Here is a 63,166-nt window from a genome sequence, read left to right as displayed (position 1 = left end):
CAGGCAGGCATGAACCCTGAACGATTTTTGAGGGACGCGAAAGAGATGGGTTTCAAACGTGGAACCGAAGAGGAAAGAAGAAATATGGTGGAAAAAATTCTTTGGCGATTGATGTATAAGTCTAGTCATAGACCTAGATATGCCGCTTACAAAATGAAGCACACCATATCTGTCCAGAAAAAGCTTGCTCCTAAACTCTGGGAAGAAGTAAAGGACGGAGATTTTGTCTTTTTTGACAAGATGGAAAGAAATCTCTGCGGAGATATCTTTCAACTTCTCTCAGGCAATGATGATTTAGTTAGAGAAATGCTGTTTACGATGATAAAAACCCAATAGTTATTTACGAGATTATACAGTGTTTCAAAAGAACCCTGGCACATCCTAGGAAAATTAATCTTCCACAAGACCATCTCAGAAAGGCATGGAAGTACATTCAACATGCCTTTCTGTTGTAGAGATAATTCAGATGATGCTCAGACTCAAGAACCCTCTAAGAGAGGAACAAACGTTGAGTTTTGTCCAGTCTTAGTTTGGCCTCAGATTTTGGGCCACTAGGAGGAGGCCGGTCGTCCTCCAGTTCCAGCAAATTCAAAAAGACCATATCTTAATATTTTTGTCATGCTTTTAGCACCAAGATTTGTCTTCATTGGGAATATTTTTGTGTTCCCACAAATGGCGCATTGGGCATCCTCTCTGCTGGAGAGCATCCCTTCAACACGAAACATCCTGCTTCTGTTGACATCAGGCTTTATCTCAACAGCAGGCGTCACCTCAATAGCAGGCTTTATCGCAGGTTCTTCATTCTTGTCTAGGTCTTTGAAGTCTATTGATTCGATGTCTTCCAAAACTAGATCACCTTCGTTCACATATGGATAGTATTTGTTTATGTCCTGGTCGTCAAAGTCTACTGGGTCTTGGCTGAACTGAAACAAAACTGAAGTTATCTTTGGACCTAAAGAGGAGCGATCTAGAGTCATTGAACAGCTTCAGTTATTACAACTGAAAACCAGCAATCAGGCCCGAAACCTGGGAGTAGTGATGGACTCTAACCTGAACCTTCAGAGCCACATTAAGACAGTCACAAAATCGGCCTTCTATCACCTGAAAAACATCTCCAGGATTAGAGGACTGATGTCTCAGCGCGATCTAGAGAAACTCATCCATGCGTTTATCTTTAGCCGCATTGATTACTGCAACAGCGTCTTCACAGGTCTGACTAATAAATCAAACAGCTGCAGTTGATCCAGAATGCTGCTGCTCGCGTTCTCACTAAAACCAGGAAGATAGAGCACATAACACCAGTTTTAAAGTCCTCACACTGGCTCCCTGTAGCTCAGAGAATAGACTTTAAAATATTGCTGTTAGTTTATAAATCACTAAACGGGTTAGCACCACAATACATTAAAGATCTGTTGTTATACCAACCTTAATGTTTATATCTTTATTTTTTTTTATCAATTTTTTTTTTTTTACCGTTTACATGCAATGTTACATGACTGTTTCTGTTTTTAATGTTGTATAGCACTTTGAAATGCCTTGCTGCTGAAATGTGCTATACAAATAAAATTTGAGTGAGGACCGTGCTGCAAGTCAGGACCGTCCTCCAACTGAGGACCTGCCTCCGAGTCAAGACCTGCCTCCAAGTGAGGACCGTCTTTGAGTCAGGATCTGCCTCTGAATGACGACTGTGCTCCGAGTCAGGACCGTCCTCCAAGTTAAGACCGTCCTCCGAGTCAGAACCTGCTTCCGCATCAGGACATACCTCAGAGTCAGGACTGGCCTCAAGACTGGGGGGAGGAGGGGGGGAAGCAGGACTTTATAATTGTCTTTATTCATGTTAACTGATAAACAAGCCTCCGGTCACTAGGTGGCAGCAGTGTTCAAACTAATCAACAGCCTGCCTGTTCAAGCCAGTAGAATAGCCACAGCACAGTTGTAAACGGAGCAGAAGAAAAAACAAAAAAAACGAAGCGAAGGATACAAGCGCGGATGTTTTGAAATATATCTATCTAGAGGAGAAGTTTGACAGTGAAAAGAAAAACAGCAACAGGTCAGTGGCCAGGATAAGAGATTCTTATTTTCAAATACAAGAATACAGTCAGAATACTACGAGAACCCAGTTAAATAGTAATTTAAATATTGGCAGAGTAAAGACGCAATATTACCGGAAGAAAAGTCGTTAAATTAAAAAGCTTCGATAGAGTGATATGCAACTTGACCCGCTCAGCAAGTCTGGTTCTTTCTGTTAAATAAAAAGTTTTGTAAGCAATCGTTTCAAAGACCTGGGGCTGAAAATTTGCTTCTGATGTGCTAAAATATTTAGTGTTTAGTCATTAGTTAAACCAGTACCAACTATAACCTTACAAAATCAGTATCCCGCAATTTAGCGCACTATGGTGAAAAGCCATCATAAAATTAGTCTTTATTTTCATCCAACTTTTCTCGTATTTGAAACACAAATCAAAAACTCAGAGCCTGGCACTTATACTAGGGTCATAAGCAAGTAACTGTAGCACGCAGAAAAAGGCCAGAAAATAGACAAAACCCGTCTTTTTATTGTTAATGCAAAAATGTTATACACTTTTCATTTCTTCTCATCTGACAAGCTGAACTATTAGCAATATTGCTGCAAATTTTTCCACAATAAATGTTAAGAACTATATACCTTGTGGAAACTAAACTGAAGAAGCCAACAAGTAATCAATGAGTAATAAATTCTAAAAAGTTTTACTATATTAAGTCTAAAAATGCAAATCCCAGTGAATCATTTGCATTTTCCAAACTGAGTAGTTTTGATTAAATGTTAGTGATTCACTCATAAACTGATTTTGTAAATTATTTTGAGGCTTACAATAATAAAACAGCGGTTTTGATAATAAGGTCATAAAATGTTGGAGCCAGTGGTTTGTACGATAAATTATTAAATATGAACAGATTCGCAATAGTATTTGAATTCTGGGGAGGGAAGGACACTGAGCAGGGGGGAAAAAATTATGATCCCTAGGGGGGCATGACAGAAAATAATTGAGAAACACTGCTAGGTGTTTAATAAGGCAAGACAAAAGGGTCAGTCAACTTCTGCGGGTAAAACTGGCCAGAAGCTGAGAAACGGCTCTAATGCAGCAAATATGTACAACAGAACAGCAATCAAATGGTCGTAGCACAGGGATGTTTACTGGAGTCCCTGTGAGTTAAGTGTGTTTTGAATTCCTGTGCTGATTAGCCATAAACACAAGACATCTGGGGGGGTAAAGGGGGGGAGTGAAAAGAGGAGCAATCCTAAAAACGATGTCGATATAAACTTCTGTTTTACCATCTGAAAGGAAACTCGTGATACAAGATGAGCTGGTATACGTCTGCGAGAGTTTGGCTAATATTTGGGTAGCCGGAATGCCAGTATTCCCAAATGAATTCCCTCATTTACAAAGAGCGTTTCTCCCCCGACGCCGCCATTGGGAGCTTCTCAATTAGACGCCGAGCCGATCCTCAGACCGACTCCATAAATCAAACTCTCGGCCGGCTTAAAAAGTTTTAACTGTTGCCACACTGGAGCGACAGACAACGAAAACTCAGACAACCAAACTCTTCTTGTGCCATCTGTCAAAAGTGATAACACCCTTCACCTAATGGCACCTCGGCACCATTAGCAGGCTGTAAAGCGAGGTCTTCTATTCTTAAGCAGGTCTCTCCATCGTCACCCCAACCACAGCACACAGATCGTCCTTTATTACCGCCCGTCTCCAGGAGATGATGTTATTTATCCTATAAACAAAGAGATCATTTCTGTACTTCAATCTTAGGGCTGTATATGAAAATTCATGTATATGAGAGAAAGATATCGTACCCTAATTTTGATCGTGTCACAGCTGCAAACATCAACGTATTTTTGGGAGATTTAATGTCAAATCAGTTGCTTTCATAATTACAAATAAAAATGTGAAAAGTTTTTTTTTTTTTACTTGCAGCATCTAAATAAAATCCATTGCAAGCTAATCTCTAAACACAGAAGTAAAGCATGTAGATGAGCAGGATGAAGATTAAAAATGGTGTTCATGTGCCAGAATGGCCTAATCAAAGTCCAAACTCCAAATCCAATTTCAAATCCATGGAAGGTCTTCAGAATTTATTTTCAGATTATCTGGCAAAGAACAAGCAAAAAAGTAAAAACTCCTGATGTGCAAATCTAGCAGCGACACACCAAGTAAATACAAGTATTTACTTGATTCTGTTCATTTGCACCTATTTTTTTTTTCACTTTACAATGATGCACGTCGGTCTGTCACTTAATATCCTAAAAAAATACATTCCAGTTTGCAATTCAGATTTGATGATGACCACTTCTGTCAAATATCAAAGAGTAGTTACCTGATTTGAGCACACAGTATTCTAGTTTTATTCACACACCTCAAAACCTTTAATGCTTGCTGGTATTAAAGTAGCCTCAATGTGTTAGCCATTAAAAAAATAAAACCACAGAAAGTATTTGAAGTAAAACTAAATGTACTTGAAGGGTAAGTGCAATGACCCAAGGAGTGGGGGAAAAAAAAAAAAAAAAAAGTGTGAGGGGGGTTGGATGTTTGCCTGTTGCATGGAGACGGCAATCCAGGTGATGCATCAGCCAATGGCAGGCAGCCAGAGTCGGGCATCAAGGTTGGCGCAGCTGATGGATTGGGAGAGAAGCACCAGCGCTTGCCAAGCCGCCGAACGCGGTTATAAATCACACGTTTACTGCAGAGTTGCGAGTTGCTGCGCTCTACAGCATTTCTTCTGATGTCAGCAGCACATCATCATATCTAATCAGACCCCAGCAACTCACGTTAAAATAAATTAATAAAAAGAAAAAAAATTGAAGTGGCAAACATTCTCATCCATAAACATAATTGACATCCAAAACATAAAAGAAAATGTGGATATTTATAGGCCAGTTTATAGAGTGGAGTTCATACTCTGAAAGCTCAGCTTGTTTAACAATAATATTTTATTTAATGTAATCCTTTTTAACGGTGACGCACGTGTTTCGCGACTCCCCCCCCCCCATTTCGTCTGCCGGCAGCGGATGTAACCCGCTGTTAGAGCGTTTACATTACAGTAATACAGTTCGTCACATGAAAGTCAGGCACAGTGGAAGTGCATGATGTTGACGAAGGCAGATTGCTCTGGATTTTTACCAACCAGGAATATTTACAGATGCGACTGTTGAGGATAAACATAATTGCGAGCAAGAAAAAGGAAAAAGAAAAGACTTCCAGAAATCTTTCTTCACAAGCATCGGGTTAGTTTGTATTGCAAGGTTGAGCTATGACACACATTTTTATTTTACATTGATATGATTTCCATTTTGATTCAGGAGAATCATTAAGAAAAAAAAGAGAAGCAAAAACTGGTCACATAATCTTCAGAAATTATTTAAAATAAGCTCACTCCTGCCCCCGACTATATTAGAAAACAGACCAAACAATATCATCCTTGTACAAAAAGACAATAAATCAATTATGGTAATAAAAATAAGAGTACATTGTAAATATATATTCATATTTTAAAATTTCTAACTGTATTTACAAGAGGAGAGTGAATGAGGGGTGTTGCAATTTTTCTGGATTTGGTCCAAAAAGCAGAATTCTGACCTTTAAAAGAAAGAAGAAGAAAAAAAACCAAAAGTTGAAAAAACCCCAACTCTTGATCAGTCCATCCCATTCTCCTGACCGAACAGTGGAATGCCCAAAGTGAAGAGAAAAGTTGAGTCTGTTTGTTTTCTGCGAGAAATCGACATTCAACATCACCAGCTGCAATCTGCAGTCCCATTGGTCCGAGCTCCTCTCTCGCAGAGGATTTAAAGTCACTTTATTATTACTTTTATTATTTTAGCTTCATCTCTGGGAATGTGTGCGGGGTGGAGGGCGAAGTCCAACCCCATGAGGCAGGGAGCTGAGGAACTGTCAGTGTCTGTGAGTGAGTGCGAGGTGTCAACGTTTCTTAATGGCTGCCCCGTTGGAATGGGGAGGGAATTTGGGTAGGCAGGGCTCCTCTGCTCCGGCGTCGTGAGAGAAAACAGAGTCCTCGCCGGAGGAGCAGGTGGAGCTCCGCGTCTCCGGGTAGCTGGGTGAATATTGGTCCAGAGGCACGGAGAGCTCCAGGTAAACCTGGGAGGAGCAACAAGACGGTGAAACATTGAGCAACTTCTCTTCCAACTAGAGATGCAAGTTATCGACTGATAACTGCGTTGATCTAAAGTTTGGTTGGTTGTAAATACCTTTATACAGTCACACTGATTACAAATGTCAATTAAAAATTATACACAAGTACACCTTCACCTCAGGGAAAACGTGATTTTACATTTTTAACTCTTTGGTGCAGGAAACGGGTTGAAATTCGATCCATTAACTGCGTTTATGCAACGACTTTCGGTGGAAATTGGACTGCACATGAAAACGAACCTTTCTTAACCTTTCAGACTAACAGACAACAAAAACTGCGTCTGATGTTATCCCGTGAAAGTAACTCAAAAATAGTCCAAATAATTTGGATGCATTTTTGTACTTTATTTCCTTGTTACAAAAGGTTTCTGTCGTGTTCGTGTTTTAGAGTAGGTATGGAAAGCCCATGTTTTGTTTTGGCATTTTGCACCCAAGTTTGTGATACGTCTTATCCACCGACAGATTTAAACCTTCAGATAACTCACAAACGAGATATTAATAAAGAATTACAACATGGTAAAAACCTCTCAAAAACATCCAATTGTACGAGAAAGACTTCCAGGATTCAAAATGCTACATGAACTAAAACAAATTATTGCGAGGGAATGCAACAGAAAAGATTTTCCTCAAGTTCTCTAAGGGACTCCGTAGTCATCATGTCCTCGTTTTCATAGCACATCAGTAATCTTTTTATTGAGAAGTTGCTATGACAATAACTTTAATGAGCTTGTTGAGTTCAGTTCAGAACCTCAAACTGCATTTTCCATCCCACACACCAGACTTATTGGGCTTTTTCCCTTTCCCGTTCTGGCACGGCCCACCATCTTTGTTTGTGTATTAACTGGCTCTGCTTAAGGATGACCAGTGGCGCCCTCTGCTGGTTAGTGGTTAAGCTAACACTAAAAGAATATCTAACCAAATTTTGTTAATCAATTGGAGCCCATTTTAATCCAATAAACTCTTAACACTAAGTCGTAAATCGATTAATTGCGTCTCTAGAATCTGGTGCTTGCAGGGCAGGTCCAGACTCACCTGGTCGGATGTCATGGCCAGACTTCGATCTAGATCCTCCACCAGCTGTTTGAATGTGGGTCTCTGAGAAGGCACTGCGTGCCAGCAGTCCCTCATCATCATGTACCTGCATAGATCACAAGATCCAACAATCAAGCTCCCCGAACATCAACCTCAGTTTTATTCTCCGAGATCAAATCTCACTTCGAAGGAATGTTAAACTGGTCAGAGGGGAGCTCATAAAGCAGACGTTCGGTCTCCGAAGGTAGATGATATAACAACAAAACTGCACGGTATGTTCCAGCTGGAGCTCGCACCGTGCTAAGCATTTTATTTCATCGGCCATCACACAAACATTAAGTGGGAACATTATAATGTTGCCAAGCACCTGGAATGTTTTTCTGCAATAAACCAACATGGGTAATATAAATATTAATGCCAACTGCTTGGACAGAGAACAAGGTGTGAGGCTGAGCTAAGAGTCATACTGTTGGCGCTTGTTTACTAGCCTTTTATTAATAGTAATAATAATAATGACATTTTATTTTTGGAATGACCAGTCGTTTTGAAGCATAAACACTGCTACATACCTGGTACCTTACAGAATTTGAAAGGTGTAAATACTTTAAGTTTTAGTCAGGTTACAACCAAAATCTTCCATGTATTTCAGCTTGGAGTTTTGACAAATATAGATCTTAAAAGAGAGGCATGCATTTATTTTATTTTTGATTTTTTTTATTTTAAAGCTGCCAATAAGGGGGCACAGCAAACGTGGGGAAAAAAAGGTGCTCTAGTCAGACTACATTAAAAATTAGACTAATTTGGAGGAAAAAAAAATCATCATAATTTTTAACAAACCAGCTCTATGGTGAAACATGATGGTGGCAGAACGATGCTTTGGGGATTTTATTATTCATTTTTTTCGTCTTTTAGTCATCAGGGACAGAAGTAGCTGTTCAGAGTAGATAAGATGAATGAAGCTAAATACCAAATTCTGGAAGCAGAAAATGAATTAAGACGAAGGTGAAGACTCACCTAAACATGCAGGCCAGAGCTAAGATGGAGTGATGTTTGTTAAAACATATTAATGTGTTAGCCTGGGCTTAAAGTCCAGACAGCAATACCACTGAGAACTTGTGGAAGGACCTGAAAACATTAGTCAAGAAGCATGCATCACTTTTGCTTCTACCTCCAAGTTATGCACCACTTGTTTTTCTTGGTTCATCAGAATCCTAATATAGTGTATTGAAGATTGTGGTTAGAAATATAAAAAACTTTAATGGTTTGGATGCCTTTAGGCAGCGTCTGAAAGCGTCTGGTTATGTCATCCCGATATGTTGCTTTCAGAGAGTGTGGAAAGGAAAGATCATCACTGTTTAAACTGTAAAACCCAACAGAACAGTGCAGCGTTGCTTCCTTACAGCTCATGAGTGCACGTCGAAGGCTTGTCCATTCGGTGACCTTCCTTCAGCAGCTTGAACAACTCCTCCACTGGCACACCAGGGTACGGAGAGCCTCCCAGGGTGAAGATCTCCCACAGTAGAACCCCAAACGACCAGCTGAAGAGAGAAACCAGAGAGAGGCGTGTTTTTCTCTGTATAGAGGTTCATACAAGGCGGAATCAGAGAAGTGATACTCACACATCACTTTGGTGTGTGTATATCCGGTCAAACAGAGCCTCAGGAGCCATCCACTTCACCGGTAAACGACCCTGCGGAGAAGGCGTGGATGTTGCTATGCCGTCTCAGAATGAAATGAAAATAATTACTTTCTTTTATATTAAAACTTCGGCAGAACTCACATTGGTGGTCTTCTTATAGTAATCGATGTGGTGGATATCTCTTGCGAGGCCGAAGTCGGCAATTTTCATCACATTGTCCTCAGTCACCAACACATTGCGAGCTGCCAGATCTCTGTGGATGCACTAAAAGCATAAAAACGGATCTCATTAACACTCAAGTCACAGGATAAATGTTGGATGTGGAAAGATTTGACGGTTAGAACATCACCATCTAAAGCAAGCTGTTACTGGTTACCTTTTTGGAGGCCAAATACTCCATGCCTCGAGCCACTTGGTACGCACAGGACACCAGGTCTTTGATGGACATGGTCTCCACTGGAACCTGGTCTGGGTTGTAACAGTACTCCATCCCTGGGGGGCGCCGTGCTCGTAAGTACTCCCTAAGGTTGCCCTTGGACGCATATTCAACTATAACATATAATGGACCTGGAAATGGAAACAATGCTTGTTGGTATTTGTTTGATATATACATATAAATAAGTAAAAATAGGAATTAGCCAGTTACTGGTATCGGTGAACAACAAGGTTTTAAAACTTTTTATTTTATCGTAGTCTGATAAGATACTTCATTATAGCGTTTCTGCGGTTTGAAATTCATTTAATGAGGCAGCAAAACCTGCCAGAGGGACCAGAGTTTTTCTGGGTGGCTGTTTGGAGTTCAGAGTAATCCAGTGGTTCTCACATCCCACCTGATGCTGAACAATAACCGTTAGCTGGCTGAGAGAGCGCTGTTGCACTTTTTCTTACAAAAATGTGATCAACAGCTTTGATAATTACAGCAAGAAATTATGGATTAGTCCCAAAATCTGGCTACAGTGATGAACTCAGACCTGGACCTTCAAAGACACACAAAGATAACTACAAAATCAGCCTTTTGTCAGCTGAAAAAGGATAATATTCTGCTCAACAAGAACTTGGAAAATTCTCAGTCGAGTTTCAAACTCCAGCCAAAACTACAACTGAAAAAAAAAGGGCCAAGTGCTGACTGCAGAATGTGGAAGCACAAACATGTTCAATCAATTACTTTAATATATCGGAGCTAAATGCGAGTAGAACATAACCTGCAGCTGTTGCCAAAAGTCATGAATAAAATTGCGTCGGTATGGATTAGCAAACTGCAATTTACTGAAGGCTTTTAATTTGAAATGTGAGCAATGTCAGTTTTGGGGTCATTGGAGTTCAGGTTTTTTCTTTAGGCACAAATAATTGTAGAGAAATGACAGCAGCCACAGTTGAATCAAGCTGCGAGCTCGGAAGCTGGTGTCAGAATCATTTATACATGCTTTTCTACACACTCCCCAATGAGAGGCTTACAGCAGCACCCTTGTCTGGGGGGGGGGCAACCGTGTGTGTGTGTGTGTGTGCCGAGCGGGGCAGGTCAGTATCAACCCCCTGCTCGTCTTGTCTCCTACCATCCTGTGTGCAGGCTCCCAGCAGATTAATGATGTTCTTGTGCTTGCCGATGATCTTCATCATCTCCATCTCTGAAATCAGGTCTGACAGGTCTTTCTCTGTAGCATCAGCTGCACAAGGAGAAAAAAAAAATAGAAAAGAAGTCATGTTAGACTAATCAGTCCTCATTCTGCTGGTGAAGAGGCAAAAGAAAGACTTCCCAGTTGTGACCTTGCTAGATATAAACACCTTCGCTGCAGCTGTTTAGTAACAGAGTGCTGTTTGCAGAAGGCTCCTTGGGGAGCACTTAAAGCACAGGACAATAAATGCTACTTTACCTCCATCTTCACTCCTCTGTGGTGTTTAATGAACACCATTTTATATGAGATGGCAAGGGTTCTCATAAATTTTTACCCTGTTCTCCCATTTGCTCCATGGCAGGGATTCAGTGGTAGATCCTTCTCATCCAAGTTTTTTTTTTTTTTTTTACGTCCCTAAAGTCCGGAGATCGCCCCTTTCTGCCCATTTTTTTTACACCCTAAAAACTTCCCTTTCTGCAAGATATACATTACCCAACTCATTTTTGTAAATCACAAAAATTACCAGAGAGCTCAGATTAACTCTTTAACTAAATTACTTACATTTCAACATTTTCACCGCAACCTTGGTCACACGGTTCGGCTTCTCCTTGTCCAGACCCAGAACCTCCCCCATCATCACCTGACCGAAGCAGCCTTCGCCCAGCGGCTTCCCGAGAACAAGTCTGCAAAGAGGAGAGAGGATCGTCGTGGAATTTCAAATGAAGCAACAGCATTCAGCTGCTAAGTGGGTAAAGAGTATTTATATAGTGCTTTTACAGGTGAAAACCACAAAGTGCTTCACAGAAGCTACAAAAATAAAAAGTTAACAAGCACTTTTGAAAATAAATTGCCTCAAGAAATAAACATGAAAGAGGCAACAAACCACACATAAAACAATGCAAGTCAAATAAGATGTTTGTAATTGAAAGCCTATAAAAACAAATTCTATTCAATTTAACAATACTATATCCCAAATGGAAATTAAATGAGGTAAATCAAAGCATCTGCCATCTCTGGTAGTAGTAGGTCTTTCATTGAATCTGTAGAAGCCTCTGACTGAAGACACTGTTGCTGTATTTCAGCTGACATGCTAACAGCAGAGATGATGTTACACAGTAACTTTCCCTGGATGACGCCATCAGCACAGCTAATCCACCTTGTTTGCTCTTGCCACGACTCTTTAAATCCCTGTCTGGCTGTTTAGCTAGGAAGCAGGACAAAGTTGTGGATATGATATTTGTTACTACTGATAGATAGATGGTTTGAACTTCCTCCTTCTCTCTGCTATTTAGTCCTGCTCTGCAACAAAGTCTCTTTTCCGACTCCTCTGGGAGTTTGGGTTGTGGTTCAGGTATTATTTGAGCTTTTGAGATGCTAATCAGCTGCTCCCAGTTGGAAAATGAATACCTTGTTGCCACAGCTACATATCATAACTGTCAGAAACTAAGCTACAAAGAAAAATTTTCCAAACATGCAATGTCTCACAAATAAGAACAAAAAGCTAATCCAACATGCTGCCATCTTGAGAGATGCAATTCCAGAACTGCTCATTTCTAGAAATTTGTTATAGATGCTGTTTAAGAGAAAAAGTACCAAAAGTGGAGGAAGGATAACAGAATCAGGCTAAGCTTGTTACCTCTGGTCTAAACAAGAGTCTTTGGCTCTGACCAGATGACCTCAGAAAACAAAAGACTTAAGAGGCTACAACTGATGTAAAATTTTTCTCTGTCTTGTGTTTGCTGAGAGTTGTTGTAGCCTGACTGGAGACAGCAAATCTCCTTATTCAAACATGTACAAATCCCGTCAGAACTCCCCAGGCATGAAAGCACGGATGACGACATCCAGCTCAGTTGGCAAGACGACGGATTCAGCGATAGTTAGAACGTGTGCAGCAGGTAGCGTCGACGACTACGCCGAGCACCAACAAGACAGGCAGGAGCTACCACAAATTCAGAGCCGAACGAAGACCTACTTGTCTCTGGGGATCTCCCAGCGGGGATCCTGTGGTAGCTCATATTCAGACACTCCTGTCAGCATCGGAGTGCCACTGGAGGAGAGGCGGGAGGGACGAACCAACATCACTCCAGAGTGGATGGAGGAGCTTGAGTCCACAGACACCTAAAGGGAAAGAAGGGGGACATTACTCCTCTCAAAGTGGAACACACACAGATATGAGGCGTTTATGAAGCCAGTAGTAACGCCCTGGTGCAATTACTGTAAAAAATAAATAAAAAAATCTCAGCAGTCTTCCTGTACGTACCTGATGTAAGACCTACAGCGCATATAAAGACTCAATGCATTTGGAAATGTTAGCTAAACATAATGAAAAGCTTTGAGTTTATAAGACAGAGTGAGCCACCGCCAGAAGGAAAGATGAAGTAGTATAAATATGGCAAACCCCCTATCTACTTTCTGTTACCTGTCTGCGCAGAGGGATGCTTTTGGCCAGCTTGTGGACAGCCAGCTGACTGTTGAAGTCGCTCTTCTTTGAGGAGGCCCGAATCTTGAGGATGATCACGATGGTGATCATGATGGCGATCAGAAAGAAGCCCACACAGTAGATCACCACCTCCAAGTAGGTGTTGCTGGACGGGGGGTATGGTGTGACAGCTAGATGAGCAGCGGCGTGACAGAGGAGCGGGGAGAAGCAGGGTAAGCTGTCATGAATCAGCTAAAAATCAGGACAGAAGGAGCTCACAGCAAGGAATGGCCAATGCTGTTACACTTTTGTACAAAAATGATAATAAATCAGCGATGTCGTACAAAGCTTAAAAGTCAGACTCTTTGAACTGTATGGGACAGAAATTCAGCACATTTCACTCTTTCCAATCAAACTGAAGTCATGTACTTCAGACGTGCGTCCCAACAACGCTGATTAAAATAGAAAGCGATTGTTTTGATCTTGCAAAAACATTCACACCTCCAAACCTTTCACACATTTTGTCAAGCCATAAACTTAAACACAAACCAGAACATATTTGTGAAGTGGAAGGAAAAGGATGCAAGCTTCTCAAAAATGTTTTACAGATAAAACTCTGTAAAGTGTGGCATGGTAAATGTATATCCTTAGCTTGACGCGGCCACTTACAATATCCATCGTTGTAATGGCTTTTTTAAAAATTATTATTTTTTGGTTATTTCATTCAGTTGCAGTTTGAAACAAACATGTCATGTGTCGATATAAACAAAATGAGTAGATGGAGAATACAAAAAAACCCCCACCAGGATGATGATTTAGTTTGTTTTCCCAAAACAAATCAAGCCAAAGTTGGCTCTTATCTGACCAAAGTAAACTTCTCCATATTTTTACATGGCTTGTGACAAAGCGCAAAAAAAATCTTTGAAACAACAAAAAAAGATAAATATCTGATATGTGAAGTGTTAAGCTAAAAACAGTTGGAAAATAGTTTTATAAATTAACCTTGATGCTGATGTTTAAGCTGGATAAAAATTGGGAAAAAATTACATACATGAGGGCTGGATTAACTAATTAATTTAGGAGTATCAAAATAAAAAGGAGTTGAATACAAATCCACAACACACCTTTTAATGTAAAAGAAGAAACGAAAGCATTATTTCCGTCCACCTCCCAACCACGCTGTACTTTGTATTGGTTTAATCACACAACGTAACTGCATAGAAACGTACATATAAAGTTCAATTGCTTCTTGGTTCACTGAGGCCATTTGTCCATGAAAGCTTACAGTTCCAAGGGTCTGACTTTTAAATGCATTAATTACATTATAAACAATTATGTTTACTTCATAGTCCACGTCTCATCTTACATATAACTCAACAAGCATTGTGAGGTTTGTGCTCGGCTTCAATTAAAATGACATCCCAATTGATTCTCATGCTTCAATCTTAAACAAGTTGTGTGTTGGTTCTGGTAACTCGCTGCTCATCACACAATACGTTACAAATAAATTACAGAAAAATTGTATTTAGATTAAAAAAATAAACCCTTCAAATTCAGATCTTGTTTTTTTCCTCCCACTTGATAAAAGCACCAACATTTATTCATACCAGTAGAAAGGGTGTAATAGGTTGCACTTTTCATCAAACAAAAAACAAACAAACAAATAAACAACAGTAATAATTTCGTTTGAGAAGCAGTCGCAAATTTGGAGCGGTTGCGAAAACAGTTTTTGTTCGTGTTTTGTTCTGCTGATAAACTCTTAAAAATTAAATAAGATTTAGTAAAATAATACATTTCATTCACTGTTATTTCAGTCTGTCACAGTCATTAGAAATGACTGTGACCTAATGACTGTGACCTAAGTCATTCTAAGGAATGACTTAGAATTCTAAGTCATTCCTAGGCAAACCTAAGAAAAACTTGGGCCTTCTTTTTGGTTGTTTTTTTTAGGGATTTGCTTTTGCAGCCAAGCGCATGTTACCGAGTCGAGATTTGGATGACATTGTAGCCGCAGTAAAAGCCAAACCTAAAGCATTGGGAGGCAGGATTTTCATAATTAAAGTAACCCTGAGTCATTTATACAAAACCTGTCCATCTGACGCTTGTGAAAAGACACTAAGAGGAATCGTCTCACCAAACATAGCCTAGAAATTTCCTCGGCTATGGAAATTTCAAACACATTCAGTTGGCATGTAAAAAAAAAAAGTTGGATTTATGTTCTGATCAGCAGCCTTTTAAAGTTTTTTTTCTCAAATAACTGAAGAAATTATTGAAGGTTCAATGTCTTCCCATTCACTCTTTCTGAAGAAGGGATTTCTGAAAATCTGTAAATGATTATTTAGTGCTGATGTCTGATACATGGTTATAATAGTTATTTAGTCATGTTTTGTAGAAGCTTTTTGTTTATCCAAGCCCGTTTTAATTGGTTTTAGAGTTTGCTAATTTTTATTAGTTAAGTTTTTGTTAGTTGTAGTAGTTTTAGTTTTGTCATACTTAGTTATTGTATTGTATTTTTGCATAAATCAATTTGGTAATGAATACTCAACATAAGACACTATTTACAAAAAGGTAACCGGTTATTGCAGAAAAAACTGACTGGTGTTTTCTCCCAACTTTTGCTGTCGACATTTTACAGACTAGCGCAAGTGCTGCCAATAGGATTATACAAGAAAAAGCACAAAATCTCCAAGACATTAACTCAAAGAGTTGCTGAATGATTAAGTACAATTAAATTCTGACTGGCACACAAGTTACAAAAGGAAGATCCAAAGCTCTGATGATAAGCAATTAAAAATTGAAGGTTAAACCAGGGTGTGGCCTGTGGTTTTCACCCTGCTGTTAGTTTACCGTCTGGTTGTAGTTAGTCAGTTTTAAAGACAACCGAATTGTAGATTACGTTAATAAAAGTAGGTTAAAACAATGTGTTCTTTTTTTTCCCCTAGATTACAGCATCTGGGAACAGAAGTTTGGTCCAATAAATAAAATAAATCACATCTCAAGCCATAAACTACACATGGAGCAGCCTAAAGGACAGGAAGGGCAAAGATTGAAGGGCAAAGAAGCCAATGAGCGCCAGAAGCGCTGAATTCAATTATTCTGGATCCTCACTGTCCAACATGTGGCAGACTCAAAACGGCAAAGCAACAAAATAAGAATATCACAGCATAAAATCAGCAAACCATAAAACAAGCTTACAACAGAAGGACAATTTACAATAGCCTTTAATTTAAACGCCTAAGTAAGATGGAACGGTCTTACTTGAGTTGAAGTCAGTCAAATCAACCGCAATGTCCAGAACTCCCAAAATTGAAAAAGGAAAAAACCTTGTTCTCTTCAAGCATTAAGCGTAAAGCTGGTGTCCCAGCTGCAAGTTCTCAGCAGAATCTCTAGTACTTTAAGTTGGAAAACCGGTAAAGTACTCTTCTTGTCGAGGAAAGGAGAGGTTCCTACGGCAGGTCTCCTAAGGTAGACGTCTGAAGAGACATTGATGTCTCTACGGGAATGCAGAAACATGGGTTATGCAGACCGCTTTCTAGAAGTTCTCCAGTGAACACTGAAGATTTGAAACAAATCTTCTTCCTGGCCAGCAGGTTAGAAGAAAAAGGTTCAGAACTCTTGTGCCTCCATTGGGTCAGTGTCCGAGGGGTAATGGCGACGCGTTAAATAACCGTTCTGCTTTACGTAGATTCTGCGTCCTCAGGAAAATTACATCTTACTATATATGCGTTCGTATAGTCCGCTGGGAGAATTGTAATCCATTACTATACTAACCGCAGTTATTCCTGGAGAACTAGGATGACAAACCTGGAAAAACGTGACACCAAATCCCTAAACTGAATTATGAATTTTGTGAAGCGTCCCGACTCCAATAGTCATAACTACAAAAACACAATGTTTCTTCTTTATTTCCAATTTAACATTAAAAAAACTATAGATGCGCAAAGAAGTTAAAGCGTGACAATCTTCAATCTTCAGCTTGATCAGTCCTGACCGCTTTCTGAAAACTCAAAAATTTGATGTTTTCCAGTCAGTAAACACTCTATAGCTAGACGCCACAGACTCTTTAGTTTTTATTGGGGCTGAAAGGATTAATCGTATAAAAGGACACAATCAGAGAAGCAAAAAAAGTACAAAAATTTATACATTTTGCATTTAAAACAGGAAAAAAACCTTTGTCTGTAAATATTTTCTACCCAGAACTCAAGTGTTTTTGAGTTTTGTAAAATAAATAGAAATACTACTCTGTTAATCCAAAATATAAACAGATTAATATAGATGTTAAGTCAAGCAGAAGGGCTGAACTTTTCCCATTTTGATGGTAGAAGGATTTTTTAAGATCCAGATGCTACAAATTATCAAGTATACACTAGATTAATGTTACTGCATTTTGGTAATGTTCATCTTCTTACTTAAAGGAATTTGTTTATTTGCACCTTTTAATGCAATTGTAAAAAAAATGCTCAAGTGGCCAAATAAAAAAATCTGCAGGATGTGCCATTTTTTAAATTCAGTTAATCAATAGAATAGTCAATAACTAAAATAATCATTCGTTGTTGTGGTCCTAGTTTTCATCTAAGATGTTTAATTTTGGAAATGTTGGAAGTTTTTTGTTTTATCTAAGAGGTAAGGCCAGGAATACATTTTCAAGGAAACACACAGTCTATCTTGGTAGTGACGGGTTTGTTAACTATGCTAATTGTGAATACAAATGTCTTAAAATTGTTTAAAATATTAAATAATTCTGTTTTCATTTTGAATCGGAAAAACCTTTATTTACAGCAACTGCTCTCACATGCTAACAGCAGAAAGAACGCTGTCCTTTAATCTTTTCATCTCAGTTCTAACAGAGGTGTTGTCTTCTGTAAATGGCAGATTACTGCTACTTTTGCAACGTAATGACCCCATGTTGAGATGTGCAACTCAAACAAAATATACTGACTGAAGTGCAACCATTACACCCCTAACCAACACCAGCAACACAAATGAGTTACACCTGTGAGAAGGCTGACTGACAAGCAGCTTGATAATTGGAGGAGGGCCCATTCCAGCATCCTGAGGAATGAGACGCATCCTTTGCAGCGAGCCAATTATCAAAGCCAGCCACTGTGCTCACAGCAGGAAATGACATCAGCAATACATGTCATTTGAAGCGCTTGTCAAGGAAAATCAGCCTGATACAAATTTAAATGCAAACACCCGTTAAGTAGCAGAAAGAAAGAGAGTTCAAAGTGAAATCTGACCACAGCTGCCAAACAACCCCTTCTATAAACTATTAAATGTAATTCTAGGTGACATCTCACCCTTTAACAGTATTGCTACTTTCTCAACAGCTCTTGGGCTGTTTGGCATTTGCCGATTTCCCCCAAACAGAAGAGACAGCAGAGCATGCCTCTCGTGCTCTGCTCCATCTTAAGAGTTAAGATGGAGCTGGAGTCATGCTGAGCTCAAAGGGAGGCTCCGGCTTCCCATCACATTTGTCACTGGAATCGTCGTCAGACAAGACTCGATTCAGGCAAACATGGAGGAGGACAGCCAGGCTTGAGATGGAAAAATTTTAAAATGATAAAATAAAGTGTAAGAAAGAGAGAGACAGAACCACTGATACCTTCCAAGACTGTCAACCATGCGGAGTTATGAGAGAACCCGATAGAATTGCCCGCCAAGCACGTATACTCCCCAGCGTCATCAAAAGAGACATTTCTCAGTTGAAGGACTTCCATTTCCTTGTCCGTGGTGTTAACGCCAGCAGTCTAGAAAATAAAGGAAGTAGACCCAGCAAGGCCCAAGAGGGGAAAAGGGACCATGAGTTTAGGATTCTGAAGGAAAAACAATAAAAATAGAGGAGAGGAACGTACTCCTCCTCAACACAAGACCATCTACCAGAAAGGCGACACACCCAGAGACCCAACAGGGGGCTCTGTCAGGAAGAGCCCTCCAGTATCTGTTAGTGGTAAAAGGTTGTTAGGCTGAGTCTGCACTGCTGAACCTCGCTTTGGGCCACACCATCACCACTTAAAATACCTTCGTCTCATCTCTGCATGCAAGAGATGGGCATGGAAGACTCCGCAGCAGAACAGGGCGCACTTACTAGACAAGGCAGACAATTGGGAGGTATGGAAACAGATAAGCAAAGGGTCACAATTAGAGGGAAAAAAACATGCACAGACAGAAAGTTGGAGAGAGAGAGAGAGAGAGAGAGAGAGAAAGTTTGTGAGCCGTGTAAAGAGGACTTTGAAGGGCAAGGGAGCAGGAGTAATAGAAGAAGGCAGGAGAGGCCCTTATTAGGAGGGCACCGCACAGGCATGAGACAGAAATGAGAGTGGGTCCGACATCAACCTGGGACTAAACACTTTCAACTGTTCTGCTGGGAATTTTCCATAGCGTCATTTACAGTCAGGATCACTGAGGGGAGAGGGAGGGCGGGCAGAACGGATGGAGGGAGGAGAGAAACAGCTGAGCTTGTCTCAGGTTCTAAGTTTTTCCAGGTGGTCCTAGAGACGCCTCCCGTGTGTTGTCCCTGCGCTGCTGCGTGGTGGTTACCTGAGGGGTCATATTTGATGACAGTCAGCCATGCCGACTGATTGGCCTCTCCTATATAATTGGACACTTTACATATATACTCTCCGCCCTCCTCCTCAGTCACATTGTAGAGGGTGAGCATCTGAGCGTCCGAGCTATTGACCCCCGAATGCTAGAAACAAAAACATGTCAGGTGCAGCACAAGAAAACAAACACTGTAAACAACACTGACCGCTGGATAGCACAACGAGAATCATTCAGACACAAGCTACTCAAACAAATATTTATTTCATAGGCAGTTGTGGGCTGATGGAAAAATTGTCCACAGGGTTCCTACACATTGGTCAAAGTTCAATACTTTCACTCCAAAAACACAATCTTACCACGTACCTTTGGTTTTAGTAATTAGTTTCGTCTCATTTCAAGGTTACTAAAAGATATTTGAATGAGAAACTAGATCAAAAATACTTGGTAAGGTTTTGTAGTTTTGCAGTGTTTCCAGACAATTCATTTCCTTTAAGCCTATTTTGACATTTTAGAAAAACAAACTTTACTACAGGACTCTTTCACAACAAAGTCATGGTCCATATCTCTACAGCGGAAGGGCGTAGCTGGAGGGAAAGATGGACAGACACAGATGGACAAAAGAATGGGCAGATTAATACATTTGGAGCAAATGGATGGATAGCTCTACAAACGGATGGAAAAACAGATTAACAGACAGATGGAAAAAATAATGGATTGACTAATGACTTTTAGATAGTGGGGGACCAAATGAAGTCTGGAAGTGCTAATATTTTTTGATAATTTGTTTTTTCTTTCTCCAAGCTCATCTGTACTTTAAAAATAGTCCGATTTCATGCTTTCAGAAACAGCATAGGAACCCTGTGTTCATCATACAAAACTACAAAATATTTTTGTGGAAGAAAGAAAAGCCTGCTTGGCTCCTACCTTCAGGATACGAACGTAGGGCAAACCATCAGGTCCAACGCGGCTTCCATTGACCTCGATGTGTTTCAGCCACTGAATGTGAGGCTGGGGGTCGCTGAACACTTTGCACTCGAACTCCACATCGGTGCCCACCACTGCGGTGCGATTGGCTGGCAAGCCGGCCTGCAGGATCGGCCTGTGGGGGGAGCGCTCTGCGACACAGCAGAGGGGCAAAGAAATCTTAGTATGAAGGTAGGTACCTTCAATGAGGAATCTCTAATGAGACTTGAAAACATTCAAAGATGTTCCCTACACAATCTGACTGAGTCCGAGTTATTTATATATAGACCTAATATGAAGTAATTCAAGTTGTGGATTTAGTGAAAAGTGGTTCAGAGAAGTACTAACAACTTTAAGCAAATGTATACCACATAGTTATATTTTACTAAGTGTTACTCCATCGAATAAAATCTGAATAAAATGTCTTTAATGTGACAAAACAAAAACATCAAGGAGTATGAAACAGTTTTTTTTTATTACATGCATTTAAAATTCCCAGACTGCTTACAAAGATTGCATCTAAAATGAAGCTCTCTTGTGGCTCCACTTCAATAAAACATTTCTAATTTAAACAGGCAAGTAAAGAAACTGGACGGATGTCAACTGTGCAGGCCTCTGTGACAGAGATGTACTCTGGTACTTAGTAACCTCTTGTGACTGTACTTTCTCCATACCGAACCAATCCAAGAGCTCATCAGGCTCAAAGCTTCTACTTAAGCTGGAAGGGGAGATTTTGGGGGGGGGGGGGAGCCCAGGGGACAGCAACAACGGAGGAAGTGGGACTGATTTATAAGGCGAGTGGTGTAAGAGCGAGTCAGAGAGCAGGCCCGTAAGGAGTAATCACTTCTCCGCTCTACCCGCATCAATCACTCAACAAGTAAACACGACTGCAGTTCATCAAAACTGCGACTGTGTCCCTGTGCTGTCGGGAGCACGTTTGATTGGCTAATCGATTTATACGACCAGAGCAACAGGAGCGGTAAATCAAAGATTAAGATATTACCGACTACATCCAGCTGATACGTATGATTGATGCTGCCATACTGGTTTTCCACCACACAGGTATAGTTTCCTTTATCAGAGGGTACGACCGACTCCATGATGATGGTCCACACATGGTCCCGTAGCTGAAAGAAAGGGAAAGGAAATATTCAACTGATTACCATTTAAAAATACTCTAAAATAACAAATAAGACTCTAAGACTCAAGACAGTAGCAAATGTTTAAAAATATTCAGATTCATGTCCTACCAAACAAAAAAGAAACAAGAAACAGGAAAAGGTGCACTGTACGTTTTTATATGAGTGTGCCCCAACCTGTCTTATTAGCACCAACTGATGTCTGGCTCCTTTTTCCAGGACATGTTATAATTTTTCTTCCATAAATCTGCCAAGACCGGTAGTGTGTGATTAGCCAGCAAACCTCTAAGGCAATGGCAACATCAAACATCCATATACACAGACTGAGCCATACAGTCTCCCTCATTTAGCTAAGAAATGCGATGAAGGAGTCCAGCTGCCTGCTGCCAGATGTGTTGTGCTTGGCTTCATATACATGTGGTCTAAATTATTCCATCACTCCTGCACGTCTCCATGTAGACGATATGAACAATAGGAGCGATGCCATAAAAGTGAGAGAGGGGGACGGATGGCAGACGTCCTTTGGTTGCTTATGCAGACCTTTGCACCGTAACCCAAAGAGCAGAAAAACAACAACAAAAAAAGGAGGTGAAGGAGCCAGGTGGTTTAGTCCGCTGGCCGGCTCGTTCAAGAGTTTAGGGGAGGCATCTAAGAGGAAACTCCTGAATATGTCCCAGCTGGAAATGGAGATTTCTGGGGAAGCAGGGAAGCACGGCCCCAGACTAGATTAGGCCTCACAATGACAGGAGATGGTGATGATTACTCCTTACACTGTGAACACGTATTCTACACCTGTGCATGAACAACTACTTTATGTAGTTCTTTCCTAAAGGATATTACAACAAAGTGGTTTTGTTTTCCATTATCATAATGTTAGTTGAGCAAATGTCTTCTTTTATAGCAGTTTTCACTTTTAATGTGTCATCTGTTAACACAAAACAGCCACTGATGTCAGCAGATTGTGGTCGTAAATAGATTTAAAAATAAAATCAGCCCATGTTTGTTTTTCCTAAAATTAAATAGTGGCTTGTTTTTTTCTTCCTTTGTGTCTGAGCTGAATTAACTACAGTTTATGTAGCAGTATCTTAACTTCTTTTTTTACCCATCATATGTGCAGCATTAGCACGAGCTTGAAGATGTTAAACGATGTGAAAAGATTAAAAAAAATAACTGTAGGCAGATTTATAGAGTTTGATTGGTGAAGCAGAATTTGTCCTCTGAACAATATTTTACCTTCATAAGTGAAACATGTGCTACATATAACAAAACGTGACTCAGTTTCTTCCATTCACTTCATGAAGTCAGTGTATGACTCACTTAAAAAGAAGTCTCTTCTTTTTAAGAAGACATTTATTCATACAAATGTGCCTGTGTGCATCAGAGTAATGATGCTAATCTTAAAAAGAGAATTTTTGTCATAAATTTAATATCCCCTTCGGTAACGTCCAAGGAAGATGAGGGAAAGACATCTCCATTTGTTTTCTTCTTTATGCAGAAGCACAAACATTAATACAACTATTCCGAAAAAACAAGCTCAAAAGCAACAAAAACTGTGGTTAAATAAAACTAAATATAAGCAAATAAAAGCTCAATCCTGTTCTGAAATGTTGAATAAGTAACAGGAATGTCTATAAAAAGGCGATGATGATGTTGTTGTTTGCATTAAGTAGTAAAGCAGTGAGGTACAGATCACGCCCACAAATCAAACCTGCTGCACCCGCTAAGTAAATCCAGAGACCGGCATGAATTGTTTTATTAAGCCTAACAATGTTAAGTTTGTCAAAAGTTACTGCTGTATTTGAATACAGGCAGGCTATAAACGAAGAGACCGGTAGAAACGCTAATCACAGAGTATAAATACACAAGGTGCGGTGGTAAATTTACAACTGCATGGATGTAATTACAGAGAGGACGATCACTGACACCTGGAATGAGGACAGCCAGTGCTATTCTTCACACAGACGGATGGCTAGGATTGCCCACCTGGAGGTATAACTATGCCACAGCATTCCTTTTTTGGGGCATTGGGTTTCAGCTTGCATTGTTTCTCAGTTCAACGGTGAAACTTGTCACTGCTGTTCACTCTCGGAAAGCGTTTCTTACTCCAGGGAGGGGGGTTGTGACCAAATGTGGAGATGAGATTACAGACACATCCTCACTTTTGGTGACACTTGGTTCAACGGAACAAAGCTCGAGAGTCCGCAGGAAGCGCTCAAGAAAATTTTGAAAAGTTATTAACCTTGAAGCCTCCGATGCGATGGTCCCTTTTGAACTCCTTCCCGTTCTTGTACCATTTCAGAGTGGGAGATGGGTTGCCGCTGGCCTGGCATCGAAACTTCACCGTCTTGCTTGCAGGCACGGCGTGAAGCTTTTTCTCCATTTTCTCTGGATGAGCCCATTGTGGCGCCATTGCTAATTAACACAAAAAGAAAAATTTTTTCAATTTGCGCAGCAGTGAAAAAAAAAAAATCCCAAAGAGAAAATGTTCAAGTTAGGGGAAAATCAATGTGAATGCACACAAAAACAGGCCTGTAACTAAGACTCAGGATTCTTTCCAGATGAGATATTTTACACCCTACAATTGTAGGTAGGAAGGTAGCAGTTTGAGTCTCAAGAAGCACTGGGTATTTCTGACTAGTGGGGTATTCTGTGGATTTGATTTTCCCCAATACGTCTACATTAGTGATGGCACTTCCAGCTCTCAAGAGCCGCACGCTTTAGATGAACACACCTTTTAACTTGCAGGAATAAATGTGATTCTATACAATCAAAACTTTCATGTTCAAACTGCCACTGGATGAAATGCAATTTTCTCCATCAAAGATTTTCTATTGAAATCTGGTTGATATCTCAGCGCCATCGTACTTTATTCTGACAAGGAATTTTTGGATCATTTACCATTAGATTTCCGACAACTCCACCACTCATACCAACCCACAAAAAAATTAAATTAAATAAAAAACCTGAAAGGAAACAGCCAGTAGAATAAAACTGTGATGTTTAAATTGCATTGGGATATGAGAGAAAGAGAAAAGTAGAGGGAGAGAACCGACTCAGGGTCGGCATTCTTCCCATACTTGGCAGCTGTTAGATTCTTAGTGGGTTGAGTGGACGGTAGCAACGAGATGAGGCCAGAGTGTCTTTATTGCACTAGGGACAAATTGAGGGACATCTGAGGTTAACCACGATTAATCGCCACAGGCATATTAATCACATAAAAGCTGTCATTGAGGCAGCAAAGATCCTCTGATTCAGAGTGAAATCATTCACCCGGATGTGCTCCGCTCAGATGACATGCCTGTAACCGTTACTCAGAAGCTCATTTTGGGTGAGTCAGTAATCCACCAGTGGGTTTGGTGAATATATACAGCCACTTACGCATCAGCTTCTCACTGGTCAACAGTTTATTTTCCTCCGATGAAGACTCTTCCTCCTCATCATCATCTTCAGATGAGGCCGAAGCATCAACTAGAGAAGAGAGGGAATTAATTACGGCAATGTTACATACAGAATACATAACGCAGCTTTGCCAGATGTAAAATAAAGTCACAGACGACATCTAAATGTAGAACATTTTCCCCATTTTCTGCAGAAATCAAAACTAGTTAATCTATCAACAACTTGCAGCACATTTTTTTCTTCGTTTTTTTCCCCTATGTGAACACAAAAAACTTCCGTTTTTGCATTTTTTACCTGAGACATTAAAGTAGACGCTGTGGTTGCCAAAGGTGGTGCACGCGTACAAGCCGGAGTCGGTGGGCTCCACCGCCTCGATCTCCAGCTGGCCGTTGCGAATGCGCGTGTGTTCTCCGTCCACGACGACGACATGGTCCTTGGTCCAGTTGACGGTGTGGGGCGAGTCCTTGGGAGAGCAGCTCAGATCCAGGCGCTTCCCGGGATACAGGGTGAACAGCTCTGCCTCCACAGAGACTGCACAGGAAGCACAACATGATTACCGGCTGCACTGATCAAGATCACCTTAATCACCTGCAGAAGACGTTCAAAGCACGGTGTGTGTTCAACTTTGAAATAATATGGACTCCCAGCCATGCCTCTGTGCATACAAACAACAAGACTCATTAAATGTGTGTGATGGAGAAACCTATTTTGCAGAAAAACAACACTTTATCTCAACTGTAAACCAAGATGGGTTTCAAACAAAATACTTTCTTTGTGTCTATTTACCACTTCTTTATAACCTGTCCACATAATTAAATTGCATCTCAAGTTCGTCAAGGCTCCATATCAGACGGAAAAAAAAGGATCTCCTTGGGAAAGAGAGGAGAAATTCAATTATGGGAATGAAAGGAGGAGAGATGTCACGAAGAGAGACACCTGAGCCCCAGTTGTTCTAAATGACTAAGCAGACCGCTAGAAGGAGGGATAAACCAATTATACTGACACATTGTCCATCACGGTGCTGTTGTTTGTCTTGTAACACAAAAGGTAAAAAGAGCATCACTGACCTACTCGCTGACAATTCTTGCTTTAGGATTGCACTCCTTTACTTAAATACTCTGGATAAAACCACTCCTAGACATTATTTATCAAATTGAACAATTTGGCAAAAAAAGTAAAACAAAAAAAGAAAAAAAATCAACTAGCAACAATTTGTAGGTTGAATCTCACTTCCCTCCCATTTCACTCAGCTCTGTCCCCCTAAGGCGGCACTAAAGTGCAGCCTCTTTTTTCCCCCATTACCAACACGGCCCCTTTACCATCATCCCAAAAATTGAATTAGATAATCAAATACCATAGTCGTAAACAATCCCCCAGCATGAGATTACACTGAACAGTTTCCAAAGTACATTGTGTGATTCTTCTTGAACATGTTTCCCCCTGATCAAAACCAGAGAGCACATGTATACAGAGAGAGAGAAAAAAAAACATGAGGAAAACATCCGCAAGCCAGACTAATCCCTCCCACCATGACAACAAAGGACTTCAAACAATACAGAGGAAGAGGGAACGGGGAGAGCAGGCCACTGAGCATGTGCACAGGAGCGAGTAAGAGCGGGGCCTGCAGTGGCAGGTTCTAGTGCCAGTTGCTATGGTGACCCCACTTGGGCCTAGTAAAGGTATTTCCTGGATCACATATGTCTGACAGGCCCTTAATCCCAGCAGGAAAAGGGGGCCAGGGGGTAGGATCAACTTTCTCCTCAAAACCAGAACCAGCGCAGGGAAGGAGGAAGAGGCAGACTTTAGGCCGCTCTGTTAGGCAGTTAAAGGGAGAAAGATCACAAATTACATCACACATTTGCAAGTTTAAAAAAAAGGCACCGTCCACTCAAGACGAACCAAAATAACTACATGAATGAAACTTATTCAGGCACTGATAGAGATCTGCTGAGGGGAAAAAACATCACAATCTCAGCTAAGCAGACAAATTCTTGTTTCAATAACTGGCTTACATTAAAATATTTATAGTTAAGTCCAATATTAACCACACAATTATCAGATTTAGGTACAACTTCATCTTTTGATTTGACCAACATTTTTCCTCTGATTGGGAATAATAATAATGTTTTGGATTAGGATGATGGCAGAGAGGCTTTCCAGATAAAGAACGTAAGCGAATTTAAGAATTTTCCAATCAGTCCCATCAGCACCAACAAAGATATTTAGGAAAGATAATTTTCTAGATTTGTTTGCACTTCTAGTCAAGAAACAAACGGAATTTTAAGAAGTTTTTTTTTAAGAGGAGTTGTTTTTTGTGCATCCAAGCAGATTGGAAAAATCAATAAAAAATTAGGATCATTAAGAAAAAAAGAAATTTGATGGAGAGGTTCACTTTGAGAGCGCGCAACTTTGCTTTCTGTGCTAGTAAACACAACAAGTGGAGCTGTTTTTAATACGTTTTTCCACATCCGTCTCGTTTGGTCTGTTTCCATGACGCTACAAATGAAACCTGGAAAAGGTAATGCCTGAAAGAAAAGGGTAAACATTGGCAATGAAAACCCAACGCTCACAGCACTCAAATCTGAATCCTTGCAAACAATGTTGGTGAAAAGGAAGATTGTTTCTTTAAAAAATGTTTTTGTGTTTTAAATGCTGATTTACAACACAAAAACAATGAGTTTCAAGTCACATATTAAACTATTCTAATTTACACAAACTGTAGGAAACGTGTTTTCATATTTTACCAGTCTAGAACATTCTCCAATATAGACTCGCTGAAAATTTATGTAGAGCATTCTTTGTGCACTTCTTTTTGTAAACACTTAATTTGATGCCAAAATTAATRATAAAAAATAAATAAATAAAAGCGGTTCAAGTCTCAAGCAAATTTTATTTCAGATTACTTGAGTGGAGGGTGAAATAAAAGGTTTTTATTAGGTTTCCTAGAGGGATCCCAGGATTGCTTGCACAATTTAAATGGTTTGATATAACATAAGTGACCTGGGCATAACCATAAACCCAAAGACTGTGACAGCTGTCAGATATATTTTGTCTGTATTCAATGGAGACACCACTGATAAGACGATGTCAATTTCCCAGCTGTTAATCTTGACTCCAGGTGTCATAAAACACCCATAAACCCATAAAATTGGCTTCTTCCTTTATTAGAGGAGGATCATTTTGCGTTAAGAGACTTTCATCTTAAAGCAAGAGCAAACTGTGACAACGCATTCAAATTCAAGCAAAAAGTTGATGTAAAAAAAAAATCACATCGTAAGAGCGAAGTTTTTAAACTTCATGTTTCATCTCAGCTAATCTGGCTGCAACTCTGATTGGATTAAAAACGGATTAAAGACCGGTTTCAGAAACAATCCACCTGGAATGCTCAGACATGGAGGCAGTCAACCATCTATTAAGAGTGACGGACATCGTTTGTAATCAAAGTAATCACAAAAACTGTGAGAGGGATTTTTGAGCGCAGAGTGTGTTGCGATTGGGCAGAGGAGCTGAAGGATCAACTAACTCAGCTGAACTTTCGCTGGCCACAACATAGGAAGCAATATGCTGGTTGAATGACCTCTGGGATTTCCTGTCCTCATCGGAGTGATGGCAGATTTTAGAAACGTCAAGCTAGTTGGCACACTGTTACTGTATATAGAAAAGCAACGTTATTGCTTTATTATCATTATCGTTTTTGCTAATATGACTACCTTAGGGTGAAGACAGCGACTGATGTGCAGGGAAGAACTGATTCGACAAAAGCCAGCACCAACAGGAAGCAAAAAACCGAAACAACGCGCGATAGCAATCAGCAGAAAATTCAGACGGAGAGAAAGAGAGATGGAGGGAGAGAGAGAGAGAGTTGTTGGTGAAAGCACTTCAGTGGAGGACCTTTTCACTCTTAAATGAGCGACAGACAATCAGCATGGATTAGCACTTGGGACAGCTACAAGGGTTACCGTGTCATTCAAATGAGCTCGACTACATTTAGCTTCGACATGATGTCTTCAGACGCAGCAAAACCAAAAGCACAGATTTCTACAGCCAGATATAATCACTGTAACATTCAACGCTGAAAAAGAAAAGCAAAGCCGTCAGTGAGCATCAAGATATTTTATCTTTTCAAAAACCGTAAAATATCTATGGAATAAGTGTGGCACAAGAGATGACAATTTCAACAGTTTTATGCTCATTTCATTTTAAATGTAGTCGCAGTTTTTTTTAAGAAGTTAAGCAACAATACATAAATTGATATATAAAGTACTTGAAAAGTACATTTTAGTACTCAAGATTTTGTGGCAGATTTTAAATCCCCCTTTATATAAGAGGGAGCCCATGCAATGTGTGTGATATAGCAGTTTTAAAACTAGGTTTCATTTAATTAGGGGTACACAATTAAATGAAACAAATAAAATTATATGTCAGCCTGGCATGATAACACATTTTGCTGGATAATAAATTGTCCCAGAAGTTATTGTGATAAATAATAATATTGTTGTTTTGAGACCCTTTTGAAGTGATGTAATGGCTTATTAATGCAAGAACACGTTCTCAAAGATCAATAAATTGTAAATTCTAATTAACATTTAACACTGGAAATGGAAGATATGTTAAATATCCAAAATAAATAAACAAAAGAAACAATAAATGAAATTAATTATAAAGTCTCTGTAAACAAAATTGTCCTTTTAAAGAAAAGGTTTAGTTGGGACCAAAGCATCAGACTGAAGATTTTTGTCACCCAGTTTTTGGTAGAAAGAGAGAAAAGAGAGAAACAATAAATTGTGCAAATGGAAATTATTGAGCTTGTTTACGTTTATCGTGTGATTAATTGGTTTGTTGCTTATTGCCACAAGTAAAATTTTTTGCATTATGTGCATCACAATAATTGTCTGGACGCCAATGAATCTTAGCCAATTATTTAAGTACCAAGCATTCAGTTTCTCCATGCCTGGAGTATATTTTTGTCACATTGGTTGTTTATTGCAGCATCAATTCAGTTCCCAAACAGCCGATGTCAGCTAGGAGCTATAAATAAATTGTTTTTGTTTATTGTTATTTATACACTTTTTTTTTTTCACTGGATAGAGATCTCTAGACTACAACTGGAAAGATTAAATGTAATGCAGAATATATCTGGACAAAAACAATAATTTATCATTTGCATAAGAATCAGTAAAGATATGGGGGAAAAAGGGTCACATTATCAACCTAAGAGTGGCGTTTTTTTTGTTTTTTTTTCAGATGGATAGAAGAGAATTGAGATGAGGATTTCAGAAACACACAGCAGGAAAATTTAGGAAGGCTGGACCTGTGTGAATGGCTGTAACTCCTCCTCCCACAAGAACATGAATGAACTTAATTTGTTTAACTAAATTTGAATTTGCTCTTTTCTTATGGGAACATCACACAACAAACCAAAAAAGCAAAACAATGCAACTTGCATAAAATAAGAGCATTTCCACAAAAACATTTAGTCTCTCTGACAAAGACAAAAGTAAAGCAACCAAATGCCGTGGTTGCGATTGTTCGACAACAGCTGAAGCCATCCGTCACCCAGCAGGGAGGCGGAGGGGACCAGGAGGGAGTGAAGGATTCCCAAGCAAAATGTAAAGAGGGGGAAGTGGGGGAGAAAAAAAAAAAAAAAAGCATAGACGTACAGATAGTACCTGGCCATTTGGCAAGCGAGAACTGGGTGGAGTCTTAAAGCGTCAGACTCCTTTCCTTTCCCCTCCCCAAGTCGAGTGAAAATTTATGGCTCACCTCACAAGACAAACGCTCCACTCAGAAAAACTAACCTTGAGGATAAGGGAAGGTTTAAAGTAGCACCCTTTCTTTAAAAACACTAATTTATAGTTCCAGAGCAGTAAACTCCTCTTAGTGACAACAAATACCTTTTCATTACAAAAGGAGGAGAGAAGCAGCGGCTGCTAGGCCGTGGAGCTGCCCTCGGGCTACACATGGGAGTCATTTACTCCTCCCTGTCCCACTGCTGCCTTCGACGCAGCCACACTGAGTTTATTTTAAGGGGAGAGAGACCCTCTTGCCTAACGACTTCAATTATAACGCTGAACTTTATCATATTCTTTTGTTGGTTTCCACTTCCGAGTGCAGAGCATAAACAGCCCATCTACCCACGAGTCCTGGCGGCTATTACACTGCTGGACCGAGACCAAGGAACACATTTTTAAGGATTTGATTACATCGCCTCTTTCCTCTTTTCAAAGTTCAACTCGTGGAACCGATGAGGCAAAATTCTTTACTGTAATTTTTTTTAAAAAAGGAAGATAAGACAAAACTCTGCTAGCTAGTTTTGTTGTGAAGTAATTGCTAATAAGCTCAGAGAAAACAGCGCTGTTCTCATTTAACGCAAAGTCACAAGAAGGAGAAAAAAAACAACAACAAAAAAAAAAAACAACTGGGGTGGTCAGCGAACAGAGACGCTACAAAGACCGGACTTCTGCAAAGGCGTGTTGGGATTACATTCCTTTCCCAACAACAAAGCTGTGCTTATCAATGGACAGCCTCCTTAAGGCCACAGTAAAGATTAGTCGGTCTCAGTTAAACTAGGGCACGGAAAGGAAGCACTGTACAAAACTAAATAAATAAATTAAGCAAACGTACCTTCATCTGTGTTAGCAGGCCGGCAATGGGTCCTTAAGACTTGGGTGAAGAAAGTCAGAAGCAGAAGTGCACTTGGTCTCATCAGCATCCTGCTGACGGAGCTACAACCGGCGGCTTTGACACGACTGGAACTCCATTCAGATGCCTGGGACATCAGCTGCACGTCATTCACAGCACAACACTATAAAAATAAAAATAAAAAAACGAAAGAAAATGAGTTAAAAACAATATCTGGAGAAACAGTAAAACAAGGATGGAGGATTATCAAAGCAAAAAGGCATTTATTTTTATCATGCTGCAGGAATCTCAACTTGAAATGCAACTCTTTCCAGGTCCACAGCTGAAATATCCCAGTAATATGAACTCTATGTTAGACATAAACCAGTTACTGGGATCCAGACCAAGGATGTAAAAAGTTATGGCTACAAAACTGAAGATTTTCCATTATATCTCTATAAAAAAAAAAAAAAAAGAAAGACAAAGTCCTTTTTATGAGGTGCCAATGAAAGTGAAGGAATGTCCCGTTTTCTTTGGCTGCACTGAGCTTACTGTGATGCCACACAGCCTGTGGTTCACCTACTGCTGCACACTGCTATTCAGATGGCTCAAAATTCAAACAAAAAAACCCAGAAAAAACAAAGCAACCAAATCCAAGCTAGCAAAGGAAAAATTGAACCTTTCAAAAAATTTCCTGTCACCAAAAACTCCAGCCATCACTCTTGAAGTTAGCGCTATTTTACAAACATAGTTGAAACTCTAAACAACTGCGGATATCTTGTTTATTGTTACTGTGAAAAAGTGCATGTGATGATAGTTGGAAGCTAGCGGTGCACCAATTTATTGGCCAATTTATTCCTAAATCTTTGGGAGATCGGTGATCGGCTGATACTTGCATGTGAAGTCGATCTTATCCACTTCAGCAAATGTACACAAATCAGCCCCTGTCCTCTTCTGCTCTCCCGTGAGAGAGGTTTGACTGACAGGCCGGCCCACCAGGCCTCTAAAGCCATCAATCCGTGCTGTTTTTAGGTTTAAAAATGGGATTGATTGCATTTCTGTGTACCACCTACCAGTACAGTTTCACTATTAAATGTAGCTGCTGTATTGAGGTCACCATTCCGTAACGTTTTTTGTCTTTTAGAGCAGAACTTGCTTTTTGTAAAGTTAAGACGGCATCCAAACAGATTTCTAGCTGAAACAAAACATCTTTTTTCTACCTTATGTTTGTCTGAACTCTAGTCTGCTTTGCTCTTTCTTACAGGAAGCGAATGCGTTAAGCAGCCAACTTTCAGCATGTTTGTGCACAAAAGAAGGAAAAATAACAAAACCTGGAAAAAAATTAGAAAAATGACAGAATTTGAACTCTACTAATCAATATATTGGATAACTTCAACATAAGTAGGAACTGTTGTCCATCTATTTTAAATACACAATGGTAATAATTTCTTATTCGCTCACATGGTTGTCATACCAGCCCATCCACACTCTATCATTGTCAAAACAGCAAATATTCTTGTCACTCAAGGATTTCTTTACCCCCCTCAAAAAAAGATAACATTCTGCTTGTCTGCACTTTTCAATGAAGGTACAAAATACAGATAAGAAACTGCAACAGGCTCAGATAGCTTTGGAAAGATAAGAACATGGTTAAGTTTTGAACTTAAAGGCAGCAATTCTACCTCGTTTCCCATTTTGTTTTCAGCTGAACGGCTTACAGGGACTCCTGGTCCCCTCAGGAACACGCTCACATGGGTGACCCCATCATGCCACATCTGCTTGGATCATTACTTCAGCAGCATCTGTCCACACAGCTTAACACTTCGCCCAAACCGACACGCATAAACCCCTCGTTCCCCCGCCCCCTTAAAACCGCTTACAAGAAATACTAATAATTAAAAAAAAACAAAAAGGGAAACATCCAGCCTGTAAAGTAAACAGAAAATCGTCATTTCCACAGTGACATTTGGTCCTATGACATTTTGAAGAAACTCAAGCTTGAGATCATCCAGAAAATGTAATAACTTCGTCACAAAATCAGGGTTACAAACAAACAACAAAAAAACACCCATCTTGATTGACGTTTGCACACACAAAGTCTCAGCCCAGAGGCAGCTGTGGTTTCCTTTTGGAGGTAATCGCTTTTATGAATGTTCCTCTCTGAAACACTCATTGTGTTCCCCTCAAAACCAATTCAATTTCACTTTCCAAGAATGGCCCAGTGTTGGAGCAGCTGAGCTTGGGTCAAGGAGGGGGGTCCGAAGGGGATAAAGAAGCTTGGTCATCGCTGCTCTGTAAGCTGCGAGTCAATGTTTGGTAACGCTCCAAGACAAGCGTCTCTGCTGCCACACAGGAGGAAACTGCAGCGGAGCAGCTTCACCGGCCTTCACCGGCTCTCCATATTTAAAGTAGGATCTTTAAAGGGGTGACAGAAAACTTAGTCATGTTCCCCTCCGGTGGGAGCACGAGCTAAACGTGGAAACCTGCTACCGTTTCCTGGAAAATACTCATCTTGACCTAAGAGGCCTGTATGGTTTTGGACCTTAACACTGAAAGTGTAGAATGCCTTTTCTGTAGAAGTTCATATGGGTCCCTGCCTGATGATTATCTGATCATTAACTCTCCAAATGGGAATTAGAGGTGAATATTGCAGCATAAAAATGTGGGTTTCAGCTCATAAGTGCATAAAAGAGAATGAAATATTATAAGCTTTAAGGAAAACGGAGGATTAGGTGCAGATGCAAGTTTAAAATGGAGTTGTTTTTTTTCTGCATTCAGTATTTGTTTGTACTAGAAGAGTTAATGCTCCAATAAATGCCCAGCTGTACTGGGTAAACTATTCACACATAACTAAAAATCTATAAATGGATCACGCTTCTCTTTTGAAAGTTTTACTCCAGTGATTTTAAATTACAAAAAACATTTCTGCATGTTCACCAGTAGCAGTTTTACATTTAGGTTTAATGTCCTATCAACAACTTTCGACAGCATAACTGATTCGACACATCAGATTTAGTAAACAATTTAAATGTATTGTAATGGATATGAATTCATATAAATACTAATATTTGAAATTTGACATGATGAGGACTCTTGATCTTTTAACAAATATGAGCCAAGAATTGCCTATATGGATATTTGCATCAACTATGTGATCGTTTCTAATTTGAAAAGGAAATATCTTCGTTCAACAAGTTGAATTTCATGTGATTTGTTGTTTGTAGAAACCATACTGCCATTTATTGCAGATAAGCGCCACTAAAAGGAGTCTGAGACAGGAATGTGGCATGTAGTGACCTGCTCTTTCTTAGCAGCATCCTTTACTTTCTGCCAAAATTTCCTGGAAACTAATTTTTTTTTAAATTCAACTTTGACTTTTTTAAATAAACAAATTCCACTTTTTCTAGATACAAGTTTAAATCTGTAAAAACTCAAAGAGGTCTGCTGTTCGGTGCCGTCAACGTGCATTAGTGCTAAAAACAAGACACGGGGCTTCAACACAAAGTTTTACAAACCTACAAAACTCACATTTGACCGAGAATCCTTTCAGTGGATCACTAAGCGTTTTGGTAAGATCCCGCTTTGTCGCCCACCGTCTGAAGCGATCAAAGTATTTCGCTGGACGTCGGCCAGAAATAAAAAGGGGTTATACTAAACTGATTAGGACATGCATGACACATTTAGCTGCTCTCATTATACAAAGACAAAGGTTACAGGCCTAACCCATCACACAGCCCGCACCATAATTACCATTCACCGCCACCCATGCATAAAATTCCTCAGCTCCCCGATTCGGTACCCCCTGCCTCCCCACCCTTTTCCACTTCAGCCTGGGCTTGCAGCTAGCAGCAACAGGCCGGCCTGCAGCCCAGTGGACCCAAGAGCATCAGACCATTCCACCCGAGGCTACTGTTTTTACAAAAACAAGACACCTTCCTGCTTCTTCTTTTTTTTTTACCTTGCAGCCACACAATCTGTAACAGGGGTCCAACACCAGCACCATATCAGGTGTCATGTGATTAGACTGAAATGTAAAGACAATAGGTACAAGGCATCCGACACTCTACCATTTGGTTTGCCACTCAAACTTCTTTTCTTTTGTTTTTTCGACCATACAAGACGGACACCATATGCTTAAAAAAGGGGTAAACAAATCAAGTCTTAAAAAGGCTGGAACATATTTCTGACAAATACACCTATCAGAAAGAGAACTGCACTCATACACGGTTTATGTTGAACATAATTTATAAATGTTAAAACTATTCCTCAATTCTTTTTATATGCTTAAAAAAAACCACCACCCCCCCTTCTATTGATGAACCTCCAGTAGACATGCAGATTCTTCTCCAAACCACACATCTTCTCTCCCTCTCCTTTTATAACACCACATTTAGAGCTCTACATAACATCAAGCCCAGCCTTCATTACAGATGTTACACTGACCAACAAGAGTCATCCACTGACATTTTAAACCAGGCAGCCTGGTGTGATGCATTCTCAAGCAGAAAAGTACCATTACTGTTTGAGGATACGAGAATCAAACTGGTTTTCTGTTGTATATATATATATATAAAAATGCCTCAGTCTTTAGATTTAGCAGGACTGATGCAAAACTTTTCTTTGAAAAAGTTACAATTTGATTTACAACCATGGGAGAGAGGGATCTAGTGTGGCTGCAATCAAATCCACTGATAAGGTGCATCTTACAAGCATAATAAGCGTCTTGAAGCAAGACATACTTTGCAAACAAAAGCATTATTATCTCAAGGACAGTCGCTCTTTCTCCAACCCTCTGTTTTTTAGCAAATAAGTCTCTTTAATAGCATTAACTTAGGCCCGCGACAAAACAATGGCTAACCCCTTAAACAGGTAAACAAACAGTAAAATGAAGCCGAATCAAAGAGAGAGGGAATAAAACTAGCAGCTCACCTTGGTGGCGGGCAGCTGTGAAACAGCCAGAGTTGGTCAGAGGAACAGAGAAGAGTCCTGAGCTGAGATTGGATGCAGGAAAACTTCCAGGGAGAAAAAAAACAAAAACTACCAAAAACTCAGTATCCAGCCTTTAAAGTTGGGTCCGTTAACGAAGCTCTGCCGCGTCGAGCTTTAGCTAACAAGTTTGCGCATATCTCAGACAAACTTCTGCGATGGACGAAAAGAATGTAGCCCCAACTCAGGGCGAAAAAAAAAATGGTTTAAAAAACAAGGTTTCTTTTTTGGTTGTTGATGTTTGTGATTTCAATCATTTAAGTTCGGCTTGTTATTTCGTTTAGCACATTTTACTCTGTCTTACCTAAGCTAATCAGGTCCGAAGAAACTAAGCGAGGGCAGTTTTTTGTAGTCCCTTTATCCTAACACGTCTCGCACGCGATGAAATCTACGCTCCTCACTTGTAGAGACTGCGTCCTAAACTTCTCCAACTCACGCCAACGAGACACCCGGGAAGAAAAGTCCGCTCCGTGTTGAGCTGTTCAGAAGGCAAAGTAGCTCTAAAATTATTCCTGAAAAATATTATTTGACCATTCCTGGCAGATAAATGCTATTCCACAACGAGAGAGTCCCGGGCAGCTGCAAACCTCCCCCTCTTAAATCTGAGAGTATACATATTCTCCACACCACGGAGGCAGCGCACGTGCATTACACACACTACTTCCGCTTCTCTGCTTTCAAAGTAAAAGTCGACGGCAAGGACTTTAGGAGGGCCAAAGGCACCGTTCCGCCAGTAAATAAATCCTTAAATAAACATCAAAATAAACAATACAATTGTGAATACAAATATAAAACAAATAAAAAATCAACAAACATTCTCTGTTTGTATTTATATTATTAAAAACTGATTACATAACTAATAATATCGCTCTCATTTGTTACTATTTTTAAAACAAAAAAATAATTATTTTAGTATGTATTTAATTATTTCATGATTATGTAACAAGGTGAACCCATCAGAATCAGTCTCAATGTTGCTGATGGTTTAAAAAAGTTATCGAAAGGTCATAGTGAGAAACTTTATTTTATAATAAAGTTATGAAATAAACTTTTATTAATTAAAAAAAAATGTTGAATTGAGAATTATCACACACGTTTATTTAATGGCGAATGGCACTGATCAATCCAGATCAACCAAACCCATTTCTATTCTCCTTTATTTGTTAGATTTTCTTTTATTCGCCTTTTAAAACTTAAGCCGCTCAAAATTTGATTGAGCTTTTCAGTTTGTTGCGTTTTTTGTAATCTTTGGTCACTTTAATTTTCTGCTAGTTGCTTTTTAAATCACCAAAACTTGCGGGATTTGATTTTTTATTTTTTTTGCCATTTCCGGCATGCTTCGTGCTAAAACTTTCTATCTTGATGGAGGTCTCCCACGTCTTGCAGAGACCTGGCTCCCCCTGCCATCCAGCACGGCGCCTCTCCTGCAGAGCTCAAACAAACTCTCCACACCGCGCTCTTTGGGTTGTACTACGGTCTGGATAAAACAGATACATAATAAAATAGCATAAGAGCAACAATGAAACACAGTCCTGGTTACAATAATCTGAGCATAAAAGAACAGCCAGTGTTATACATTCTCATCAAAATGTACCGCAAAAGTAACTTATGTTTCTTTAACTTTTGGAGCGTTCATAAAATTTCCACCACAAAATTTTTTTGTGGTGGAAAACACAAAATTATTATTATAATAAAAATAATAATAATGTTTATTATTATTATTATTATTATTATTATTATTATTATTATTATTATTATTATTATTATTATTACTGAAATCATATCTGATAGATCAGCATAAAGTAGAATACTGTAGTTAAGTGTGAAGAAAAGGATATATGTTTACAAAAAAATATATAAAATCAAAGATAAATCTGAAAAGTATGGCGTGCACATGTATTTAGCCACCTTGACTTTATGTTTTGTAGAAGCACATCACATCTGGTTATAATTTCAGGTTATAAGTGTTTTGGGATGTGTCTACCAGCTGTGCAATCAAACTGAAAATTTTCCCCATTATTGTTTGCAAAATAGCAAAACCTCAGTCAGATTGGATGAACACCATATTTGAAGTGTGGTCACAGGTTCTCAGATTCTCGACTCATTTTAACAGTGGTGAATACGGTGTGATCCAGTATTTCCAGCTGTAGCTCTTGCCGTATGTTTGGGGGTTCTTGTCATGCTGGAAGGTAAAACTCAACCCCATCTCTCATGAGTTTGGGGACTTAAAACGAGATTGACCTGAATTTAGCTCCTTGACCAATTTCCCTGTCCCTAATAGAGAAAAGCATCCCCACAACACAATTTAACCCCCTGCACGCCTCATGTTTAGGCTGACATGCATTGCTAGTTTTCCACCAACGTTAACTGTTTTGCTTTTTTTTTTTTTTTGTCTCATTTGACCCAACCTCCTTCATCTGTCTCTCCTACTTGGCTTGTGAGAAACTGCAAACAGGACTTACTCTGACTGTCTTTCGGCATTCGGATGTTTTTTTGTCTGTTTGTTTTGCCACTCATCTATAAAAGCGAGATTTGTAGAGTAAAAGTTGTCCCTTCAACACATTCTCCCACCTGAGCGGTGTATCTCTGCTGGAGGTTTTATAATGAAGGGGTATGAAATGAATGCAAAAGGACACCACACTTTAAATGTGTATTTCTTTTAAAAATAATTTTAGCTTCATACTTTAAAGTTTCTGTTTCGTTGAAATTTAAATCAGTATGAATACCTTTTGCCAGGGAAAATTAGGTAAAATTATTTTTTTTTCTTTTTGCATTAGTGTTTATAGTATATCTGAGACAAGAAAGCAATAATCTAACTATTTTTGAAAACACTTTACAAGGTAAACAAAGTCAAGGCATATCTAGTTATATAGATCCAAATGCACTTAAAATCAGTCCATTCCATTTGTCTAATCTTACTTGTCAGATTCAGATTCAAAACTGCAAAAACACAAAAGAATTTTTGGCCTAGTTTGTAGCTCAAATATCTTGAGACAAAACTAACTTACACGTAACTTTTAAGCAAGCTATGCAAGCTTGTTTTAAGTCAATAATTCTTTAACAATGATGAAAAAGTACTAGTTACACTGGTGCATTATTTCACTTGTAACATGGGAACAAACTTCCAGGTTAGTCTTGTCTTATTTCAAGTGTATTGAGATATTTTCACAAGAAACCAGGCAAATATACTTAAGACTTTGAATTTTTGCTGTGAAATACATACATTCAAATACAATCTGATTAGAAACCATTGCAGTCAACATTGGTTGATTATATAATGACAAATGTTAGTAAGTTCTCTATGCAAGTCTTTTCAGAAAGCAAACTTTAAAAGGTAAAATTTAAAATGGACTAAATTGCCAAAGCCAAACCCAGCAAAGGTTCATCAGTGGCTATGTTTGCTGACTGAATGTCTGGGTAATAATCTGAGTGTGTTTTTCTATGTAGGGCTTTAGCAAACAAACATGGATATTAATTCTCTCCCAGAAACATAAGCATACTCGTCAGCGTCCGTTCCAAAGGAGGCTGAAGAGCAACAACAACAGCAAAACAGCTTTAATGCTCAGACATAAAAAAAATTTGGCAGATTTTCAAAGAGCGTCAGAGTTTCAAAAGTGTTGCCAGCTCAGCACAAATGCAGAGTTCACTCTGACCGATCAAACATGTCGTTCGTTTCTGAGGACCTCATGTGGGCTTTGATTTTCTGTCAGGGTTTGACAAATGACTGACAGCTGAGGCCCGGCTTTGTAGTGTGATTAAAGAATGGCATAACACACTGCTTTGTGCCTCAACATGTGTTAGCCTCTCATCCTCCATGCGGCGGTTAGCTTGTTCAGGAGGTTGTGGAGGCCGGCAAAGTGGAGGCCGGCAAAGTTGAACGTACTTTATTAGTTGCTCGTTTGTAGAGTTTCAAGAAGCCACTCGATTCCACCTTCCGACTTCTGTTAAAAGCTAACACTGTTTTATTGCTGGTATATTGGTTCGAATTAAAGCCTCGCCTTGGGCTCCTATCAGTCAGGAGGATGACGTTATGGAACTACCTTTTAGTATGTTGTCATGCCTGCAAAATAAATGTTGGGTAATGACTGGAAATTCCAACGAGAGATAGCCAGAGCAGCAATTTTATTTTAGTTTTTTTTAATCTTCAACAATAACTGCAGGGCCAGTTAAAAGTTACAATAAACAATCAATATCAGTAAGAATGTCATTCATTTTAGGCTTTGGATCCACAAGTTTGAATTTATTGTGGATTTTCTCTCACTCATGTAAGTTTGTTAAAGATGCAGTATGTAATTTTAATTTTTAAAAATGGTTTATACAGTTAAAAAAATGGATGAACTTTTTTTTTATTGTATAAATGTACTATACTGTTGCAACAGTATAGTATGAGACAGATAATATGTGAAAAAATCCAACTCCTCTCCTTCTCCTCTGTGTTTGCCATCATGGCTCCCGATCGGAAACAACCAATCACAGCCCAGAGGAAGTTCTTAGCGCTGTCAATCAAGCTCCCGTATGCTCTGATGAATGTGCTAATGGCGGAGAAACAACTTAACAGTTACAGAAAAACTTTTTTTATCTGCCATCATCTGCAGCCATAACTAGCCTGAACGTTGATAGCAGGCTTTGTTGTGGGAAACTATACCATAGCGTGGCAGAGCTGTATTTCTGCAGTAGACCGCTACCAATACTGACAAGAAAAGTGGTCAGATATTGCTTACTGGCGGTTTCAAGAAGCAGGACATTTTTCTGCAGCCGTCTAAGTGACGTTTATCCAAATATGATAATTTTTGAGCCTGCATATGCACTTTGAACCTATGAACTAAATTTAATGATTAAAGGAAAATTCTTATTCTTGAAATCCAAATCAGATTGATGTTAATGTCGACAATTTGTGTAAATGTCTAAACAAAACTTTATTGAGCATCAGTGAACAGTACACTGCAAAACGCTCGAGTCAGCTTTTATTTCTTTATATTTTGCTTCCTTGAAGCCAGACTGTCCAGTAATTTCATAAAGTGGTTCTGAGCAGCAGTGGGTCACTGGGTTTTTCTAAAAGCCTGCCTTTATTTTACGTCTGATTAGCTGTGTTCTCTCCTCATTTTCAGTTGAGTCTTGTCGTCTTTCATTTGGCAAATTTCACTGTAAAGTGCAGTGAGTCTTAGAAGCAAACCCGGAGAAGTGGAGGGCAATACAAATAAGAGGCAGGACTGGAGATAAAGCTGCACAGATGCTGATGGACTCCATGGATGTAGACCAAGGAGGAAGCTATTTCTCAAACAGATGAAAGCCCCCTCAGCCTTTGCAAGTTTTCATCTGGGCACATTAAAAATATCTCCTCCGTTTTGTGTTTGGATGAGACAAAAACACAGCTGGAGCATTCAAATGTTAGACGCATACAACCCGAAGAGCACAATCCACATGGTCAAGCAAGGTGGTGGAAGCATTATGCTTTGGAAGTGTTTTTCTATGTCCAGATCCTCATCAAGCAACATCAGGGAGTTTAGGGCAAAACTGAGCATTTCAGCATGACAATAACTCAAACTACACAGTTAATACGGCGAAGAAAAAGACACTTTCTTAATATCAACAACAGCCTTTTTAGACTTTGAGACAGCCATCCGACACAACATATTTTTGAATAAGCTCCTTTTTGTAAAGTTTTTTTTTAAAAGATGGTTTATATTTGTATTTCTTTTGAGCTCATCATTTAATTCATTCCACAGTAGCACCGATATACAAAAACTCTGGTTGTCCAAATATATTGTTTGTTTGACATTTCCTTTCCCTTCTTAAATCAGAACCACCCTGTCGAAACATTTTCTGACTTTTTTTTTTTTTTTTGTATTGTGTTCAGTGACTGTAAGTTTGTTCTGTATGTATTGCCCCAAACATTCACACAATGACTCAAAGGTGGCTCAATGACAGTATTATACAAAGTAAACAAAAATCTCTGGTCTAGAACAGATTTTATTCTCCTCAAAACAGCAACATTTTTGGGTAATTTTGCTTTTAGTTGCCAGATCTGTGGTTTCCAGCACAACTTATGATCCAATATGACAGCCAGTCATATTGGACTCCCATGAACTCGTTCTAAATCTACACTGTCTATAATTATTTTGACTGCAATGCTTTCATATTTATTGCGGTTTTCAAATACCATGAATTTTACTTTTTTTGAATTTAGTGACAATTTATTGCTTTTGAACCAAGGTTTTAGTTTTTTCATTTGGCAACGGCAAAGAGGTTTTCCGATCTAAAACACTTGTAGTTCACCTGAATAGATTAATGGTCAAAGGCCATGATGGAGACATGTAAAAAGCTGGTCAACAAATATGAGAAGCTGCCGGTATTGTTGTAAAAGCCAATGTAAGTAAAAGTGGAGAACATACCCCCCCCCACCCAATAACGTTTCCAACATGAAAACAGACTTATTGGGAGAAATAAAAAGGTTCCAAAACCAAATCTGCCAGGGTGCCGAGGGATTTTGGTCTTTACTGCATGTAGGAACAACATCAGCTCCTTGTGGTGTTTTATGTCTGAATGATTCACAGGTCAGAGTAAAGAAACAAATAATTCACTGTTCTGACGGTAGTTAAAAGCGCTGAACTTGATCAAAAAGGGGAGTGAATAAACATGTAATGTCCAAAGCAAACTTCTGAAATACTTTCAGAAAGTCTTGAGAACTGATAATCAAGAACACTCTAAATGATTACAAGAAAGTCTGGCTCCTTGGAGCCGTTATATATTTTCGCATTACGGTTAGTTTAAAGTGTTCAGCAACTTTTCTGAAGGGGAGACTCCAGTAATTTCTCTCATCAAAGTGTGTTTATGGGAACTGGGGAGTACCAGTCCATATGTGTAACAGTTGTTTTAGTCCTTTGGTGGCTCCAGACGGGGCTGTATGAAGTAAAGGGCGGCACAAAAGGCAAGTAATCAGAACCAGTAGGAGAAAAAAAAAAAAAACGAGGTCAGAAAATAGAGGTTTTTCCATACTTAGAGTTTCAAGCACATCTTTATTCACTCCTGCTCTCTAAATCGTGAAACAAGCCAAAAAATGAACAACTAGAAACAGGCCAAGTTTAGGAGAGTTTTACAAAAACACAATTCAGGGTGTGCGGCACCCCTGAAGATAATGTATCTCAAACTCTTTCAAATAAATGTTTTATTTTTTTGTAGTTGAAAAATTTCACTCACTAAATTCCTACATAAACAAACATCGGCGTTGTCTTGGAAACTTACAACGTGTGAGTTGTTTCTCTAGTGAGACAGAAGCCCATTTCTCTACGTCAGTCTTCAAAAATGGTGAAGACAAGAGAACATGCTATTCCAAAGAGGTAAATGTGGTCATCCTCATGAGTCAGACCAGATAATTTACGTAAACCTCTCCATGTCTAGAGTCAGAACAATAATTAAAAGTTTACAAGAGGAACCGTAACTAACAAGGATTTAAAAAGGCCAATAATTATTTTGGTACCACATAGCAGGATGCTTATGCTACATAGCAGGATGCTTATGCTTTGGCCTAAGATTGAGTTTTTCAGTGATTAAACTCTGCAGGATGGGTGTGTGGTAAAGCAAATTAGCATGGTAAAGGATTGATGATGCAGTGGGGCAAAATTCATTGTTTTTAGAGTTTCCTAATCCATGTCCAAAGATTAATATTATTGAGATGCATTGGAATGACATTAAACTGACTTTTTAGGGGTTATATCATCCAATGTGGCTGAATTAATACCATAATTCAAAGAAGCGTGGACCAAAATTCATCTTCACACAGCCAGCTCTTCCCAATCATTTAGATATTTAAATACTGCCTTTTTGTATCTACTTCGGCTATTTTTGTCTGAAAGTAAAATTTGTTTCATGATCTGAAACCTGCAAGTGTAACAAAAAAACGATAGAAAAACCTAATCTGCAAGAGGCCAAATAGTTTCATACAGTACATAAAAGAGAGTCTTTCATCTTCACTTTCAACCCAACATATTTTTAGTTTATGATTCCAGTGATCGTGAATGACTGCCTCCAAAAGTCGCAGTGCCTTTATGTTGCACCCAGAGCTTTAAGCTTCAAAGCGAGCTGCTGACTATATAAGCAGATGGAGCGAGAATCTGACAACCGCATACATACCAGAAGAACACCAAGCGTGTTTATTAGAGCAACTAACAGTGAGAGTTCCACATGGATGTGCCGCCATCGGCCACATCTTACGGCTTCAGCAACAAAACGAGACTGAGGCGATCTTTGATGCAGCAGCAGTTTGGGGCTTCGATGTTTAATTGACAACTGCTTTTAGTACGTCTGAGTATGCATGTGTGTCTGTGTCACAGATAAAAAAATTCCTCTGAGATGTGCTCCAATCTGTTAACAATGAAAAGAGGTTTAGGCAGCACATCAAAGCTCTGGCAGAACTTTCGGCATATGGTGATTGTTTATGCATTTGGTTGCTTATTCTTTTCCACTGATGGCAGGAGACAAGCAAAGTATCAAAAACAGGTCAGGGCGAAATCGGTCCAGAATAGATGAGCAAGATATTAAAATAGGCAACTATCAAACCAATCAAATGGAGTAATTTTTCACCAGCTTAGAAGAGGGGTTATTTTTGTACGCCAATTTAAACTATGCCATTGTAATTCTGGATACAGGTTTAGAGGCTTTGTCCTGCTGGAAGGTGGAGCTTTGCCAAAACCCATTCTCAAACTCCTAAGTCCTTAGGGGACAGTGTCTCACAACTTTTTGACGTCTGTCTACTTCCCCACACCTAAATCAAACAACTTATGATCTTTACTCATTACGATCAGTGAACAAGTTGACCTGAACTTCCTCCTCTGCTGTTTGGTCATGCTTTCAATCCTCCTCCTTTTCAACTCCTCTTGGACCTGTGGCTGTAGTTCAGGTAATATTTGAGCTCTTGACATGCTTATCAGCTGCTCCAAGTTGTAAAAACAATTCCTTGTCGTCCTGGTTACTCATCATAACAACTGTCTGAAAGTAAAAAAAAAAGCAAAAAAATCCTTCCAGCTTTTTAGCCGCACTGCTAGTTAAACAAGTTTAACGCTAGGCCTGTCACAACAACAAATTTTTCTGAGCGATTGTCTCAAAAATTATTGCGATATACGATAATATTGTTTGAAGATTTTTAAACTGCTGTAATGGTAATGACATAATAATGTAAGCGATATCTTGCCAAAAATAAATACACTTTATTTTCAAAAGACCATTTAACACTGGAACTTGTTAACAAAATAAACAAAACAACCAAATATAAAACTGACTCTCAGTCTCCGTTAACAAAAAAATGCACTTGAATAAAAACTAAACACAACATAAAACCAAAGTGGAAATAAAAACGGCATTCAACCAAAAGAGTACAGATTAGGAAGTCTGTGTCCTATACTGCCCTTCAATAATCAATAGATTTAGATAGAGATGTTCATATCCGACTATATGATGCAATAGTTCACTCCTCACTTTACCCTTGTGTTTAGAAATGTGGTCCAACCGACCCCACACACGTAAAATTTGTATCATTTGCCTCAGTCCTCGCACACACAAGGGTTAAGCTAAGAAAATGAGGAGGGGAGGGTCAGTGGAGAGCACCAGAGTTGAGCCTTTTTTCATCCAGTGCCATCAACTGAAAGAGAAAAAGGCAGGAAGAAACAATAAAGCCGATAAATTAAAATAAGGTTGATGATTTTCCTTTATTATGTGATTAATTGATTTATTGTTTATCGCGACAGGCCTATTTAAAGCTGTTTTGACCTTCTGCTCATCTTTCTCCTTAGTCTTCAAGATGCTGTTTGTTCACCAGTGAGCTCTAACAACACAAAAATGGCCCATTTTGAACACAGACAGCATAAGATGCAATAGGTTACACTGAATTACATTTCAAGGCGTCTTGTCAAAAGGGCCGGGAGGGGAGGAGGAATACAAACACACTGAAGTATCTTTTTGCAAGGTTTCATTTCTATGGTGACTCATCAAGCCACATTACAAAATGAAAGCAGCGCTTCAATGAATGGAGCTAATTTGAAAAAGCCAGATTAATCATTAACCCATGTCTGTGATGTTCACATGCCATGGTATCTCAAGAAACCCGTAGCATTTATAGAGCCTCCCAACAGGACCAGACAAAAAGGCTGTAAAGTGACGGCTTAAAGTTTATTTTTATATTAATAATTACACAACACCGTTTTTCCCCCTCCTCGGTGAGGAAGTGCTAAAACATTCACAGGACATCGACAAGGGAAGAGATAATGTAAATTAGTCCTTATCAGATAAAAGACCGGACAATGAGGGTTGTTAAGTCGGTTAAATCTTTTTGCGTAGAATCTGTTTACAAACGCTCCACGGTGAGTTGGACATGTTCTGATCTCCCCTGCTCGCCTTTTCAGTGTAAGGAAATGTGCCGGACACTGTTAGAGCCAGAAACACCTTATGCAAAAGGGGGAACCGAAGGCAGGCAAAGCCACACATCAGCATAAGAACAAACACAGCCTTGCAATCCTCAGAGTGAACAATATCGTCACTTTGCATGATGATTTCCCTCGCAGCGTCTTCGTCGACCCAATGTGGTGTTTCATTGCCCTCGCCCCTTTTTTTGTTTTTGTGTGTGTGTGTGTGTGTGTGTGTGCTTGCATTCCATTGTTACCGAATGAGTACAAATATCCTCCTTTATGGAAAAAAAAAAAAAACCTCAGCCGGGCCTTCCACCGCGCTGGCTGTGTCCAGCCCTCATCCATCCATCGGCAGTGCCCCCCTCCCATCCACAAGCGTTGCTCTCTACCCCCAGCCGGCTCTTTGACATAATGCTGTTGTGGCTTTCCGGGCCTTTATGCTGGCTGTTGTCAGAGGCAGATTGAAGACCCTTTGTGTGTGTCAACCCCTGTCCTGAGTGGCCTGGGAGGAACCTGCTGGGCGGCGAGCAGAGAGACAGGAATGCGCATATGAATGGACCAGTGTGTGCTGGGCACCTGCTGACAGAGCCACGGCATGTCTCTATGAGTCTTAGTTCATCAGCGTACCCATCTTGTTCAATTACACGTGCAGCCCGGTGTTGCATTCCCTGCAGCGAGCCGGGCTGAAAGGAAGGATTGTCACCACCACTGTGACCATTTTGCTGTTTGCTATTGTTGGGGACTTCCTAACGAATGAGGTGCCAGCTTCTCTGCTTTAGGTGTGACTGATTATCACCTTTGCTCCTCAGCTTGGCCCACTAGGGTATGTGAGGAACTGAAAATGTATCCGAAGGCTTCAACATGGAAGATTTTTGAATTTCAAAAGCTCAATGAGTTTTACTTTTGAGCACCACTGCACAAACACAATGAATTAGTCACCAAAATTTCCTCTTTGCTCTTACATTTTCTTTTATGGTGGTGAGAAGTGATAAGACTCCCAATGGCATAATGTAAACATGACAATATAAAAAGGTGAGTAATGCTTGCATCATGCAGGAAGAGCTTAAGGATGTCAGGGAACGACCTAAAGTGGTGACTTCAGTCTGTGCACAAAACCGCACTTTCAGCGATGGATGACCTCACTGTTGCATTAAAGGTAAAGTCAACGCTTCCACACACAAATAACCCACTGTCTTTCAGGAATCTGCTTTATTCCAATAGGCCCATGATGGCTCTTCTTGAACTCTGTGAAGTTCTTCCGCAGAGGCACAGAGGAGCAGAGGCAGGGGGTGATGAAAGCTAAAAATATGACGACGGGATGAGGAGGAAGACAGAAAGCTTTACGGGGGTTTCCAAGGAGGAGGCGAGTTTACCCACAGAGGCTGAGGTTGACTGATGGTGGGGAGCAGTGTTTGTTGGTGGCGTTTCCTCTTTTGTTTTGTTCTTCCTTATGAAGGTGGAGCGGACAAAGGATGCTTGAAGGATGGAAAGGCAGGTAAGTATGGTGGGTAGGTGGTGGTGAGTCCACAAAGTGCAAACCAGGGGAGCAGAGGATCTTGAGGTGAATTCTCCAACTGACTCGGAGAGCGAGGAGGCAGAACGCTGAGGGAACTTACTGAGGACTGGACAACAAGAAGGGTAAGTGAGGCTGTAGCAATCAAGGAGCAAACCGAGAAAAGACCCAATTATAGAAATGGAACCACTCCTCTTAGGCCTAGTCCACACGGTAGTCCTCTCAGGCCTATCGTGTGGAAAAATCATGCATTGATTTTTCATGCATTAAAAAATCAATGCATGATTGACTTTTTCTCAATCATGCATGATGTCAGCCATGTTTTGATATCAACCAGATGTGTGGACTTCAGTATAGTTTAAGACTTGACTTAAACTATACAAAGTTTAAGTCAATATAAACTTGGCAAGACTTGACTTGGCAAGTCAAAGACTTTGCCAAGTCAAAGTCTTTGACTTGGCAAAGTCAAAGACTTTGCCAAGTCTTTGACTTGGCAAAGGCCAAGTTAATACATTTTAACTTGGCCTTTCATCCACTGAGTGGCTTTTCAGTCCATGCTGGTACAAGACTCGCTTCACTCTGAATAACGGCACTCTCTTGCTGTTCAAACACGCTCATCTCTGGTATACTGAACACATCTTCTTCCTGAAGGGTATGAAGGCTAGACATTCGGGGGGTTGTTGTATGCTTCCAAATATTCGTTTATAATGATGAGCATGAGTCGGTAAGAGTTTGCTCCGCAACAGGTGGATTGCCGGTTTAATCCCCGCCACGTCCGCCTGTGTCATTGTGTCCTTGTGCGAGACACTTGTCTGCTGGTGGTGATCTGATGGTGGCAAGCTACTGAACTGTAGCTTTCCACCATTAGTGTATGAATGGGTGACTGACTGAGTGTAGTGTGAAGCGTTTGATACTTGACAGAACTCTATCTGTCCTGATGTCTTTTGATTCTCCCTTCATATCACACAAAGGGAGCTGTATATTTGAGGCGTTGAGTTAAAATACTTCCTCCATTCAACTCAGATGTGGTCAATTAACTAATCAGAAGCTCACAAAGCAAAGCTATCATCATCAGGACTTTCTCAAATCGTTTACAGTGTGTGTAAATACCCAATTTTATTGTATTTGAATGCAGAAAAGATCTCTTTGTTTATAGGACAGAAAGGTAAAAGCAGACATTAGGCAGACGAAAATAAATAACAGACTGGAAAACTTTAGAGCAACACAACAAGGGGAGCACGGTCGATTTGGAAAGCTCCTGTGGAGATTCAGCGGGTGATAAATTACTGCGTGATTTCTAACAACAGTCTGCCATGAATGGCCCCAGATATCCGACTCCAAATCCTCCATTAATTGCCCTTTCAGTCATATGGAACAGCTTATGTTGTTTCTCTGGCAAAGCTTTCGAGAAGATTACATCTCCATAATCAATAAAAAAAAAAAAAAAGAAACGTAGCCATCCATTCCAGGGCACAAAGAAAGAGAAAAAAAAACACATCTGGGGAAATAAACTTTTCCCTCCTAAGATATACCCACGCTCACACAAGAGGTGATGCGTGTTGACTGTACATAATTACACCCAGGAACTTTTTCCTCAATCATGCATGATGTCTGCCATGTTTTGATATCAACCAGATGTTGGATTTCAGTATAGTTTAAGACTTGGCTTCCATGGCATGCATTTTAAAACGTTTTTGCTTTGGAGAATAACATATGACAGTAACACACACACACACACACACACACACACACACATGCATCAGTTAATTCTGTTTGTGTTTGGCTGGATCACCTGAAAACTCTGACATTTCCCATAACCGCCGAGCTGTCTGCCTGGACGAGCTGATCCGCGGCCTCTGGACTCATGGATCCCATCACCCAGTGACCTGGAAAGCGGGCGTGTAAGATCTGCAACATCCCATCAACCAGCAGACAACACACTTCTTTTGAAGTGGGAGCGGGGCCAAATTGGATTATGAGGCAACTCTGAAGATCAGCTCCCATATATTTGATTACACACGCCCCCGTCGCCCAGAGCCTCGACGGCGCAAGATGCAGAATGTGAGGCTAACCCCCCCACCCGAGTATGGCGCTCTGCATCTCAGTGTGTGCCCATCTGCCAGCCATTTACTTGATTACTTCAGCTCTGATGGGCCCCGGCTCTGCCAGGGCTGCTAGGAAGCTTTTGTCTAGGTGGAGACGGGGGAGATAAGAACCAGGTGATGCTTTCATCTGTGAAAACCAACATTTAAATGCAAACAAAGTACCTGGTTCTGGGACAGGATGGAACTGGATTTAGTTTAACCATTTGCACTGCTGGACGTCCATAGAACATTTACTGTTGATTCTTTTGTATAAATGTTACGTCCGTCCATCCGTCCGTCCTTCCATCCATCCGTTATTCCATCCAACATCCATCCATCCATCATTTCTTCCATCCATCCATAGTTCATTAATCAGTCATCCATTTGTTCTTTTCATCAATCCTTCATTCATTCCTGTTTTAATATCTAGATTTAAAGCCTAAATACTAAATATCTTCCAGAAAGTCACAAAGTATGTTTTATTTTTAATTTAATTGCGTTAAAAATGATAGAGAACGATGTAAATTTACATCTTAAAAAGACAGATTCCCATAAGAATATATCTATATAAATAAAAAGAAAACATATATTTAGTGTTGATTCATATATTTCTTTGCGTTTCATTCCAAAGCCACCTCTTCAACACAGAGATATTTGTCAGCCTCCAGAGGTCCAAGGACAGGCCGTTCTCATTATCTACTCGCAGACAAGCGTATTGTATAAAATGAGACTAAAAATCCCGTCATGCAAGCATGGCACACAGACCACCTTCTATTTCAGGGGAAAATAACATCCAGTACTGGTTTAAGTTGGACTCATTATGGTGGAAGTGGGTTCCAGGCCCAGGAAGTTTCATTGCTTTCCAAATAAAGCTCGCTAAATAAAGCAGCGATCCAAATTTCTCAAATGTCTGGAATCCTGTCCAAGTCTTCACTTTAAGTGAAAACTCCCAGCCCATATAGGTAGACCTATTTCAATAGGAGGGCTGAAAAAAAAAATCATCTGTTTCGACATGAAACAAATTCAAACCAGGTCAGGAAAAATGATCAGTAACGACCGAGGCCTTCGACATTCCTGCAGTGGGTTTTCATTACCTCACTGCTCACAAATCTAAAACATCAACTTTGATCATGTTTCACAGAATGTGGCAGTGGGACACTTTTAGAGGATGCTGTGGGGCTGATCTATTAGTCAGGCTGTCATGTAAAGCAGTCTCTCAATTCTGAAAGTACTTTTTCTTGTTTTTTTGTGCCACAGATGAATAAAGGCCCCAGAAACCCACTTGCCTTCACTGTCACTTGACATTCAGTGGGGATCCGACCGGCTCCGGCTCCTCCACTGTGTTTGGTGGGGGTGGGAAGGAACTTGTCACCGAGCATAAACAGCTCTCCTGGCAAAGATCCACCGAGCTGAAATACACCCCCTCCCCTCCGTCCCAACCCCAACCTACCCCCTCCCGACACCCCATCTCTGTGTGCTGTGTGGCGTCAGCAGCAATGAGCTCCAGATGTAGCCTGGCACCCCTCCAGTCACGGCATGGATGTGGTTGGAAGGGTAGTTTGGAAACACCACCCACCGGCGGACCCAATGAAAGTGCGCCAGTTCTGCAGCGAGAAATTTTTCTGCCGTGGGTTCCCGATCCGCGTGGGCTGCAGGGAAACGGGAGGAGGGCTTTTAAAGTTCTGCACATTCGCAGAGGGGGGAGAGACGGTGGAGCGGCGGAGGAGGGTTAATCTGCCTCCTGTACGTGCATGTGTTACATATTTAACATGGTTTGACATGTTAGACATGCCAGACAACAGCTAAAAGTATTTCCATCTGTTTTAGCTGAGCAGGATTTTTTTTTAAACTGAGTTTTATTCAAACCAAGGAAAAATACATTGTTCATGTTGTTTAAGACTCTGAAAACTACTAAAATAAAATAGTTTGGTGACTTAGGAACCGATCAACCCTTTTGATTGAGAGCTAGATTGTATTTTGTAGATGCAGTTTGCCTGAGTGCTGGTGTCCGTCTTACCGTTATAGCTGTTGCGCTCATGTTATTTTTGCTATTAAATTTTCCAGTGTGAAGGAAAAACTGAGTAAGCTTGCTCTTGTTAGCTGCCATGAAATTTACACGCCATGGCCAAACACTGTGGTCTTCTATTAGACAATAGCGCCCCCTACTGTCTGAGATTAGAACCAACCACCCATATCCTGCACAGCCAAACCAGCAGTCTATACTGTAATTATCAGAGCTCATAGAGTTCACATGTTGGTTTCTATTTTTCTTATCTTCCATGTTGGAATTACTATCATTATTGTTGTTTTTATTTTGTGTGCAGCACTTTGAACAAAAGCAGTTGCTCTTGAATGTGCCATGTAAATAAATTTGATTTGATCCACTTATAACATTCTAAAACTTTAACTTTCAGAGGGTTTTTGACCCTCTAGTTCAAGCAAACTTCACAGAATCGGAAACCGAGCTTATCCAGAAAATTAACTCAATGACTGAATTCAAAATGAGGTTTTGAAATGTTTTCACGTTTTGCTGAAGTTTGAGAAATGCAGACAATACAAAAAGCGGTGAAATAAAAGATCAAAGACTGGAACAATGCCGGAGGTTAAAAATGTTATTCCACGTTCACTGATTCTGCCAGAGTTCCCAGACTCAGTCTTCATCGTGTACAGTTTTTAATCTTGTGACGTGTGTGCGTGTGACATTAGCATCTTCGTCCGTTATGACCGGGGTGGTGTGAGGAGCTCCTGCAGATCTCCCTGCTGTGTCAGCTGGTAGGGCAGCTGGAGCTTCTTGTTCCCCTGGCTGCAGAGTGCAGGGCAAAGCTCGAGAAGCAGCTGGCACACTTTAGAGTGGCCCTGTTCTGCAGCCTGCTCAAGCATCAAGCATAGAAATAATCACAAACATTGATAAACCATCAAAAAGATGTTTCTGTGGAATGGTAGCTGCTGATAACCGTTGCGTACCTTGTGCAAAGGATTTGCACCGTCGTCATCACAGAGGGTGGGATCTGCACCGCTTTGCAGAAGGAGCCGAACCACGTCCGGATGACCGCAGTATGCTGCTCGATGGAGCGGGGTTGCCCCGCCCGGGGTCTGAGGGGACGGACACGCACCGCCCTCGAGGAGGAACGCGCACACGGCAAAATGTCCGCTACGGCTCCCGTAGTGCTGAGGCAAAGCGCAGAAATTAGGATTTAATTGTGCACATTTGATCAGGCACAGTACACAGTCGAGATAAAAGAAACCTGTAAAGCTTATAAAGGCATTTAGTAGTCAAGGGTTAAAGAAAACCCTTTTTAAAACTGGACTAGGGCCATTATGCAAAATAAAAAGACAAAACTAGAGAACTTCACGCTTGGTTAATAATATGCCACGATTTAAGACAATTACTAAAACACATTACAATTCACAATAGATTTCCAACACGTCATGCATCTCAGAGCTTTCCAAGAACATTCCTAAACAAAGGACGGGGCCTAAAACGGTTCCTTTTAGAAGTACTCTGTCAATTTCTTGAGAGAAAGACAAAGTTACCAGTTACAACACAGGTTTCACATCTGATTCAAACTGGACATCCTGACCCAGGAAATTCAGGTTCCGAAAAATTTTACTAAACATTTAGCGTTTTAATCTTTCTGAGGAATAAGGCAATAAAATTAAAGATCCCATTTTCATATTATTGTCAGCTGAGGGGATACGTATTCACACTTCTGAGCCGGATGGATAAAAACGGACTTCAGATCGTAGCATTGCTGTGTAATCTAAAAAAGCTGCAGATGTTGACTGGGCCCCATCTCTAAATCAAACTAGAACAATGAATCCATGAGAGGTCTATATAATGTGATTACCTGTATCAAATTGCTTATGATTAAAAAAAAAATCATCCCCAGAGGTTATAAAATAGTCCCCAATAGACACAACCTTCTTTAACAGCTTGCTTTTTTCAAGTCACTGGCTTTGATGCTGCTACCCCAACAGATGATGCCCATGAAAGTAGCAGATTCTGTAAAGTGGTTTTGCTGAAAACCAGCCCATAAAGGATGCAAGTATTACCTCTGAATAATAAAAGTTGTTCCTAGATAACCTTCCTCAGTACTCCAGACAGAACTAAATGGCTCAAGTCTAGATTTGTCTGTCAAGACTACCACATATTAAAACTAACCAATTTTTTACAAACATATTTATAAGGCGAGTAACATTACTGGACAAATGTAGCAGAAATATATTTTCTGAATGAAGGACTTTTAAATGTTTTAAAAATAATACCTGAACTATGACCCCAAGTCCCAGAGGAGAAAGAAGGAGGAAATTTAAACCAATCACAATGTGCAAGAGTCATATCTTAAACTAATAGGCTTGAAGAGGAGAGGCAAAAGCAAAGAGAGGTAAACATCTTCCAATCCAATTGGACTCACCAGAGCTGTGTACCCAGCTGAATCTTTCATGTTCGGGTCAGTCCCCTTCTGAACAAGGAGCCTGACTCTCTGCAGGTCTCCATCCAGGGCAGCGGACCAGATACCTGCAGAAAGAAGTGGCACACAACACTGTACCCTGCTGGCAGCGATTAACACAGGCCAGAGAATAACACGCCAAAGATTGTTTTCTTTGTACAACTATAACTGTATAATAATCTAACACCACTGGTTTCACAAATGAATGCAAACCTCTTTCAAAATCCATTTCATCCAGAGTCTGGTGAACACTGGGGGAGGAGACGGGATGGGAGCAACATGAACAGTGGTGCTTGTCTGACATGGCTGTGACTGGAAGGACATCTGACAAACAGCTGAGTTTAAACCCCAATTTTGGAACCGCAGAAAGGCATAAAGATTCTAAAAACAGACATACTTGTAGTCCAAAACTTTGTCTTAGCGCATAACAACACATTCACCACTGAGAGGAGAAGTTTTGTAATATTAAGACGTCATTCCCAAAAACAATAGTATATACAGAAAACTGTACTAACAGCGTAATCTGCAGCTGTTTTCAAAGAAACGAAATGTATGAGTTCAGAATAGCTAGATGCTAACGCTAAACTGAAGGGTGCGCTCCATTTGTAAGCCTTGGAGGGAACCGGTGCACTGGGTAGGCGTGTCTTGCACACACCATTCAAAACGGAGCATCAGTTTGTCAGTTCCTGACATGCATTTTTTTGGACTGTTGGAGAGACGTAGAATACCCAGAATAAACCCAGCATGAGAAGGGCGAACATGCAGACTCCATGCTGAAAGATATCCGTAAATATCAGGAATACATTTTTAGCATGATCCTGAAATGTAAAAATGACATCTTAAATGTATAAACATTTATATTGGAATAAATGTGTTTTAAAATGTAATGCGTACTGTCTGTCCGTCCGTCCGTCCACACATCTAATCAATTCTTAACTCTAACTTAGGGGTGTCCATAGTCCATAGAGAACTAAAACATGCAGGATGCCGGCCCTCGAGGACCGACTTTGGGCACCCCTGCTCTAACTCCTTCAGCGCCAACTCGTCATCAATTCTGCCCGGGTTCTCCACCGGCTGACTGTTAAGGCATACGCACATAACGTCCTTACGTACAGGGCCCTCGGCCAATAGCAGAGTGTCATATGAAAAGTATACTTCAGGTGCAGTCTACTTTTTTGTATTGTCTAACTCTAGGTCTAGAAAAATAATACGCAGAGAAAAATAAATTAGCTCTTTGTAATAAAGTAACCAAATAGGCTTTAAAGAAAATACTAACATAATACTATTCTTTAAAAAACAGCCTATTTTAACCATCGTGCTGGTACTTTAACGACGTGTTTTAACGATTTAGCTTCAAATAAACAGCAGAGTTTTGTTATACTAACACTATGTTCCCCAGAAGTACAACTCAGAGCATCTCGCAATTCCTTTCCAAGTCTCTAAGGTGCCTTTACTACTAATGATGATTAATAGAAATGTATCGAAGCAGATTTTTCCCGGGGTTTTTGAAGGCATCTTTTTTCTCGCGTTATTGTCTGATGTAGCTAGTTGTCCAGCTTTATCTAGATAACTGGTAGGTAGCTGGCTGAAAAATACAGCCCTGTTTATTATTTGGACTTATATGAAGTCACTTAGGACCAAAGCGCGCAGAGAATGAGAAGAGTTACTCTGTTTGTTAACGGGACGTCTAAAAATGGCAAGGTGGGTAAAAAGTCAGGCTGAGTCTGTGTGGGAGCCTGGGCCGCAGAATGACTGCTTTCTTTCCCCACCGAGCTTCAAGGTGTATCATAATGGGAAAACTGTCGCTATTCGGTGATATTACGCAGTTATATAGAGTAAAAACCGATGTTAGCTGTAGGGACTCTTAATGTGGCCCATTTGCTGGCTTTACAATAAAGCACGCTTTTATTTTCGACTTCAACTCTTTTCTTTACAGGTTGTAGCAGTTTACGGGACCTTGTCTGATCTACTGTCAGTAGCGAGCAATAAGCTGGGAATCAAAGCTTCCTGTTTATACAATGGGAAGGGTGGTCTCATAGATGACATTGCCCTAATACGGTAAACCCATTCATTCCGCAGCAGTTGTCCTATGGTGGATTTATTCTCAGATTGAGTCCTAAACGTGTTTATATGTGTGTCTGTCATCAGGGATGATGACGTACTGTATGTGTCAGAGGGAGACCCATTTATTGGTGAGCACAGACTCTTCCTGTATGTGCTGCCAGTCAGTGTGGACATGTGTAAAACATCTGTATTGTCATTGGTAGACCCACAGAGTGAAGTCAGGGTTACATCTGATCAGCACGGAGCGCACACCGACTGGCTGACCCTGAACATCGGTGGTCGCCTCTTTACCACCACAAGGTGCCTGTGGTTTAAATCGTCAATTAATTGAATGCATTACTGCATGTCACAATATGCAGTGCCTCTCAAAAGTATTTGTACAGTGAATTTGTTGAAAGAAAGTGGGGCTGAGACAATTAATCTTGACGAGTCGATTACTGAAATAGTCTTCAACCAATTTAGTAATCAGTTAATCGTTTGCTGGAGAACAGACTCCAAGAAAGGCCATTTGCTGAAAAAAGCAACATATTCAGATCAGTAATTAAGCTAAAACTGTACAAAATATGTATACATTTTGTATTTGATATGAAATGCTTGTGTCTGTGAATATGTGGCATATTTTTGTTGCATTTTACTAGGCAAAAAACAAATTGAATCATTTAATGTAATGTATAAAAATGCTAAATGAAAAACCTATAGACTGTGCCAATTTATCATCTGACTAATTGATTAATCATTAGAATTGTTTATTAAAATAAACTTTAGTTGCAGCCCTTAAAGAAGGCCATCAGAAGTCATGTTTGCAGTTTGTCCCAACATTGTAAATATGTAGAGAGGGGGGTGAAATCGTAATATTTTGCTATGAAAATAAAATATTATTGGATATGAATATTTCTGTGAAGCACTGCACTGTATGCCTGTTTTGTTTTATTTTTTTAACTGACTCTGACTTCTGTTCAGGAGTACTTTGGTCAGCAAAGAGCCGGAGAGCATGCTCGCTCACATGTTCCGTGAAAAAGGTACAGCTTCATATCCCCACCAGAAAATGTAATTCTGATGCGAGTCTTTTTGTAACTAAGGGGTTATTATTCACTCCAGATGTGTGGGGAAACAAACGGGACAAGTATGGGGCGTACCTAATCGACCGCAGCCCCGAATACTTTGAACCGATTCTGAACTATTTGAGACACGGTCAGCTCATTGTCAATGAAGGAATAAATATACGAGGTGAGCTTTTTTGATTTTCCTCCACCTCTTAGTCATTTTGTTACCTACGACATGCAGTCCGGCGGCATGACGAGTCATTTGTGTTTTCCAGGAGTCTTGGAGGAGGCTCGGTTCTTTGGAATTGAGCAACTGGCTGAACAGCTGGAAGTTGTACTCAAGGTATTGTGAATAACATAATCACTCCCCTATCATTTCCCTTCCCCCCTCCACTTACCACTTTCTACCATTTAAACAGAACTCACAGCCACCCGAGGACCACTCTCCCATCTCCCGAAAGGAGTTTGTTCGTTTTCTCCTGGCGACCTCCACCAAGTCGGAGCTCCGCTGTCAGGTGACGCCAGCTGAAGAGGTTTCGTCTCGCTCGCTGTCCGAAAAGAACATTTAACCAACGTCGCTCTTGTTGTTTGCAGGGTCTTAACTTCAGTGGTGCCGATTTGTCCCGACTTGATCTCCGCTACATCAACTTCAAGATGGCTAACCTCAGCCGCTGCAATCTGACGCACGCTAATCTGTGCTGCTCCAATCTGGAGCGGGCCGACCTCTCTGGAGCCAACATGGATGTAAGTRTTTTTTTGTTTTGTTTTGGGTTTTTTTTCTTCCATAATTTTTTACGGTTGATTTTGACAAAATATGTGCTTTTTACTTTTCTTTTCTTTCTTTTTTTTAAAGGGCGCTAATCTGCAAGGAGTCAAGATGCTCTGCTGCAACGCCGAGGGAGCTTCTCTGAAAGGGTGCAACTTTGAAGACCCGTCTGGATTGAAGGCCAATCTTGAAGGCGAGCTCTCCGCAGATGTTCCACCGAAAGACTCGAATACGTTCGTCCACGTCTGCCGTCTCATTTCGACTCTTTTTTTGATTTCACGGCCAGGTGCGAATCTGAAAGGAGTCGACATGGAAGGAAGCCAGATGACCGGCGTCAACCTGCGTGTGGCCACCCTGAAAAACGCAAAGCTGAAGAACTGCAACCTGCGGGGGGCCACTTTAGCGGGAACGGATCTGGAGGTAGAGTAAAGGCTGTCGGAGGAGGATTATCTGTTAAGAGCAGCTACAGAAGCTGAGTCAGAGGGCAGGCTTTGAGATTACTTTTTTTTTTTTTTTTTAAAGGTCGAAATAAAATTATTAAAATGTAACTCATCTGCAGGCCACCTTTAACAGAGGCTACACACAGTATGGAGGGGAAAAGAAAGCTTTATCATTAATAATGAAAAAACAACTGCAAGGCCACAACAAATCCAGACTTTAAAAAAACATCATTGTGAGACAGAACAACCTTTAACATCTCTTATTGAGGAATTTAAAATGCATCCAAAATACAAGTTAAGATATTGAAATCCAGGAAAGTACTTTACAAATAATACTGTGAAACAATATTAAAGAGAATGTGAGTTTGTGTGTTTAGGTTTACGCTCAGTATTGAATACAAATCACAGCAACAATAATGAAAGTTTCCTCCACAAACAACATTTCACACAAAATCCATTCATCCAGTCCAAGTATAAAGACCAGGGCAAAAATTACAACATGTAGTATGAAATTGTGAAGGAAGCAGTTGATTTATCTGACTGGTGTTATCATCGTGTTTGTCACTATAGATTTTAGAAGTAGAAACACAAGTTAAATATTTATAAGTTGTCAGGATAACATTATATAAGGTACAGAAACATCAGAATATTTTGCCAGCTCAGATATGCCTTCACCAAACCAGATGTGCGTCAAGAGATAATGTACTTAGAAGAAAATATTTTGAAATGTTTTTAAGATCAGCCTTAGTTTTACCTGTTAGCACAGACATTTTTTCTTAAGAAGAAACAAATGGGTTTCATGAGCAACAAATTATAGCAAACAGCAGCAGAAACAAAAGTGACCCCAGAATAGATCCCTGTGGGAGCTCACATCTTATAGTAACAAATGTGGCCTTGTCAATTGGTAATATAATTATAAAGTCATTTGTAAGTTTTTTCAAAAAAAAAAAAGTCAAGCAAGTAAAATACTGTGAACAACTGTGTCAGAAGCTTGAGATCAATGTAGAGCAAAAATCCTAAAGCATCGTCATCACAACTTGATGCGTTCCTGATTTTATCAGCCAACACAAACACATCAGTTTCTACAATGTTTTTATTTGTTTTGGGTTAACGCAAGTCAGGGAGAAACTTCTGAAAAGTAGGCACAAATCTAAAATAACATCATTTTCTAGGCTTGATGTTATGGCTGAATAATGTTTGAACAGTGTTTTGATTGAGCTCCTGAATAAACTATAAGCAGTCATGTGAACTTGTTTCCTAGCCTAAGAGGTAACAGAGAAGGAAGTAACACCTGTTACATTGTGCCCTGATCTGCTCAGTGCTTTAACACCTCGCCTCTCCTTTGTGTTTCGCCCTTTCTCGATGCAGAACTGCGACTTGTCCGGCTGCGATCTGCAGGAAGCCAACCTGAGGGGCTCCAACGTGAAGGGGGCCATTTTTGAGGAGATGCTGACCCCTCTGCACATGTCGCAGAGCGTCAGATAACTCGCCCGTGGAACGAAGCTCTCTCTCTCTCCGCGTCAATTCTCTCCACTCTCCATGTGTCATACCGCACATTCCTCCTCGTCGAATCTGGCTTTACCTGTCTTGCGCCGCGGGTAAACGGCATGCACGGCTCCCTGGCGTTCCGACAATATTAGACTAGCTTTAAATACCTTGCACTATAAGAAGTTCCCAGGGTTGACGGCGTGTGTTTCCTCAACATCCTGCTGCTGCATTTATCACCAAAACTTAAGTAGTCTTCCTCGCGCGTCGTGTCCGGACGCAGTCCATTGATCCCGCTTGCTGTTATGTGGGCCACTATATTTATCTCGTTTCACTTAACGTGTTACTAGGAGTTCGAGTCAGATTACATGTGAGAAGAAAAAGAAAAGCCGAGCTTCACTGAATGCTGCTGTAGCAACAACAGAAGGGGTTGCTACACCAATTTACTGTGTCCGTGCGCAGAGGATGTCTCCTTGAAATAACTGAACTTTACGTTGCTGGATTATCAAGCCAAAGCCATACAGCGCAGCAGGCTTTAGTCTGAGAGGCTGAAACCGCTGTTAGTGCGCCGCAAAACTATGCTACAGCTTGAATATGCAAAGTGTCGCGTAGAGCTGTAACGTTTCTCAATGTTGGTGTTTGTTTGTTTTAGTGCTCCGTGAATCTACCTCCTCTACCATTCCTGTGTGTAAGCCTCCCACAGTTTTGCATGCTTGTGAGTGTCGCATGGCTTGTCAAATCGCCGACGCGTGTTCGGATTGTAGCGCTCTGTATCCTCCGTTTAACCCTACCGCTTAATCACACTTTGAACTTGTTTTGCACATGTCCACGTTTCCTTGTTACGCGGTGTAACCTTCTCGCCAAACGTCTCGGTGCTTTACCTTCGTATAATAATGACGTAAACGTAAAACAAAATCCAGTGCTTCCAAAGCTTCGCGCGGGAGGGCAGCTGGGATGTCGTGCTCTTTGTTTCGTGAGATTTCTCACCTCGCTTCCAGGTGGTCCGGTGTCCGTTATTATGCACGTATGAAGACCCCCACCTTCACCTCTTTTGTTTGTTGGAAGATCGGCGGAGTTTCTCCGGCCGCAGCTCCGAGCTGCTCTGATGCAATACTACAAGCGTTCACACGGCCAGACCGTAGGTACCCCAGCCTCTCAGAATGAATAATGAAGGCAATCATGTTGTGTATTTATATCTTGAGAGGTCGAGTCAATGGAAGAGCCGTGGTTATTTATTTTTAATACATCTCATCGAATGCAATGTAGGCCAGATTTGGGTGTTGGATTGTAGTTATCTCCTTTCATTGCACTCAGCCATGGGAATATTTCCATGAACGACTGTTATAAATAAACTGCTACAAAGAGGAAAATGTGCTTGTTTTCTGTTATTGGATCATGTGGTTGTAGTTATTAACGTGCATTCATAAGGAATTGTAAGAAGGATTTAGGAGCCCTTAATTCAATAAAAAAATACTTTATTAATCCCAAAAGGAAATGAAATGTTGCTGTAACTTATCCAAGAATTGTGGGTAGATTGATGGCTGTGAACAGGAAGGATTTTCTGTAGAAGTCTGCGCTACAGCGGTCCTGAATAAGCCTCTGAATTTGACTGAAGTTTTTCACATTAGAACTACAAACTTCACTCGTTTTTTTTTTCCCTTCCAACTTCTACAAGTAAAATTTAAAAAGCTAACACATCCCTTATTCCGATGCCTCTAAATAAAGTCTAACACAACCAGACACATGATTAGCAAAAAACAGTGCAAAGTTTGATTATTGTTGTGACATGAACTCATAAAAAATTCGGAAAGATTTCTGCATTGCAGTACAAAGTATTGACATTCCCTCAAATCTTTCCCATTCTGTCTTAGAGACCAGCACACAATTAGCATTTATCAGCAAAGAAGTAGCTACGTTCGCATCTCTTATGGGAAAATCTGTTGGTAGAATGACTACTGAATGCGCACACCACAAATCTGATCACTACGGACAAGTGTCCAAAAGAAATGAATGGATTATTATTGTATTGCACAAGTCGTGTAGGCAGGAACAGTGAGGTTGAGGAAGAAGGTCGAATTAACCCTGAAGTTCTGACCCAAAGGGGCACAAATGCACAACACACTTCTCAGATATTTACTGTAGTCAGTTTTATCAAGTTGGGATTTTTTTTAAATTTATTTAATAAAAATTCAACAGAGTTTGCTGCTACAACACAACAAAATGAAAAATGGTTGAAGAAAATTTGCAAATCCTTATATCAAGAAAAGGGCTTCCTGTTTGTGGAACACTTTGCGACTCGCTATTTTATTGCAAAAAAAAAAACTAAATAAATAAATGAAATGCGTTGTGTAATCTGCTGAACAGCTCTGTGG

The 63,166-nt window shown here is 40.1% G+C and overlaps 3 protein-coding genes across 9 annotated transcripts; 1 reads left to right on the top strand and 2 right to left on the bottom strand.

Annotated features, from left to right (window-relative positions):
* Positions 1–4,108: 4,108 nt before the first annotated feature.
* On the bottom strand, positions 4,109–37,163 carry fgfr1a (fibroblast growth factor receptor 1a). 5 transcript variants are annotated; one of them, XM_008417506.2, is made up of 18 exons: positions 36,495–37,163; positions 31,569–31,749; positions 25,239–25,475; positions 24,924–25,013; positions 23,785–23,957; positions 21,410–21,533; positions 20,368–20,558; positions 19,438–19,588; positions 12,892–13,088; positions 12,451–12,596; positions 11,040–11,161; positions 10,419–10,529; positions 9,242–9,432; positions 9,007–9,129; positions 8,846–8,916; positions 8,627–8,764; positions 7,227–7,332; positions 4,109–6,140 (listed from the first exon to the last, which is right to left on the bottom strand). In XM_008417506.2, the coding sequence occupies exons 2-18, from the start codon at positions 31,720–31,722 to the stop codon at positions 5,964–5,966; spliced, it is 2,502 nt and encodes an 833-aa protein (XP_008415728.1). In that variant the 5' UTR covers positions 31,723–31,749; positions 36,495–37,163; the 3' UTR covers positions 4,109–5,963. The 5 variants fall into 5 exon arrangements, with proteins under 5 accessions (XP_008415728.1, XP_008415731.1, XP_008415729.1 ...); XM_008417509.2 differs by having other exon boundaries at positions 5,964–6,140; positions 12,898–13,088; XM_008417507.2 differs by having other exon boundaries at positions 5,964–6,140; positions 36,856–37,163.
* Positions 37,164–53,047: 15,884 nt separating this feature from the next.
* On the bottom strand, positions 53,048–55,940 carry ankrd39 (ankyrin repeat domain 39). Of its 3 annotated transcripts, none has more exons than XM_008417514.2 (5): positions 55,891–55,940; positions 55,210–55,320; positions 54,961–55,064; positions 53,510–53,713; positions 53,048–53,413 (listed from the first exon to the last, which is right to left on the bottom strand). In XM_008417514.2, exons 2-5 carry the CDS (start codon positions 55,298–55,300, stop codon positions 53,264–53,266), a joined length of 549 nt encoding a protein of 182 aa, XP_008415736.1. In that variant the 5' UTR covers positions 55,301–55,320; positions 55,891–55,940; the 3' UTR covers positions 53,048–53,263. The 3 variants fall into 3 exon arrangements, with proteins under 3 accessions (XP_008415736.1, XP_008415735.1, XP_008415734.1); XM_008417513.2 differs by lacking the exon at positions 55,891–55,940 and adding an exon at positions 55,394–55,613; XM_008417512.2 differs by lacking the exon at positions 55,891–55,940 and having other exon boundaries at positions 55,210–55,613.
* A 576-nt stretch (positions 55,941–56,516) lies between these two features.
* On the top strand, positions 56,517–62,164 carry kctd9a (potassium channel tetramerization domain containing 9a). Its single transcript, XM_008417515.2, has 12 exons — positions 56,517–56,697; positions 56,933–57,054; positions 57,145–57,188; positions 57,264–57,360; positions 58,021–58,079; positions 58,159–58,287; positions 58,379–58,446; positions 58,523–58,618; positions 58,698–58,847; positions 58,957–59,062; positions 59,156–59,289; positions 60,678–62,164. The coding sequence occupies exons 1-12, from the start codon at positions 56,650–56,652 to the stop codon at positions 60,792–60,794; spliced, it is 1,170 nt and encodes a 389-aa protein (XP_008415737.1). The 5' UTR covers positions 56,517–56,649; the 3' UTR covers positions 60,795–62,164.
* Positions 62,165–63,166: the final 1,002 nt, after the last annotated feature.

This window comes from Poecilia reticulata, linkage group LG9 (genome assembly GCF_000633615.1).
Source record: "Poecilia reticulata strain Guanapo linkage group LG9, Guppy_female_1.0+MT, whole genome shotgun sequence".
Taxonomy (NCBI): domain Eukaryota; kingdom Metazoa; phylum Chordata; class Actinopteri; order Cyprinodontiformes; family Poeciliidae; genus Poecilia; species Poecilia reticulata.
The sequence above is the reverse complement of the archived record's forward strand: the minus strand, read 5'-3'. Positions and strand labels throughout refer to the sequence as shown.

Bases quoted from the DNA above. Each gene is read 5' to 3' on its own strand.
- fgfr1a (XM_008417506.2), bottom strand. From the start codon at position 31,722: ATGTCCCAGGCATCTGAATGGAGTTCCAGTCGTGTCAAAGCCGCCGGT. The intron at 13,089-19,437 runs GTAACCACCACG...CTGCTCATCTAG, and splicing joins CATCAAATATGACCCCTCAG to CTGTCACACCATACCCCCCG. The intron at 9,130-9,241 runs GTAACCAGTAAC...TTATGCTTTTAG, and splicing joins AGTATTTGGCCTCCAAAAAG to TGCATCCACAGAGATCTGGC.
- ankrd39 (XM_008417512.2), bottom strand. From the start codon at position 55,432: ATGTGTTGTTATGCGCTAAGACAAAGTTTTGGACTACAAGTATGTCTG. The intron at 53,714-54,960 runs GTGAGTCCAATT...GCTTTGCCTCAG, and splicing joins CAGCTGGGTACACAGCTCTG to CACTACGGGAGCCGTAGCGG. The intron at 53,414-53,509 runs GTACGCAACGGT...ATGCTTGAGCAG, and splicing joins GTGCAAATCCTTTGCACAAG to GCTGCAGAACAGGGCCACTC.
- kctd9a (XM_008417515.2), top strand. From the start codon at position 56,650: ATGAGAAGAGTTACTCTGTTTGTTAACGGGACGTCTAAAAATGGCAAG. The intron at 57,055-57,144 runs GTAAACCCATTC...GTCTGTCATCAG, and splicing joins GATGACATTGCCCTAATACG to GGATGATGACGTACTGTATG. The intron at 58,619-58,697 runs GTGACGCCAGCT...TGTTGTTTGCAG, and splicing joins AGTCGGAGCTCCGCTGTCAG to GGTCTTAACTTCAGTGGTGC.